The sequence below is a fragment of the Etheostoma spectabile genome, unplaced genomic scaffold (genome assembly GCF_008692095.1).
Source record: "Etheostoma spectabile isolate EspeVRDwgs_2016 unplaced genomic scaffold, UIUC_Espe_1.0 scaffold280, whole genome shotgun sequence".
Lineage (NCBI taxonomy): Eukaryota > Metazoa > Chordata > Actinopteri > Perciformes > Percidae > Etheostoma > Etheostoma spectabile.
In genome coordinates, this window is record NW_022605578.1 from 1 (window position 1) to 51,538 (window position 51,538).

At 40.0% G+C, this 51,538-nt stretch overlaps 1 protein-coding gene across 2 annotated transcripts; it reads right to left on the bottom strand.

Moving 5' to 3' along the window:
- Positions 1-8,879: 8,879 nt before the first annotated feature.
- On the bottom strand, positions 8,880-37,698 carry LOC116685998 (serine protease inhibitor Kazal-type 1-like). Of its 2 annotated transcripts, XM_032510924.1 has the most exons (5): positions 37,530-37,698; positions 35,933-35,982; positions 34,545-34,654; positions 30,789-30,871; positions 8,880-8,905 (listed from the first exon to the last, which is right to left on the bottom strand). In XM_032510924.1, the coding sequence occupies exons 1-4, from the start codon at positions 37,639-37,641 to the stop codon at positions 30,820-30,822; spliced, it is 324 nt and encodes a 107-aa protein (XP_032366815.1). In that variant the 5' UTR covers positions 37,642-37,698; the 3' UTR covers positions 8,880-8,905; positions 30,789-30,819. The 2 variants fall into 2 exon arrangements, with proteins under 2 accessions (XP_032366815.1, XP_032366814.1); XM_032510923.1 differs by lacking the exon at positions 8,880-8,905 and having other exon boundaries at positions 30,712-30,871; positions 37,530-37,670.
- Positions 37,699-51,538: the final 13,840 nt, after the last annotated feature.

Genomic DNA, 51,538 nt, shown 5'->3' on the forward strand with positions numbered 1-51,538 from the left:
ATGACTCCCATCCTGCAGGAATCCCACGGGAATCCCGTGACCCGTGGGTCCGAAAAAATGTCACCTCTATGGCACACCTGTTCACAAAATAGCCGGTATCCACACGTCTTTACTATGTGTAGCCTAACTTGCCATTACTCTTCAACCACAACAAATCTGAGGACTCAGCTGCTGGTTGCAACCCAAGTGAGGCAGCAGAAACCAGTGGAGCAATGTCAACCGTGTGACGTGTGCGACGTTCAAATCATAAATTTGAGAATCTTGAGAGAGTCTCTTTCATATATGTTAAGTCCCGCCTTCTTTGGACAATTCTTTGGACAATTGGAAACCATCAGATGACAACCTATGATGTGAAATTAGCTACATTTATAAGTAACAATTGGCTGAATTCGCTGGTTATAGTTATCATTTTTACTGGAGAAATTGACTTTAGCTTTAGACATTACAAGGTGAGTTTAAGGCTTAGAGTGTACAAACTTGCAATGTAAAAATGTAATTCTTTCAATTCGCAATAAAAGCGATAATAGTTACACCCTATGCTAGGTCTTAAATTTTCATTGGTTAGGCTATCAGCCATTAACATAGACCAATAATCATCCGATAAATGAATATCAGTGAGTTATCCTCTGATAACCCGTGGGGGAGTGAGGGGGCAAACTAGTAGTTGTTCTTTGCTCTGCAGTGATAAACAAGGACACAGGGTCAATGATGATGAACATCAATATTATCAAAGTTTAGAGCCAACGCAGCAGCGCTTTGACAACTGTAGTTCCGGCTTCCTCCAGATATCTGTAAGTGCTGCAGCAGTGGTTTTCTGCTTGTAGGACGTGTCACTGACATGTTTGAATGTTCTTCTCTACAGGAAGGGCAGGGTTGGCCATGTGTAGAACTGCTCTGCCAATGAGTCAACAACTCCACGCCCTCTGGAGAATCTGCATCCTATTTAACATGATTAAGGGAGTTTGTGAGTCAGTAAAAATCCACTTCCTTGTTTTGCATATTGCAAAACAATGACCTCCAGTCACTCTTCCTCACAAACCACAAAACCAAAACAAACAGAGTTGGGTCGATATCTGGTTCTGCCACGCTCTGGTAAATAGAAAATGGCCTACGTCACCAACTTGTGCCAACAGAGGCAGTAATCACACATGTAAAACCCAATTCTCTACATTTGCCTGTAACAATTGTGATGTTCCATACGGCTAAACCGATTAGATGTGTTGAAATAGAAAGGGTGGCAGAGTGCATATCACAATGTTAATGCAGGGGGAATTTTCACTGTCGTAATTTTCCCGATTATTCCGATACCACATGAATGCAGCCCAATTGCCCTCGCAATGTTAACAAATGTGAAAAATGTATTTGTGTATTCGCTCCGTGATTCCGATCAGCTCCAAATGTAATGGGTTCTTCCTTGGCCCATGCTAAACCCTTCCACCAAGTTTCCTGAAAATCGGGCCAGTCGTTTGTCCTGACTCCTGATAAACAAACAAACAAACAAATAAACAGACAAATCTAACCAAAAATATCCCCTTAAGATGCATCAATAAACATTTTATAATTAAAAGTCTTGCTTTACCAGACCATCCACACACTGCAAAGTAAAAGAGGGTCTGTCTATTCCACACAGCATTCTGGGATTGGAGAAAAACGTGCACCGTTTAAAGCGTAACTCTCACCAAAATGCAACCTAGGGGTATTTATGTAAATGGACCCGAGTCAAACTTTTGTTTAAAAGCATAATTAGGATGGAAACGTTGCCATTTTGTCGAGAGTTAAGCTTTGAGCCATCGTGTGCACAGCATGAATGTGACGTAACGTCAGTTTGCACGGGTTTGTTATGGTAAGTGAGGCTCGGCCATGTGTAGAAAAGTACCATAAGCAGCAGCTGACACAGTTAGTGCATTTACATGCAGTTTAAAACAACTATATATTAAACGATTATATTAAGGTTAAGGCCATGCCCTGATTTCTGATTATAATCGGAGTTCTAATTACCCGGTTAACAGAGGTAGAGAACTCCTTTAATAACCAATGTATCCCTGCATGTATACACCTTAACCAGACTATGATCGCTTTAAGCGTGTGCGAATGCTTCCACTGCCCTCCCAACTCTGGGGGAGTTGATTTTGAACCAGACATACTCCAAGGGGGTAAGCCTCTCCTCTCTAAGCGTAGTCGACAAATCACCGTATTGCCAGGAGAAGCTCGCAGACAGTTTGGACTTTCAGCTGTTTAGGTTTAATTACTAACGTTAACTAGCATGTTAGTTAGCAGTAATTAGCCTGTGTCTATGTTATCTCCTAACATTTACCTACGATCTCCGTCTCTACTGATTGGGAATGACTGAGATTTCTCTTGGCACAGCTACCAGAAGACTTCCAACTTCCAGACACGTTGCCCACGTCACATCTACGTCGTCAAGCTCAGTTGGAGGCTGCGCAGTAACGCTCAGCCATCACCGGAAAAGTGCTTCTAATATCCTTCACTGGTCGCCTTCTAGAACAACGGGATCCGTTGGTCCACTTCTTTTACTATCTAAGACATACTCCGTCAGCGCACTGCGAGATGTAGTCATTGCCATGACACCATATAACAAAACAGCGTTACCTGAATCAGGGAGGGCCCTTGGCTTGCGGCCCTTGGCTAATGTAAATGTTAGTAATCTAAAGAAGTTAGGTTGCTAATTCCACCTGACACTGGTTACAGATTACATTTTACTAGATATAACAAGTGCTGAGTCATCTGGAGGGAACACTGTGCTGTCCTATGCTGAAATAATGTGTAAATTAAACATTAAGTTATTAAATTTGACTAATTTAGTGAATGGTCTGTGTAATGTTGACATAGGTCAACCAGAAGAAAAAGCACTGTACATCGGCAGAGCGCCACCTACTGTACGTAAGGTGGAGTTACTCCTGTCATTCTCCCCATTCCTCCCTGCTCATGTATACGGGGAGAACTGGCATAACCCGGCTATTCACTTAACCGTGGTATGTGAACACACTGAGTGACGCACATGCTTTTCCATAGGTAGTGAAGCTACAGTAGTCAGTGTTTTGTGTTTGTTGCAAAGACAAACTAAATCACCTGATTAATGCAACGTTAACACCACGTCTCTCGGCCATTTTTCACTGCAGAAAGCTGCTACCATCCAGGCTAAGGCTAAAAAGTTAGCTTAAAGAAACAAGGCTTCTGTCCCAACCAACATTGCAGTCTGTGTCTGATATAACGTAATCTGTACTGATTGAAGTGTTCTTGGATTGACCCTTTGTTGCTAGTGCGTGACATGCAGGCTCTGCACGCACAGCCAACCACCAATCACAATCAATGCTGATCAATTTATCAAACAAGCCGGCCCCGTTAGTCGACCACTACCTGAAATATAGAGAAACCAACATGCATGCATATTTATATCATTCACTTTAGCCTGGGTTGATAGTATTATATGAATACAATGGTGTCATGTGAGTCAATCCGTGTATTTAACTACCTAATTTCCCAGTCACAGCGCTTACTTGCTTTTGTGTTTTTAAGGCATTAAAGTTGAACAAAGAATGGGTCACATTAGAAAAGTTCTTCTTTCATTTTTATTTAGATGCATTTTCCTGCAAAATCACCCCAGTAGTCGAGAATTAGTTTTTATTTCCCAATAGTGCTATTTATGTTAGCTTGTAAAAATAAAATGTCATATTGCAGGAAAAATATATATTGCAATGTCAGTTTTTGCTAACATCATGCAGGCCTCCCACAGACCACTTGCATTCCAGTCAAGGTAACCAGAATTTGTAATGAACTGGCACAAATTGTGGTGGTTAGACTTACAATATTAACATTGCCATGACATTACCATGGAAACCATTCAGTGTCCATGGCAACAACCATCTTCAGGTCCCTTAGCCAAGTAGCTGGCTGTGAACACGTAAGTAGGGCACTTCAGAGCTATCTTGATTTTCTTTGTTTTTTTTAAATGAAAAAAGGTACTAATGCAGATACTTGGTAATCATGTTTGAAATCAAATTAGTTTTTAGGGAAGATTTACTCAAAGCCCTACCACACTTGCAAGTGTTACTAACATTCACACCTGAAGCTGTCCAGTAGGCCTTTAGTTTGTGACCATGTTTGTGAACTGTGATGACATGTTTTGTGGGCGGAGCCTAACTGGTGGCAGAAAGAGACAGCAGAAGTGGCGTCTATCGATATTCCAACCCACTTTGGTTAAAACCAGGACCAGCGAAGCTCCAACGCCTGTTTGTTGAAATAATTTATGGTTTATTAGACAAAAATGTGGACAAAAAGTAATAGTTTAATGAATAGTTGTAATAGTTTTTTTGTCATTTTATTCTGACAATATAATGGTCTGCCTCAGAAGAACGAGCTGCTGGGTGGGGGACGAACAACACACACACACACACACACACACACACACACACACACACACACACACACACACACACACACACACACACACACACACACACACACACACACACACACACACACACACACACACCAGGGCAAATATTCGGCAATCACCATTTGCCAGGCTAATGCGGGAGGTTGGAAGAATTTTAACAAATCGCCCAGCGCCCGACCCCGCAATCACTCCGACTCATACGACCACGGTCTGACTTGATGGTCACTGAGCAGCTCCGCGAACAGATCTGGGGTATAGTGCCTTGCTCAAGGGCACCTCAGTGTAATGAGTGAAGATGTTGAGTTGTAGTCAGACATGTGTTCATGAGGCAGGGATGCCCTAAGAAATACTGCCATTGGGTTGTAATATTGACATTTTTAACCCCAAACAGTCGTCAGAGCCTGGGTCTGTCCCAGGTTTCTGCCTAAAAGGAAGTTTTTCCTCGCCACTGTCACGCTGTTGCTTGCTCTGGAGGGAACTACTACAACTGTTGGGTCCTTGTAAATTATGGAGTGTGGTCTAGACCTTCTCTATCTGTAAAGTGTCTCGAGATGACTCTTGTTATGAATTGATCCAATAAATAAAATTGAATTGAAATTGAATTGAAATTATGAGAAGTGTTGGATTCAGGGTTCTGGGAATTTGACTCATACTAGCATTTTTTCACATACTACACTGACACTTTCAGTGCTAAACACTTTAACAAAGAGGAATTTATATGTATTCATATGTAAATGTGGAATTTTGTATTTAATGGAAAAGGGACCTCTCTAATCAGACAAATTTGACAACAATCTTGTTTTGCAGCCAGTGTCAGAGCACCCAAGCAGCACACCAACAGTTTCCCACTGCACGTCTCACAGTCAAACCACTCTAAAGCCATTCTCAAACTGTGGTAAAGCCTGGCTAGGGCTTCCATCGGTGCAGTTGTACAGTACCTGTGTGTATGTAGGCAGGTGGACTCTGACACAGATACAGTGGTGGGTAGTGGTTCCTCTTGCTGTGTTTGTGGATTCTGTAGTCCTTCTCACTGCGAGAGCGTCGGCTCCTGTGAGGCTCTACAGAGGCTGTTGAGGGCAAAAGGCGCTCAAAAAGTTCAGAGCTGGGCCATGCTCGCCCAAGCGTGCGGCTGCTTGTCTTCTTCATCCTCACCACGCTGGGTGGCAGACAGAAGGTAAATCTATCTACAAAAGACCAAGTCAAAAATAGTTTTTGTTTTATCCACAAGCACAAACTTCTGAATATTTGAGCCAAAGGGTTGACCCAGGGCTGCAAGGTCCCAGTTCCTCACGTAAATTCCATTCTAAAGCGTTAGTGTTAATAAATCGCCAAATGAAAATTAAAAAAAAAATTAAAAAATCACCATGTTGTGAAATAAGGAATTCCTGTCCTGGGTTGGCCAGATTGTCTCATGGTCATGCCACCTCCAACTGGATAAGCTAATGCTTCTGTTGTCAAGTTTGAATTCATTCACACACACGCACACACACACACACACACACACGCACACGCACACACACACACAAGCCACTCCAGTGGCTAACAGTTAGCCTAGCCTGGTGCCTTTGCTTGGTGTCAGACTCGTTTGATCTAAGCTTAAGCAGAAGCCGGAGGAATGAGTTGACGGTACTTTTTGAGTCGGTCGAAGGGGGTAGGCTAGGGAGAGCGGTAAAAAGACAAGCCTGGATCCCTGTCAGATAGACAAAAGCCCATGCAGCAAAGGGAGGGAAGAAGAAGGGAGGGAGGGGGGCGCTAATACAAAAGACAGCGAGCGGAAAGAGGCTGCTCAGCCAGCAGAAGGAGGAGAGAGAACGACACAATCTCCATGGGAAAAGCAGACACACTCCTCCCTTCTACCTCCATCCATCCATGATCATTCCTCCAGGACGCTGTTCACACACACAACAGCCGTTGATCCTCTGGAGAAAAAAAACTGTGGGTGTGTGTGTGTGTATGTGTGTGTGTGTGTGAGAGAGAGCGAGAGAGAGCGAGAGAGAACGAGAGAGAGAGAGTACCATGGCTGAGCAAAGGGATGATGGAAGATGTGAAGAAGAAAAAAAGGAATCCACAAAAAGCAACATTTAGAGAGGAAAAAGGGTTAATCCAGAGCAGGGCGAGTGTTGCCTCCGCTTCTTCTTTGTCTTCTCGTTCGTCTGTTCGCCTCTCTTTCTGCCTGCTGCTCGCCTGTCTGCACTCACTCTGCCGCTCACCGTGTTGTTGTTGGAGAGGAAGGAGGGGGGAGAGAAGAGGGAGGAGGCAGAAGGAGGAGAGGGCAAGAATTGACACACACACACACACACACACACACACACACACACACACACACACACACACACACACACACACACACACACACACACACACACACACACACACACACACACACACACGTTCCCCCTGTTAAAAACACACTCTACACATTGATATCTGTCAGCTTGTTTCACAAAAGCAGAATTCATATCCAGGATAAGCGATGAAGCAAGGCTTGACCTAGTCTAATCTGCGCAGCCTGGTTTGGTGCGTTTCACGACGGCCGAGCCAGGCCCCGGGGTCGAGCACAGATTTACCGATACTAAAAGGGGAGAATTTGCATTGTTCATCCTTTATACAGAGTGACCAGCAGCTTCTTTTGGAAGTATAATGTCAAACACGTTACTTGAAAAAAGAAAAAAAAGAAACACGCCACAGTAGTGAAACAGCGAGAGAAAGCGTGGCAGACGATTGCAAACCGACTGAATGCGTAAGTAGTCTAAACATATACATTGACATTATCATAATTATACCATTCAGGGATTAGGCTACTAATCATTTGCACAGATTAACAGTTGTACTCTTTGCCTTAAAAGTAAGCAGGAGATAATGTTACTCAGGAAATGTCCCATTAAGATGGTACGCTAGAATATGATGCCTAAATAGCTCAGCAAAATATAAGGTCAAAAACCATTGAGGTGTCCTCTCCCTGTTGTTACATGAATGTACAGTAGTCTACACTATATAGTTACTGGTCCAGTGAATTTATTCTATAATTTGGGAGGATTTTACAAGTTTAGAGAACCTTGTGTACGCAGAGTTTATTAAAAAGAAAGGTTTTACACAACTCACTTTAGCGGTTTGTTTTTCCAGTCACGTCATCTTTACCAGTCAAAAAGTGTCGATCTCCAAACGCGAGTGAACGGACTCTATAGGAGAAAATGGCATTCTTATATAACACTATACGACTACAAGGCCAATATTGTTTTTCACGAACGACAAAACAATAAATTACCCGTGCATTTGTATGGAACTAAGGTTTAGGAGCTTTCCATCTTTACTCTCCTCCCTGTTACGTTGCATTTGCAGATCGCCACTTTTTGACAGGCAAAGATGGCCGCAACTGTAAAAATAAACTATTAAAGTGAGTTGTTCAAAACCTTTTTTTAGTAAACTCTGTGTACACAAACAATGTTCTCAATGCTTGTGTTAATTTGTAGAGCCCCTGGTGATACTTCGAGCAAAGTCTCATGGTGTGTCTTCTTAGTGTTTTAAAAATAGTGATTTTTATGCAATCATAGTAGTGCCCCTAGCACTCCCAGTCAAAAGGCCATTTGACCAAAAACGATAATATGGTAAAACTTAAAAGTGGCGTTTCCGTCTTAATTATGCTTTAATTAGGACGAAAGTTTAGCAGGCAGGAATACAATGTGATTGTAATAAACGATGAAATACGTTGGCAAGTATTTGTCAGTATGTCACTTTAGGCAGCTTTTCACTTTGATCCCAACTTTGTATGTTATGGTTGATTTCCCAGTCTGACTTTTAGCAGTGTGTGTATTTTCAGTCCCTCCACGATTTCACAGACTTTTTTTAAGATTAATGTGGCCCAAAATGTCTGATGTTGCGGGAGCTTTTGTAAAAGATTGCGATAAAAGTTATTTTTCTGTATGTTTGTTGCAATGAAGTTGCGGGAGACAGAGAAAGTTGCAATTTTTTTGTGGTTGTATAATTCTTCACAAATATCTTTTGAGGAGAATAAAATAACTTAAGTTTTATAAGTTTACCTAGCAACCTTACCAAAAGGGCTGAGGAGGCTGAAAACCTATATAGGTATTATATGAAAATAGCTGGGGGATTTAAGACAAAAAATAACAATTTATTGAATTAATCAAATTTGAACAGTAGCTTGTTGATCTTTCCATTGTTAGTTAGTTTCCTATCCTGGCCTGGGGCACACATTCATATGGTTTGATAAAGTTCTTATTGGACTTTAACTTATCATTACACTTAAAGTAACTAGCATAGCTGTCCTTAATTTAGGTGATCCTGTAGATTCAATTCAATTCAATTTTATTTATAGTATCAATTCATAACAAGAGTTATCTCAAGACACTTTACAGATAGACCACACTCCAGAATTTACAAGAGTTCTAGTCGTCTCCTAGATCTCATCTCTGGTTTATCTGGTGTGTGTGTGTGTGTGTGTGTGTGTTGTGTGTGTGTGTGTGTGTGTGTGTGTGTGTGGTGTGTGTGTGTGTGTGTGTGTGGCAGTCGCAAGGTGGGGGTGTGGGGGTGTGGGGGGTGGGGGGGTGGGGACTGAGCAGCCCCGCCCGCTGTAGAGAGCTGACAGGATTGAAACAGCGGCCACTTTCAGCGACTTCAGAGTGAATCGTTACAGCGTACATTGATGTTAAAATGTATACATGTTGGCAGGACGGTCTGACATGTTTTGCACCGTCTTTCACTTCACGTTTTATTTGCAAATGTGAGATGTTTGAGGCACACACTTCTCGTTAAACGAGGAAATGAATGTGGCGACGTACGTATGACGTCAACCCGTTCTCACTCCCGCTTGGTCATTGGCTCTCAGGGTCACATACTGATACAGAGTCTGGCACGGGGGACTGCTGGGATTGGTGGAAGTCGCAGGAAACTCTGGTTATTGGTCAAATTTGCAAAAACGTTGAGAGATTGGTCAAAATTGCGACTCGCACCAAAGTCACGGTGATTGGTTGAATTTGCGTGAATTTGTGCAATTGCATCGCGAAAATCCTGGATGGAACGGTATTTTGCATTTGGTTTCATTAGTAGAAGTTTTGCAAAACAGGTGCAGGGGAGGAGGAGGAGGACAAAGAAAATGAATCACAGGTGTGACCGGCTGCAGGAGAGTTTTGTTTTTAGCATTATTTTAATATGCTGTGCAAAAGTAACCCGTTTTATTTTAAATAAATTACCAAAGAATCATCCTGTGGAACTTGAGTTTCTCTAACATTGGACACACTTTTTTGTTGCTGGTTAAACAGGACCTCACACAACCGTGTGACATATTTATATAATCAATTTTAACCAATTCAGACTCAAATTTATAATAGCGGCCATAGAGGGCTGTGAAGCTGTGTTAGGGAATGCAAGCCATGCTGTTACACTGATCGACAGCTGGTGGCAGCAACCCTATCGTTTCAATGTGCCTGCAAAAGGCAGGGACGAAGAAGAAGTTTTGTAAAATTTGAAGACCAAGGCTGCATGTGATGTTGCTTATCTGATAACTGCCTGAGTCCTCGGCCCTTGGCTAAACCAGAAGTTGTTCTGTCCCTCCTCGGAAAAGCTCCTATTTCTTCCCCGAGGAGCTATAGGCAAGGAAACAGGAGGGCAGCCTTCCCAGAATCCGTGCAGCTAAAGGAGTAGCTAACTCCACCCATGCAGCTGACTAATTCATTTGATGCATCACACTTACTTCTCGGTGGGAGGGACTAAGGCCTGAAGAAGGGAATCAAGAGAACTGTCACTGGACTTGAGGAGAACATGTCACTGACTCCACAACATTGTGAGCAAATTAACAGGCAGACACTAACAGACGTGTAACACTCAACTGCTGGATTTGGAACAGTTCTTCTTTTGTGGGTATCTACAAAGAACTTTCATGTAATGCTATTTGATCATTTGACCAGTGCTGACAAAGAATTGCTGAACCAGACTCCAGCTGTGAGGAAGGACAGTGGTTCACAATTCACTGTTAACTGCTGTCATCTAGTGGACTAACAGGGTTACAGCCATAAACAGGATTTGAAGGTGCCATCTGCAGGTTCAAAAAAAAAGAGTCTGCATTCATGAAATGTCATTATGTGATAACCAAAAACACGTTTTAGTAAAATTTCACAGGCTCAAATGATTAGCTTCTTACAACTTAAAAAAGAATAGAAATCTGGCCCTGTGTAAAGCCCCCCCCCACTGACATGAAGAGAGTCGGTTAAAGCAACTAGAAACAGCAAAACATACTGGCTAGGGCTACAGACAGTATTGCTGTTACACTGGGCTGTTTTTTTAATACTTTAGACATATAACACCAACTGCACTAGGATCCCTGACTCAGATAGAAGGCCAAAGTTTTAGACTAGCATATTAAAGATAAGTCTTAAAGGGCATTCACACGAGAAAAGAAATCCGGCAGTGTTCCGCGCAGGGTTATGCGGCAGGGCGAGATTCAATGAAACGGCCCATTTCTGTGACATCATGCTGTGTTCTTAAACCCCCCCAGCAAAGTCAAAGTAGACTTCATATTTCACAACTACTGTTTTCCGTCAGATCGTTTATAGATAGCAACATTTCCGAGCACAGTTGAAGGCAGCTTCATTTCCCGAGAGAGAGAGAGAGAGAGAGAGAGAGAGAGAGAGAGAGAGAGAGAGAGAGAGAGAGAGAGAGAGAGAGACAAGAGAGACTGCTTTGCTGTTGCGGGAGACATTCAGCTGTTCCACAAACTCCCGGGCAGTTCGGTGCTTGGTGTTTTTCTTGTGGCAGCGATAGAGGCAATGTGGTTTCCTGCTTCCTGTACGGGACTCTCACCCCGTCTCAAAACCCACGTACAAGTCTGATCTCCAGTTACATGCCTGGCCACTTCATGGCGTGGGGTTGTGTATTTTATAAAGTTGAGTCGGGTGAGTGTCCCTACTGCAGCAACCGAAACCAATACCCCCATTCAAAATTAATGGAAGGACCTGCGTTTATGCTGGACCTTCAACGCGGGCAGTCTGAATGCGGCCTTAATGTGAACATACTTCATAAGGGCTTACATAGAAACAGCGATGAAGATGGTGGACTATCAACTAACAAGAGAAGAGTTAAATGTAGCCTGAGCTCCCCCATAGTTTGTTTCTCTCCAGCGGTTTTTGTGGTCACACTTTTCAGAATGAGTGAACAGCTGTTAAAAATCCACATCAGCAATAAAAAAAAGCCATGCGTGTACACTAATGTGGCAGACAACCTCTTATTTTCCATCGCAGTGCCAGGGACTGCTGCTGTGTTGGTGGGAAACAAGCGGAGGCATCAGCAGGCTCGCTGTTTGAAACCACTCTGACTGTCACATGGTGTAGAGACAGCTGTGATGTCATTGTGATGTTGCCATGAAAACCTCAAGCTATCCCGGGACACAAAGTCAACACTTCCTGTAGTTACCTACAAATTAAAGACCACATCACATAAACTGCCTTCAAGGCTGTACTGTAAAACATCTCAAAACAAGGACTGCAATTTTTCCAGCTCTACTTTTTAAGCTGGTTAATTACAGCCAGAGCGGAAGAACACCAATTTACAGTTGGATTGTTGTGGTTGTTGATGCAGCTGTTCCGTTTTTTACTTTGGAGACACTGTGAAACCCTGTCAGCACGCCGCTTTGAATTTCAAATTAAATTAATTAAAAGGTTACAAAAGTGAGAGTCGGGCAAACAAAAGAGGAGACGAAAAACATAAGAGTGAGGGAAAGGGGCCGGGCACTCCATGCCTGCAGGTATACTCAGCTGGCACCTTAACACACACACACACACACACACACACACACGTAATTTCCTCTTGATGAAAGGCCCAGCTCAATTACTTTCGAAAATTCACTTCATCTGTCTGTACACGATCGGTGTGTGTGTGTGTGTGTGTGTGTGTGTGTGTGTGTGTGTGTGTGTGTGTGTGTGTCAGCGTATAGAGACACAGACACACAGATAGATGTGTAGTAACCACATAGTTGTTGTAACTTGATCTTCTGACTAGTGGCAGCTCCCTGTTCACTGCAGCACACAGAGCTGTTTGAGTGCCCCTGAGCCAAACTCAGACACCCAAAGAGGCTCTTAATGACCGGCTGAGGAGATCTTTACAGGGCAGGGCAGAAGACAAGCAGAGTAATTCAGGAACAGTTGGGCAATGCTCAATATATAGTGTTTCCGCTAGTAGTCTAACTCCGTGTTTTGGTCCAGTTGGTTTTACCACGCACGTAGAGTAGCCTATGCATGAAAATAGGCCTGCACAAATCAGGGAAAAATATGAATCACAGTTTTTTTTAGCTTACACGAAGTGTAATGTTTATTGCACACTTGAACCATTGGCAGTACCAAAGAGATTTTATTTGGCCCCTATGGCACATTCACATCACCACAAGTGTGATGTCATATGCTCATTTGCATATTTGTGACATCATTACACAATAATTAGCATAAAGCTTAGTGATTGTGTCCGCAAGGTAGATAGAAGGAAATAGAAATCTTAAGCCAAGTAATCACTAATTCAATACAGGACTTTGAACAAGAAAAAAAACAAGACATTCTACCAAAGGGAGGGGAAAAAGATCAATAAAGAATTATCAAAGAAGGCGTTTCCAGGCGTCTTTTCTATCATCGCGTCCCGCTGTCTCTCCTACCTACATCGTCCCCCGCACCCTGTCCCTTCTCCCCTTTCTACCTGCCTACACACACGGGGGGGGGGGCTCCCACTAAACAGATTCAGACAGAAGTGAATGTTTAAGTGGCTTCAGGAGAGAAATACCTCGCATGCTTGCTGGACAATACTGGTGACTTTGTTTTATAGAAAGTCGCTGTCTTTTCTGCAGAAAGTTGCCAGATTTGTCGCTAGACGCTTTTGTGGAGAAAAAGTTGCTAATCTAGCAACAAAGTTGCTAAGTTGGCAACAATGGAGTTTTCATGGAGACATACGCTGTGTGCGTGAAGGGGAGGGGCTGTGTATGTGTGTGTGTGTGTGTTGTGTGTGGTGTGTGTGGTGACAAAGAGACAGAGGAGAGCAGGGAAAGGAAATGAAGCTGAACGAATGCGTTTTTTGAATAGCATTAAAACAGTAGTAACAAAACGCAATGTTGGTGGAGTTTTTGACAGTTTGACACTTTTTTTTTGGACAGTGTTTTTTTTTTCCCTTCAAACTTATTTTCAACGTCTTTCCTCTGAATTATTTTATATATGGGGCAAGTAGAAATTTTTTTTGGACTTGCCCGACTGGACATGTGAAAAAAAAAACCTTAGTGTTGAACCCTGCACATGCAGAGTGGAGTTGTACTAATCACACACACACACACACACACACACACACACACACACACACACACACACACACACACACACACACACACACACACACACACACACACACACACACACACACACACACACACACACACACACACACACACACACACACACACACAACACACACACACACACACACACACACACACACACACACACACCTTGTCCTAGACTTGTGTGGTGTGGGGGTGTGTGTGGGGGGGGGTGTGCGTGCCTGTGGTGGTGGGGAGAATAAGACCTTTATTTATGGAAGCAGTGCCTTTCTTCTCTTTAATCAGAGCAGAAAACCCCAACAAATGCACATATTCTCTCTCTCTCTCTCTCTCTCTCTCTCCACTATTACTGCAGGCTCAGGAAGAAGGGTTTCACTACAGAAAGGGGACAACCAGCTCCCTCTGTTCAATACAACAGTTATGTAAGCATTTACATTTTTCCAAGTACTCCACTACTTCTAACGTGTAGGAAGCCATGCATGCTTCATGAGTGTGAGTAGAATTATAAAGTGATTACAGACAGTATTCAGACCGCTTCACCCTTTTCACGTTTTATGTCTTATGATAAAATTGTTGAAATAGTTTTCATCAATCTTCACTCTATAACCCATAATGACAACGCAAAAAGAGGATTTTACATATTTTTCCAAATTAATAAAAACAACACAAATATCACATAAGTATTCAGACCCCTTGCTATGATAATTACATGACATAATGATGATAGATAGCATGATAATAGTAGATGTTCTTGCACCTTAATTGGAGTCCACCTGTGACCGGTCTAGTTAAGGTCTCACAGCTGACAATGCATATTAGGGCAAAAACCCAACCAGGATGTGGAGGGGACGGCAGGACTGTGTCGAGGCACAGACCTGGGGAAGGCTACAAGACAAATCTGCTGCACCAAAGGTTCTCAAGTGCACAGTGGCCTCCTTAATTCTTATATAGAGGAGGTTTGGAACGGCCGGGACTCTTCCTAGAGCTGGCCGCCCGGACAAGCTGAGCAATCGGGAGGAGAAGGGCCTTGTAATGATAGGTAACCAAGAACCCAATTGTACCCAATTGTTGTGTATTTTGGGGCCACTGTGAGCTCCGTAGTTGGGATACACCTGATGGATTGTGGGTAACTTTGGCTTCCGTTGTTGGTGTTAGCCATGCTGCTGTTGGGCTAATAAACGGTTAATGTTCCGTAGTAACCTGGGTTCTCATTGTCAGGGTGGTCCCTGCAGCACCCGAGCCGTTTTGGGCATACCCTGAGACAAATGGATGCAAAGTCAATGCGAGCATCAAAACTAACTAGAGGGCTCTCCTCAGATCTAATGATTGGAGCTGGACTTCTTTAGCTTTAAGTTTTTTTCTTTAAGCTTTTGGAGCATTCTGCGTTTATAAATTTGCCTTAGCTACTAGGCACAGATATGGCAATAGTAACGGTCCAAAATGATTTTAAATTGTGTAAAATTTCTTTTGATAGGAAAACGTACTTCTTTCTTTAAAGTGCTCATATTATGCTCATTTTCAGGTTCCTAATTTCATTTAGATGTTGTACCAGAACAGGTTTGCATGGTTTAATTTTCAAAAAACATATTTTAGTTGTACTGCACGTTGCTGCAGCTCCTCTTTTCACCCCGTGTGTTGAGCTCTCTGTTTTAGCTACAGAGTGAGACGTCTCACTTCTGTTCCATCTTTGTTGGGAGTCGCACATGCACAGTAGGAAGATCAAAATATATTAAAGTTCTGATAAATACGATGTATAAAAATACAAACTTATGATATGAACGTTAAAGTCCTTTGAACAAAAAACATTTATTTTATTTTTAAATCGACCATTATAAATGCTGATACCCATTAGATGGGGAAATGCTTAATATTGGCCGATAAAATCGGGGAGCCGTTATATCGGTCGGGCTCTAATAGAGAACACTCTTATTTTGTCTTGTGTTCTGCATGACACGTGCATGAATACATCCACGCATCCGCACATGCACATCTGCCCCTCCTGAAGCCATAAAATTTCTTAGCAGTGGGGGGGGGGGGGGCAAGTTGTGTGCAACCACTGGAATTTAAAAACTTGGCGCGAGCAAAGATGGCAGAAGGAAGGAAGCCACAGTAGTGTTTGGTGAGCAAAAAAGGCAAAACGAAAAGTTAACGTTCGCTAACCCTGCGGCTCCTCTGCCCCCCCCCCCACCCCCCCGCTGTAGTAGACGTTGTATTCCCCCAACACACTGTATTCCCTTTCTGTTTGGATGCATAGGCCTACCGCTCAGACCAACATGAGAAAACATAGCAATGTGCCCTCAGCATTTAGTTTTATTGTTAAACAGTAAAATGATTCAACGTGAGTCACGTAACTTTACTCAGGTACTGTCTATGTGCTGGATTTTTCTTTATATACATTAGTATATAAGCCCACTGAGGGCAACATTATTGTTAATATTTTAGCCCAATGTTTAGTAATGACAGAAGGCTAGTAGTGGTCGTCGGGAGTGAAAATGTGACGTGTGATGCATTATTGGGTTATGTATCTGTGTAAAGTTGTGTGTGATATCTGTAAAAGCTGAACCGACTCACAGTTAAGGCTGGGCAATATATCAATATTATATTGATATTGCGATTTGAGACTAGATATCGTCTTTGATTTTGAATACTGTAATATCGTGATATGACATAAGTGGTGTCTTTTCCTGGTTCTAAAGGCTGCATCACAGTAAATTGGTGTTATTTTCTGAACTTACCAGACTGTTGTAGCTGCTATTATTTGCCTTTTTCCCCACTTAGTCATTATATTCACATTACTGAAGATTATTTACTAGGGGTGTGACGAGACGCTTACTCCACGAGACGAGACACATCACGAGATTGGGTTCACGAGAACGAGACGAGATTTAAAAAAAAAAATTATGTTACGCCTATGTCCCTCGTTATTGCCGTGGCTCTTGCACTTACCGGTGGCAGAGATGCAAAGGCTTTTAGAGTTGTTTGCCCTTTTAATGTTTTCGTCGCGGGTGCAGTAGTTAGTAGAGAGCTGTGGTGGTGCTGTAAGTGTTTTTGCATAGTGCTCGTGTTAGCCGCGGTATACGGCATTTTTTTCTTACAATGTTTACATATTGTGTTCGTCTGTCACTCTTTCGCCGTTTATCATTTCCGCAGGAAAACAAAAATGTTGCCACACAAATGATTTAAAAGTGGCAGGGGGATCTTCAATAGTAATTTCACTTTCAATTTCCATCATGCTGACATCACATCGCCTCACGAGACAACTTTTCACCTCGACGAGAAATCTCGTAAAACGAGATCTCGTCACACCCTTATTATTTACCTTAAATCTAAGTGTGAATTTGATTATTATTTTTTCCCATAATCGAGCAACCCTACAGTACATACATACATGGGAAAAGTATTTACATACTGTGAATTTCTTTTTTTTTTCTTTTTTTAAATCGTTAATTATTTTGTAATCGAAAATCGATATTGAATCGTGAGTCGAAAAATCTGAATCAAATTGTGACATTTTCTGAAACGTACACCCCTAATTAGCAGTAGGATTGGAAAGGGTCAGACAATTTCTTTTCTTCTTTTTTTTTAATTGCTGAAATAATGTGACAAAATGAATGACGTGTGAAATATATAGATAAGAGATAAACATACAGAAAAAAACAGAGCATTGAGGGGAACTTAAGCTCTGGGATTTCAGTAAGCATTTTGTTTGGAAACACAAAAAAACAAGGTCTTGTGCCATGTTTGGGAAAAAAAGTATGTCCATTTAATTGACCAGTAACCGCTCTCTTCCTTCACATGTACCTTAGATCAGTTGCCAGCATCCCATTAAATAGGAATTCAGTAAAATTACAACCTTCTGCACCTAGTGATTTCTCCCATCACATGTGCAGCCCACAGTACTACCAACACTACTGCACTGGCAGGGTTTTCCCTGCCTTTATAAAATTTAGGCGCAGCAACCAAGCTGTTTTGGGCGGCACCTGAGCCGAATGAACGCAACTCAAAGACTTTTTGGGGATCCAACAATTGTAGTTGGACTTCTTTAGCAAGTTTGGTCTTCAGGCTTTTTGAGTGTTAACAATTTACTGTACTGAATTTTAGACACAGATGGTGATAAGAACAGTCCAAAATGATGAGAAAAAGAGACGCAAAGCTACCACAGAGACCCAAAACACAAATGACCACAAGGGACACAACACAACTACAAAGAGAAACAAAAACCCACAAAGAGACAAAATCCAACAAAGAGAAACAAAATGCATGGAGAAATTGCATTTTTGTGAATTGTAAGTGAATGATCCATGATGGAATGCCCCCCTTGTTCTGAACATGTAACCTACAGGTATAAAAGGTGCACATATAAAATGTAAAAAGCAGTAACAAGCCTGACCAAAATTACTTGGTATAAACTAAGGACTGCAAGACACTGTAATTGCATTTTCCCATCCAGCTCAATGATTTAAAGCAATTATAAATCATGTTCTCCTATGATATGATGGCTTCTTAAAATGCCCATATACTGAAAAAACCCAGCCATGGTGTTTTGAGTGAGCTCCGGTTTCTGAATGTCCTCTGCCTTCAGTCTGAGACTGAGTTGTTCAGAATCTGCACGGCTTTCTACGTCACTAGCCGAGACGAGGTGGCTAACCGTAGCATCCTAGCGCTTTCTCAATATCAAAACACTGCTACAACACACACTAGTTGACCATAATCTCCAAAAGAACTACGTCCTGTCCCTGTTCTGCGGGTATTCCACAAGTGTCCTCGTCTAGAAGAAGTCTCCCAGCTAATCCTGCCTTGGACTGACCAAAGCTGGAGAAAGAGTTATCTAGCTGATGGGATCTTACCGAGCTACTGAGCATGTGCAGCTCCAAACAAAGATAGTATGGAAGTGAGATGTCTCACTCAGTAGCTAAAACAAGTGAGATGTCTTACTCAGTAGCTAAAACAGAGACCCAAACACATGGTGAAAACAGGATCTGCAGCAATGTGCAGTACATCAAAAATATGGTGCTTTGGAAATTAAAATTAAATTAAAATGTTCACCTATTCTGGTACAACCCCAAAATACAATTATGAACCTGAAAATGAGCATATAATGAGTGCTTTAAAATGGAATATCTGACTAATTAGATCGTTTTAGAATGGACCCTGAATGCAACAGAGCATAGTCCAACACCCTGTGATAATGATAATGACGATGGGCAGCATCAATGTCTTATTCTATGTGAAGGTAGTCAATGAAAACCCAGTCCTACAAAAATGTGTTGGCCTAAACCTAAGCAGACATGTGTGGGTGTGTAGAGGCCTTACCCAGGTATTTGATGGTGAATCCCCGTGGCGGATTGAGGGACCTCCGCATCCATCCCTCCCTCAGCACCTCCAGATGGTCCTCCTTCCCCTGGATCAGCAACACATGTTCGTCTATCCATCCCAGGAAGAAGGTCTCGGACACCGCCTCGGTAATCCTCTGGTTCCAGACATGTTGCTGGGTATTTTCTGCTTTGAAATCGGCAAAAATCTCGTAGCCGGTGTGGTGTCTTGGCAGCGCGTCGCTCTCTAACACCCCGGCCGCCCCCACCGCCTCCGCAGCCCCGACCCTGGACAGCACTATAGCCAGGGAATGAGGAGCAATCTGCAGGAAAGACTCCATTGTCGCGTCGCCCTTCTAGCTGCCTATCGAAAGTAGTAGTATCATTGTATTTATCTATCTGAGACACCGTCAGGCTTAATAGGAAACCAACAGTCCATTGTAGCTAGCAGGGTATGCAGCTACAAGCTACGCTCTGCAGCAGCAGCCGCATAGCCTACAACTGTGTTTCCATGCAGCTAGCCTGCTAGCTCCCGTTAGCTACCTAGCATTTCATGAAACCCATTCCCACACCTTTAGGTCCGTCTTTTTCTCTGGACGTAATGTATCGCCCCGTAACCGTACCCGGTATTTACTGAAGATTCATGTCGAGCGCTGTCCACTAGGAACGAGACATGACATTCGTGCTTTTTCGGTGAAACTTAACGTACAGTTCGTTGTGTCAGGTACCTTGGAATCTGGCTAGCTAGCTGGATGCTAACGTGTTAATGAATTCACCCAGGCAACAGATGCGGAGAGCCCCTCTCATCTCATCGCCAGGCAGCAACCCGGTCTCGGGGGACACCTGTATCTTTTTTTCGACAACCTTCACGGTTAACGAGGAGGCAGCCGCCGCTGAGTATTGTCCTGGGTCGCGCCTGACACGCTTCGGAACGGTGCGCGAGAACACAGCTGGATGCAGAACCGTCTCATCCAGGTACAGTGATGGCAGGCATAGTTACGGAGCTGCGTAAAGGCAGCGTTAACAACACTGAATACACTATCTTCCGGCCACATTTTCAAATTAAGATTTATAACGCAACAAGTCGTTTGGGAACTGAACCACTTAGCTTCTTACTATTAAGCACAGATGGTCCCCCTATTACGAAGTATTTTTCAAATAATAGCCTATTACTGTAAGAAACGAATGGCTTTAATGCTAAGATAACATACTGACACATCTGGAGAAAAAAGAAAAACTGACGTCACTTGTCAGACAAACTCATTGTCAATATGCTATAGCAGAGCTCCTCAACAGGGGGTTCGTCCGGGACCCCTAGGGGGTCCTCAAAGTTACTGCAGGGGGCCCTTCAAAATATTTATGTATGTACTAAAGGCTACTGTATATTGACGTATAGCCTAACATTCCAGAAGTATTTCGCAATTCAGACCATCAGCAGACTCACTTCAATTTCCTTCGATGGACTTATCTCACCCCTGTGAACCTGCACCACATAAAAAAATAACAGAACGCCATGCACTTTCTGCCCAATAAAAGCATACGTAGGTATGTACGTATCTTCATATGATCTAATTTAATTTAATAAAGATGTAAAGTTACTGGGCTTGTTGCTGCCAATGTCTTGATTCTGAATGAACTGTCAGTCTTTCAGCTGTCTCAAAAATGGGCTGTAGGCCTGTATTTGCTGGACTTACAGCTGCGACGGAAATTATTGCAACCCAGTGGAAACCACCTCACCACCTCTCTTTTTTTTTTTTTAAAGATTATTTTTTGGGACCTTTATTTTTTAACAGGACAGTTAGGTGAGACATTCAGGAATTTGTCACAGGTTGGACTCAAACACCAGACCTCTGCATGGAGGCACAAAACTCTCATTACATGTGCGCCTGCTTTACCACTGATCCAACCTGGGCACCCTCATGACCTTTCTGTTCATGCATGGACCCTTTTCTTCCTGGATGTAGTTTATATGGAACTATCTACTGCACACATTCATGGAGCGCCAGGAAGGACTCTGGACACTTGGCTGAGCGTTGCAGAGACACTGAGGTCCGGGCTGTAGCCTTGTGCTACAGCCTTTGCAGTGGCTTGTGCAGGTGTTCTGTCCCTTGTCTTGCATGTGTTGTTTTGTCTTCCCTACTTTCCGTCCATCCTCTGTTTTTTGGTCCTGGGTTCCCTGCTCCGTCTATTTCAGTTAAGGGGTACTTGGTTTAAAAAACGTTGAATAACCCTTTCTTATAGCCTACTCTGAGCATGTTTAATGTTGCTATTAGCAACTGCTCTCTGAGAAATTCAAAACATTAATTCAATATTGATGGATCTAGACACTTATCTTACCTCCAAAAAAATAGCAAAAAACTATGAAATGCATAAAATATACATATTTAATGCATAGTGTCACAAACACATGAATCTAAATGCACTTTGTGACATTCACTGGTAAACAGTCTAAATCATGGGTCTCAAACTCGCGGCCCGGGGGCCTACTGCGGCCCGCGGGATGATATTTTGTGGCCCCCTACTTGACATCAAAGTTAAGTGTTAGTGCGGCCCGCGCGTTCTGAAACTTTTTGTCATTGCGCATGTCACTTATGGGCTATAGTAGTCTCCTGACAGCGGCGTAACCGTTGTCAAGCTAGCTAAGTACCCTTTGCGGCAAATGCCTGAGGTTTGACAATGTGATATCTGTTGTTGTGAAATCCACCAACCATATCAGATCTAGGGGTTTAAAGCACCGGCAGTTCCGCACCTTTTTTGAGGAAATAGGTTTTTTTTGGAATACTTGATGCGGCCCTGCCAAACCCAGACTCTACTTGCAGCGGCCCCCAAGTAAATGGAGTTTGAGACCCCTGGTCTAAATCCTCTTTTAGAATATAGGCCTACTTCAGAAACATACATATTGTATGTTTTATTTAGTTTTTCTTTGTCTTTACAATATTTTCAGATTACTGCAAAATGCTGCTTCTAAATTATGCAAGTTGTAATGAGTGATTATAACATAGCATGCTGTATGAATTGTCCACAATATGTTCTTCTTACATCATTTCTAAAACAACATATCCTGTTCCACCCTCCCTACTTCCACTTCCATATTCCAGGAGCGGAGATAGGATTATTGACCTGCTGGCAGCAGTTTGGGGTTAATATTAGGTTATAATTAACAAATACTCATAACAGTTTGCCAGTATGGGCCATCATTATGTTTAACATCTGCGCCAAAATAATAGGGTAACGTTACCATTATATTACCCATGTTGTAGTTGACGTTTACCACTCAATATCACTAATGCTATTTTGCAGTTACGTTAGCTGTAGGTTAAGGCTGTATACTATCACCCAATCATAATGCTTTGTCCTAGTTTATGTACATGTTTGTTATTGTTTTGGCGATTAAGCTTACAAACGTTAGCTTTTTTTTAGCCAGTAGCCTCTTTTGCTATAGCGAACAAACTGTTAAAAAACAAGATAAGATAAGGTAGACTTTATTAATCCCCCACTGGAGAATGTCCTGAGCTACAGCAGCTCAAAAGAAATGTACACACATCAGAATAACACAAATACACACACATTAAAGAGACATAGGGGAAACAATATACAGAAAGTATTATAAGAAAAAGAAAAAATAGATTTTAGTATGTATACATACATATTTACACAACACCCTTATATAAACAGACTGTATACACACAATAGGGGCGGCTGTGGCTCAGTGGTAGAGCTGCCAATTGGAAGGTTGGTGGTTCGATCCCTGGCCCTGTAGTCTCATGTCGAAGTGTCCTTGGGCAAGACACTGAACCCCAAGTTGCTGCGCATCGGAGTGTGAATGTGTGTGAATGTTTATCTGATGAGCAGGTGGCACCTTGTACGGCAGCCCTGGCCACAGTGTATGAATGTGTGTGAATGGTGAATGTTTCCTGTAGATGTAAAAGCGCTTTGAGCAGTTGTTAAGACTGGAAAAGCGCTATATAAATACAGCACATTTACATTTATACAGATGAATAAGGTGCAGAAGAATTGATTGAGCTCGATAGACCACGCAGTAAAAATTATAATATGATCATAAACATTGCATCAAGAATAGTGCTTTTCACTGATTAGTCACGGGAAGTGAAACGTCATTTTCTGCAACGTGGTGCAACCAACAACAACACTTTAATATCAAAATAACTTGTTTTTTCTCGTTTTGTGTGATAGTTGATAATGTAAAGCATAACTCAATGGGTTGAGTGGACCTATGTCTTTGACCATATAGCTTAGTTTGGTTTTTGGAATACTCTGAAAACACTGGATGAAACTATTACATCTTAATCCTAAAACAGAAGCACTGACAAAGGAAGTGGTGTCTTATATCCCTTCAATATTACAAGATGTTCCCCTCTATCACCCCTTCTGTGTCCATGTTAGCTATTGAAGCAATAGCAATTAGATCTTGTAGGCAAATACTACAATTGCCAACATAGGCCATAAAATAACTCTTTTTGCTGATGACTTAATTTTATTTTTTAAAACCATTAAACACATCCATACCAGCACTGTTAGATCTAATTGGCCTGTTAGTATGTCCGGATATAAAGTAAATGCTTCAAAATCATCACTAATGCTGCTTAATGGAAATTAAAGAGAATATATAAACCAATATTTACTTTCAAAAGCTCATCTGATTTTACATATTCGGGTATCAAAATAACATCTCATTTAGAGACTACAGCACCAAACTATGTGATAATTATGCCCTTACCTATATCCGTGATAAGGAGAATAAATGTATTAAGAATTAACATATTGCCTAAATTCATGTATTTATTTTTAAAATATCCCTCTCGCGCCACCTGCCGGAATGATTAGAAACTCACAGCACTCGTCTGAAAATGTACATGGAAAAGAAAATAAATCTGCCTATCTCTGCTATATCTTCCAATTTATAGTAGGGGGCTGAAATGTCCAAATCTTTATTGGTACTATTTGGCAACACAATTGAGAACTATAATGTTCAATTTTTCTTCTGGAGATGCTCCATCTTGGATAGACTGAGTCATGCTCCTGGTTTTTAACAGTCTATGATGTGTACCTGTATTCAGCCAAGCTAAAGTACTTAAGAACACTGTGATGGCCGCACTAGCAGCCACACATGGTGGTAACTCGCTTTTGTTTTGAGCACATTATACAAAATAAATAACTGAACACACATTTAGTTTTACAAACTGTTTATTAGTTATTTGACTTAGTTTCTATTCAGGTGCACACATTTAGTTTACTTTGTCAATTTAGCTAATGTTGGGTTCATTATTTCTAAGTTATATTTTGTGAATTAATACCTTTTTCCTTTGAGTTGCCAGTTCCGGGGAAGTTGCCGTTGGAGGTTGTTGGTGGAAAGACAAAAGGACCTCCAATTGATTGGAAGCTGTTTAAATGGGGGGAAAGGATAATTGGATTGCACCATGTTTCCCCATGTCATGGGGGTGGCAGAGGAGTTTACTTTTGAGTTGTTCTTTTCTTTGTTAGTTATATTTATAGTTGGTTATGATTATTTGGTCAATTTATCCTTTGTTTATATTAGGTAGTATTGGGTTAAGATAAGTTGTAGTCATTTTGGTTTGGTTATTTATGGTGTTAGTCTATTCCCCCCCTTTGTGTCAGAATGGCCTTGTCAGCCACTATATATGTTTCCCTCATGTCTCAGTATGGAGGTCTGTTTGATTATGTTACCTGAGTTAAAGTTCTGTTAAGTTGACCTCTTTTATGGGCCCAGGACTTTCTGTTTTTGGAAAATTTGATTGTTTTGTTTTTGTAAATAAAAACTTGCAGTTTTTGGAAAATGTACCTAGTGACTCCTCGTGCCTGCTAGCTTGGTCCCTCACAAACACACTGCTCATGTTATTGTTCTTAATATGGTTAATGTATGGTATGAGGTAAAGAATATATGAACATATTGGACTCTGTCCCGATCCAGTCCAATGTGGAGCAATGTTTTATTTAAACCAGGCAAGCTGTTTGCAGGATTCCAGATATGGGCAAAGAAAGGAATAAGTAAACTAGGCAACCTCTTTAAAGAAGGGGGTTAAATGACTTTTGAAGAAATATCACTAATGTTAAACATTCCAAGGAAACACATTTTTTTTGAATATGTCCAAGTGAGGAACTTCTATAAAAAAACAATCAGTTGGGATTCCTGCACTCTCATTCCCAGAAGAAATTATAACAAACAATTGCAATGAGTACGGTTTGATTTCATCATTATACAACTGGCTTGCATCTGGCTCTAAAGAAACATATACTGTATACAGAGGGCCGACTTAAAAGAGGACATTTCAGAAAACGATTGGAAGAAAACTTGTAACACATCACAGAAAAAAAAAGAAAACTCCAATTCAAAGCTACTACTGTTGAGATCTATGTGACGTTGGACCCCTAGGCAGAGGACAGGAGCTGGTTGGGAAGTGCAAAAGTGCTCAAGCAGGAGCAGTGGTGGCAGGGAGCTGGTCGGCTGGAGATGTCCTCAGAGTGGACAAACATGTGTAGAAACACAGGTGCTGCATCGACAGCGCGACCCACTTCTAGAGCTGCTTACACAAAACATCCAACGGTAAGTCAATGGGAAAAGGTCAGATGCAAAATAATACCGTCACTGGTAGTAACTCAAGGGAACAAGCAATGCAGAGTGCTAACCAACACATTATATGGCAACGGAGGCTCATATGGAGTGGGTGATGAGGTGAGTGGAAGCAGGTGCCTCCTCTGTTGCCGGGAGACGCCAGACACGCCCCTTGCCACGCACAAACAGGATCATAGCAACTCCAATATAAGTTACTGATGCAGACATACACAACTCCTGTTAAATTGAACAAATACAACAGTAATACACCTGACCTTTGTTTTAAATGCACTGAGGGTAAAGGAGCATTTATGCACTGTGTCTGGGAGTTGTAAAAAGTGAATTTCCCATCCAGGCCTGGGGCTCACATTCTATTATTGTTTGATAAAGTCCTTTTTGGGCTTTAACTTTTAATAGGACTTACGATAACCTCTTTTATTTCCGATTTATGTTAATGATTTGTGTAAAGTTTCCAACGTTGTGTGGAATCTATGCCGGACGTGGAGACACGTACAGACCCTACGCTGGAGCCGGATGTGCACCTTTTGAAAAATGCAACTACAGGTCGCTCACGGCAATCTTAAATATCTGGTTTCAACAATCAATAAGGAACTGGATAAGCTTTCTGTGTGGCTTGAAGCAAACACATTGTCTTTGAATGTAAAAAAAAAGAAAAAAATTACAATGAGTAACAAGGATGTAGAGGTGATCATTTATAATTTGTTTATTGACATCTGTTATATTTCTAGTTATAACAAATGATGAAAAACTGGGAAACCCCACATTAACCACATTTCATCTAAAATAGCCAGAAATATTGTTTAAAGATTCAAACCGGACATTACTTATATGTGTAATTTCTGTGGACTAGAACAGAGTGTGTTCCATCTATATCTTTAATGTGTATATGTAAGAATGTTCTGGATGGAGGTAGACACATTTCTAAAAATGAAACTTAAATGAATATTGATATAAATATGTTTACGGTAATGCTATATCTTTGTCAAGATAAGATTGAAAATAACATGATTTATATTGTACAACTATTTATTATTTTTGGTAAATTTCACATCCATTAGAAGAAATGATAAGGAACCAAGCCAACTTTCCTGCACTTTTTTAATGAATTTCAACGACATAACACTCTTTTATTTAATATTAAAAGCTAAAAGCCATTAAGACCTTTAAGTCCTTAAATCAATATCATTTAAAATGACATGATACATGCTCTGGCATTATGAAATGTAAATTTTTATATTTTTGATTGGTATTGTTTTTTCTTTTGTTCATTTTTTGTAATGTCAATTCTACGTATCCGTTTGAACTTTTGTGTATGAACTTTTGTACAATAAGGAATTGGAAAAAACAACAACCTTGGACTTGAGTCGACTGGAGTTTGATGATTTTGTTAAGCCCATAACCGAACAAAACTAAACAAATGGGAGTGAAGAAAATGAGATACCATAAGGATCTGTAATTGGATCTGTTTAAAGGATACGTCCTTTTTAAGTGATATTGTGACAATGAAGAAGGGATAGTCTGGCCTATTCACCTGCTCAGAAGCCTGATTTGTGCAGTGTCTTTAAGATGGGTCTCTCGTTAAAAAAAACAGCCGAGATGGATTTAAGATAAGAAAAGATTTAGCCTCGTCTAACTGAATGGTTTAATCCTCAAACAGTATGTTAAAAGAAATCCATTATTTACCATCTTTGACATACAGTGTTTGGAAACAGGATCCTACCACCCCTGTCTCACTTTAAATAAAAAACCACATGTCTAGTTGTTCTCAAAGGGAGAAGAAAAAGGGAATACGAGGAAAATCGGGGTAAAGAGATATGTCCCAACCTGGAGTTGAAGGCAAGGCAAGGCAGCTTTATCAGAATAGCAATTTAAAAACAACTACAACAATTACAACATTTAAAACAGATAAAATATGAGAATAGAAGTTACAGTGCAGATTAATTAAACATTAAACAGCAGTTAAAAACAATTCAAAACATAAAGGAAGCAGATAAAATATAAGATTTCAGGCAGCTGGTACGGGACAACGTACAAGCTATTACCGGCCCGACTTTTGAATTCTCTTTGTGCTTATGTAGCTTATCATTCAGTTTCAACAATGCAACTTCAGTATAAGAAATGAAAAAATAATTTAAAGAAAGGCAACATAAAATAGAAAACAACTGAGAGTTGTGGTGGACCTGCAGTTTTCTGGGAGGTTGTTTCAGATATGTGGAACTAAAAAACTAAAAGCTGCTTCCCCCTGTTTAGTTCTGACTCTGGGGACAGAAAGCAGACGTGTCCCAGATGACCTGAGAGGTCTGGGGGGGTCATAGTGTAGTAGCAGATGTAGTGTAAGAAATATATTTTGACCCTAAACCATTTAGCGATTTAGTAAACAGCCCAAAGTATTGTGAAATCAATTCTTTGAGACACAGGAAGCCAGTGTAAAGACTTCAGAACTGGAGTGATGTGATCCAGTCTCTTGGTCTTAGTGAGGACTCGAGCAGCAGCGTTCTGAATCAGCTGCAGCTGTCTGATTGATTTTTTAGGGAGACCTGTAAAGACCCCGTTACAGTAGTCAAGTCTACTGAAGATAAAGGCATGGACAAGTTTTTCCAAATCCTGTTGACACATAAGTCCTTTAACTCTTGATATATTCTTAAGGTGATAGTAGGCTGACTTTGTAATTGTCTTAATGTGGCTGTTAAAGTTCAGGTCTGAGTCCATGACTACACCAAGATTTCTGGCTTTGTCTGTTGTTTTTAACATTGTTCTTTGAAGCTGAGCGCAGACTTTTAATCATTCCTCTTTGGCTCCTCCGTTTTTCCTTCATTTAATTTAAGAAAGTTCTGGCACATCCAGTCGTTAATTTGTTCAATGCCCTTGGTCAGTTTCAGTATTGGACTATAGTCCCATGCATGGGCGTAAATCTCATCTAACAGTTGGGGGGGACAAAAAACCTAACATTTCGGAAGAGCAATTTTTGAAGGAGAAACAAATAATACAGCAAAAATTATACTAGTAGAGGATATGTGTAGACAGAGGAAAGCCTTAGCATGGAGACTGTACCATCATCCTTCTTTTCAGTATTTCTCTTGATTCAATGAAAAAGCTGACTAAAGTGACCAAAACACTCTTCTTTAAAACCATTTATTTATTTTTAAGATTACAATCAAGCCACAAAAATACCTTAAAACATAATGACTTATTTTGAAAAAGTGACCCCATATAATAGAAATCCAATGCTTTAGTACACTTGTTAAATTAGCTGATCATAATAGAAATTAGTGAGCCACTGGTAAAGCTCATTTGCTAACCCTGATATACACACCTCCAAACATATGAACTAAGCTCAACACACTTACCTGGGACTCTGCACCTGACTGTCCCTCGTCTCCCTGTTCCTAATCTGAGACTCTGCACCTGACTGTCCCTGGTCTCCCTGTTCCTTACCATAAACTCTACACCTGGCTGTCTGGACTTATTGTGCTTATTTGGCGTTTTGGTGTACTGAAAAAGGATCTTATGTCTGTTTTTCATTTATGTCATTTTATCCGGGCAACAACAACACAAATCTTTAACGTCAGATGTCTAAATATGAGTTAGATGCATAGGTTCACCATGAGATCATATTATAATTACAGTAGGTTATAATAATAGTAGGTTTTGTCTGGGACAGAGGATATATATTTAACTGCAGCAAACCTACTGATCAGCCACCTAACATTATATTAACCAATTGCCATGTTAACGTTAGTTGTAGTGGATGCATTCCTATCCAACAAGCTATTAAACAAGCTAGTTAATGTTACATTTTATTACTTTAACATAGCAAACTTTTTTTGTCATGACTAATTTATTAATTACACAGCATCATTTCTATTTGAGAAAAGAACAACTTCATCTGATGTTTAATGTTAATAATATTGCCTTGAACAACCTAGTCTACTTACTACATAACTAACGTTACTACCATAGACTGTATATTTATTAACATTAACGGTCTATGGTTACTACCAATATTCCAAGTGCTCTCATTCTCTGCTAGCCGGACTTGTGCATAAAGCAGGCAGAGGCCCAAACCACTGTGACACAAGGAAGGGTGGGGGACTAAAAGCATTTCTAAACTTAAAAAGCATTTTTGGGGGTTTGTCTTGTTTTACTACTGATGTTACTTACAAGACACAGCATGGTTTTTAATGATATTTCTAGGGGGAACAAACCTTAGATGGGAGGAGGGGGTCCTGACCCTCTCAACCCCCCTGGGATTTACGCCTATAGTCCCATGGCGATAAGGTTATATGAATTTGTGTATTGTATGCATAACTATGGTAACTTATTTTTGTTGTTTTCCATAATCTCAGCCAGTGGAAGCATGTAGATGTTAAACAGAAGAGGCCCCAGAACAGAGCCTTTGGAAACTCTGCCGTCATAGTTGTATGCTTACATGCATAATTACCTATAGATACAGGGTAATCCCTATTCTTTAAGTAGGATTCAAACCAGTTTAGTACTTAGCCAGATAGGCCAACCCAGTTTCCAAACGATCTAGTAATATGTCATGGTCGATCGTGTCAAATGCAGCTGTGAGATCAGGTAAACTAAGACTGAAATTTTGCCACTATCTGTGTTTAAGTGCATGTCATTAAAGAAGAGCCATATCAGTGCTGTGGTCAAGGTTAAACAGGTTAAGTTAGAAAAAAACAATTCAATGATTTTACTTAAAAATGGAAGGTTTGATATTGGCCTATAGTTGCTCATTACTGATGTGTTTAGATTGAGGTATCTCAAAATGTTGGAACTAATAACACAGCCCTTATTGTAGCATCATTGTTGGTTCTACAATAAGGGTTGTATGGGCAAAACTTAGTAGAGGTATCAGTAGAGTGCAATTCAAAATATAAGTACCCCTCATACCGTATTTTCTGATTGGTCTAAACTGGTGTATACATAGCCAGGGTGTTTGAGTACTAAAGGATAAAAGAGAGATCACACATGGAGGTCAAGGTGTGTTATATTTACCAGAATTAATATCATGTCCATGAGATGAATACAAGAAGACAGGGGACATGTTGCCGTATGTAACTTTATTGATAAGGCAAGATACAGGGAATGGATATTACATAGCCAGAGGTGTGTGTGTGTATGTGTGTGTGTCAATGGGCACCACAGTCCGCTAAGGAGGGCACTCCCCTTTGCTTGCCACTTTGACATTCGTCTTTTGGAGGCTGTAAAAAAAAAAGAAGAAAAAAAAAAGAACGAAACATTAAAAACAGTACATCAGAACAGCATTTGGGTTTTTCATATGTGTGCATGTCCACATGTGTATGTGTATGGGGGTATTCTAATAATATTGCAATAATAGCAAGCAAAAACAGGCATAGACGTTTTAAAGACTTTTCAATAGAGGAGTGACCGGCAGTTCTTTAGCACTGCAATCAGTGTCACAGTGTCTGCTGAAACACAGATCCCATAAATTAAATATTCTGTTTGTGTCTAATATTATTGCAATGGATGTATGTGATTATCATCTGTATTTGATTATCGGGGGTTTGTTAGCATTAGCGTCAAGCCTGTTTCTGTAAAACAAATTCATATTATTTAACATTTGAGCATGCAGGGAACAAACACAATATCATTAACAGAGTAAAAGGTCTAGAAGGTATATGGAGTATACCCACTAGGAAAGGTCAACGATTTCCATGTACCCACTTACCAAAGTGCAAGGCTAACATTACGTAACTGATTGTTTTGTAGGAGAACTTTCACACTAACGTTCAGAAATTCATCTGTCTGGGTTGCGAGTCACCTACAAACAACTACACAGTTGCTTGGTGGTCATTCTCTGCGCAAATTTGAAATTAACTTATGTGAATCACTAAAGTAGATGGATGACTACACTCTCAGTGTTTTGGTAAGCCTGCCCCTGAAGCTTTACTGACGCTTTGGGTGACACTGCAGCTAACGTTAAGGTTACAGAAACTACAGAAAATGAGCCAGATGAGGCTGATGCTTTACGCGGCAACGTTACAAAAAAAACCTATGGGGTTGTTGCTCTGGGACGGACATGTCTAATGTGGAAAGGGAAACAGTTTTAGTACCCTTTGGCTACCAGAGAGGACAAGTTAGCTGGTAGTAAGCTGATGTTAGTTATGGCAATTGCAAACTATAGCTTTCTGATTTATTGACCTTCCACTATAACACAAGTTGCATACTGTGTACAAACTGCTTTAACATAACCTGCAAATATAAAGTTAGCCTAAACCTGACGTTTGGATATTTGACTTGGTAATCAAGTACTTGCTGCAAAAATAACATCAGACATAACGTTAGCTTAGTGTCAGGATCCCACAGTCTCCTCATTCTTCATGCTGATTCCTCACATCTGTATCCCCTTGTTTCTTTGTAAAAGCTCAGTTTCTCAGCTTTAACTTATGGGTTCTTTATATTATTGGTAGTAAATATCACCACATAGCAGCATTTGGGCATTTTTCTGTTGTTTGCTAGCTGACCGAATTGACAAGGAGGAACACTTCACACGATAAAAGTCAATGGAGAGGGAAGAGTAGTTTTCCCTTCTCAGATTGAATGAGCTCTATCTCTATGAGAGTTGCTAAGTGACACATGAAGCCATCAGGGAGCCAATAATTACACAAATGATTGACACTCTTTCCGCATTGTGCTTATGTGGCCTAAACCACTTCAGAATGTGGGATGAGTGAAAAGATTGCATTGTGATGTTCCACAAGGCTCACTGCTTGGACCAATTCTATTTACCTTAGATATGCTTCCTCTAGGCAACATTATTAGGAAACACTCAATTAACTTTCACTGTTATGTGGATAACACCCAATTATGCCTATCAATCAAGCCAGAAACCAGTCAGTTAAACTTTAAGCATCCATTAAATATATAAAAATCATGGATGACCTACAAGTTTCTGATGTTAAACTCAGAAAAAAACTAAACTGGGCCCTAAACACCTCCAGATCTCATTATTTAAAGATGTAGTTACTCTGGATGGTATTGCCCTGGCTTCCAGCACTACTATTAGAAATCTAGGAGGTTTTTTTTGTTGATCAGGATACATCCTTTAACGCTTGTATAAAACAAACCTCAAGAACAGCCTTTTTTCTCCTTCGTAACATTGCCAAAATTAGACACATCCTGTCTCAAAACAATGCTGAAAAACTAGTCCATTCATTTGTTACTTCCAGGCTGGACTACTGTAATTCCTTACTATCAGGTTGCTCAAATAAGTCCCATAAGACTCTCCAGCTGATTCAGAATTTAAAATCCTTTTTCCTGACCTACAAAGTTAAATGGTCAAGCACCATCCTACCTAGAAGAGCTCTTAGAGCCTCATTGTCCCACTAAAGCACTGCGCTCCCAGAATGCAGGGTTACTTGTGGTTCCTTGAGTCTCTAAAAGTAGAATGGGATTCAGAGCCTTCAGCTATCAGATTCCTCTCCTGTGAACCAGCTCCCAGTCTGGGTTTGGGGGGCAGACACCGTCACCACATTTAAGAGGAAACTTAAAACTCTCCTCTTTGATAAAACTTATAGTTAGGGAATGAGGAGTTGCTTTGTTTGCCTAATTTGGAGGGGGAGGGTGTATAGCTGCAGACACGGCACCCCTTCTCTTCATAGTCATCAGATTGTGTGCTATTATACTATCAAGTGCTATTGCACTTCTGGTTAGACCCAAACTGCATTTCGTTGCCTTGTACCTGTACATGTGTAATGACAATAAAGTTGAATCTAATCTAATCTAATCTAATCTAATTTATCTTCCATAGAACTGGCTCAGGTCTGCCTTGGACCAGCTCTTACTATACTGTTGTAGTTCTAGACTGCCGGGGGACTTCCTTTGACACAAGTCCAAGTGGACATTTGCGCCAAATTTGAAGAAACACAGACAGACCCAAAAACAGGAGCCCAATGTCCGGCTGGCGCTGGTCGGGCAACATTATAAAAGCTGGGACAGTGGTGTTTTTTAACCACCAGATGGAGACAAACAGTAATGTTTGGTGACTGTGTTGACTTAAAAATCAAATTACGTTGACATTTAATTAAATCACATTAAATTTGTTGACTAATTTTTAATTTCATAGAGGTTATGGCAAAGTAATTTTAAAGTAGTTCCTGGCAATATATCACATTGGTGTTTTTTCTTTTTCCATTCTTCTAAATAATTGTAACAGAAAAAGTTATGAAAATTATAAGGAAAAACATTTATAAACGAGGCTCATTTACACTCCAAGCAGAGTGCTGCCCTCAGAAATCTAATGATCATGAATGGGTTGGTTGGGTTTATCGTGATCTGACCCAACTCCACGCAGGATTAATAAAAAAAATAGTTCAAACAAATAATAATAACAACATAATGATAATAATACTATGGGCTTTGGCAACATTCAAAATAAAAAATTAAAAAGAGGCGTGGTGAAAATTGAACGTACCAGAATGAAAAAAAAAAAAAAAAATCAACAGTATGTTGCAGATTCACATGCCCACAATAATTGAAGTTGTAGGCTAATCGATAAGTATAAAATACGTCAATTACATGTTGTTGTAAATTGTTATGTGGTCATTAATTGCTCCTTACAGAGGAGCAATATATTTATAAGCTGACTTTTGTCAGTGTGTGTGTGTGTGTGTGAGAAGGTACATGTTACATTGTGTGTATGTGTGAAGGTACATGTTAGATGGTGTGTATGTGTGGAGGTACATGTTACATGGTGTGTGCGTGTGTGGGAAGGTACATGTTACATGGTGTGTGCGTGTGTGGGAAGGTACATGTTACATGGTGTGTATGTGTGGAGGTACATGTTACATGGTGTGTGTGTGTGTGAAGGTACATGTTACATGGTGTGTATGTGATAAAGTACATGTTACATGCCTGTTCAGCTGGCAGAGAACACATTCAGTGCTGTAGGAGCGTCCATCACTGCCACACACTGGATCAAACTCCTTGGTGCAGAGTCCACCTTCATACTTCGCACAGCCAAGCTGGACACAAACACAGGTAGTCACAAGATTATTGATTAGACGCACAGGCATTTAGGTTATTAATGTGTCATTGCATATGATGTCATGTGTCACGACCTGGCTATGGAGCTATGACTAAAGAGACTTTATTGTGGCAGCGATAGAGGAAGTGATGTTTCCTGTTTACTGTACGGGACTCTCACACCGCCTCGAAACCCATTGACGAGTTTGATCGTTTGATGTTTTGTAACAACATATGTGTCATGTCAGGTTTCTTTTCTTCTAAAGTCGAGTCAGTCTCAACATTTTGCCGCAGGCCAATGCGGTTTTTCTGCAACCTCCTGGTTTGACCTCCACCGCAATCTACACACACTACCACTCAAAATGAATGGACAAACCTGCGTTCTTGTCCCACTGCCGGACGGCCAACTCAGGCAGTGTGAATGCAGGCTTATGATGTCATATCAAATGCTCTCACATCATGTGATAATTGGGACATTTAGACGTAAGAAATAGACTACAGTCTAGGTCTACAAGTACAGAAAGCCACTTCACTGGAGGTCTTGGTCTTCACACCAAATGAGGCCACTGGGGATGCCAGGGAAAAAAAACCTTAGCGGCCGTGCCTTTCATCACGCTGCAGTGGCCAATCATGTGACCGGCACTCAGACTAAACATAATTTGGCATTCTGCACCAGTTTAAAACCAACAGTAATGATAGGTCTCATATCCTCGTTAGTTATTAAAAGAAGTTTAGATTAAATTTAATTTTTTGATGCAGGCGGACTATGACTTGTAGGAACAGGCACGCCAGCAGCACAACTGACCACAATGAAGATACAAATGGGCAATTTGCACTGATTGCCGCAACACTTTTCTTTATTTTAGTTCAGACCATGTAGGGTTCAATATGATCTGTGATGATTCGAGCCAACTAGTAACAGTTACTTGGGTTATTTAATCAGAAATTCTAATTGAGATCAAGATCTCTTTTGCGATAGAGACCCGAGAATAAATGGCACACAGTTCCATACATCAGTTGCCAGTTTATCAGGTACACCTAGCTTCACCTACTGCAGTCCAATAAAACGTCGTCATGTCGTCGTCATGGCCTCAGTAAAATACCCTGCTAAAATGAAGTCATGGCACTGTCAAATTCTGCAACAGTGACAGCAGTTTAGGGTACACTCAGAAAATCAACCCTTTAAAAGTGGTAATCAAACCGCCTTTTTTCCCCCATCTGTTAACCAGGAGTCAAAATAAAAAATTACAGAATCAGATCCCCCCCAGAAGTCTCACCTTTTCGGTTTCAGCCTGAGGGCCCACAGTCCCATCCCCCTGGGAAAGGACTGACACACACACACACACACACACACACACAGTTTATCAAACACCTTTGTACTTCTATATTTGCAAGAACCCGCATTGACATATAAAACTTTCCCTAGCCCAGGCCTAATCTTAACCCTCACAACTACAACCATTACTCTAAACGTATTAACCTAAACCGAATTCTAACCTGACTCACTTTGTAAAAATGCTCTTATACCTAATAAGCACACTAGCACCCTCTCCCTCACCCCTCACAGGCTGGTTACATTCTTACATGTAACCTGCCTTTGTCCAGAGGAATGTTGCCATGCCAAGTCTCATGTTCCTCTAAGCTTCCTTTTGTTTTGCTTTTGTTTTCTGGGGAAACAATGTTGAAACTCAAGGGGCTACTTTTGGCTGAGAATAAAAACTGTACAAGGACTAAATATCAGGCAACAGCATCATAAACAACTTTGCTCCTGGTACACCATGGTCTGGCATTGATAGTATTGACTTCTGTCGGTTGACCTCTTTTACTAAAACGCTAGGGTACAAACTGTTGTGGGAAACTCAGCACCCTGTCATTGTTATCAGTTTCTATGGTTAGGCGTCATAATAGTCTGGTCTTTACATGCCATTTTCCAGTATCAATGTTATCTGTATGCTATTTGATTGGTTAACCAGGAAGGCTGCTTAAACCAGTTTCAATCAGCCATGGGAAGATGCCATCTGAACCCCAGAATTAGGTAATCCTTTTTATTTTTTTAAACTGAGAAAACATGACCTATCACAATGATGGCGTTATGGCACAAGTTTCATGACACATGTATTTTTTACTTTTATTTCTTTTATAAGAAAAACCCATGAATTACATCCGTTTGATATGACAGATGGTTTTTACAACATCAAGATGTGCACTATCCTTAGGTATTTCCATCTTATTTATAGCCTTTTCTTTTTTTGTTGTTGTTGCATTTTTACATTTAAAGAAGTTAGTAGTTAGTAGGTTAGGTTCGCATTACAGTCTCTGAACACTGCACTGACAACAAAAATCTCATTAAATCATTTTGTCTCTAAATGAGTCCTAAAAAATCGTATCTTTAAAAAAAAAATAAGAGTGATAATATTAAATCTTTTTTCAATACTTTAATTTTTTGTCATTTTTTTCGACAATGATGCAGTGTTCTACTTTATGCTGTGCATTTTCTGAGTCATTTCTAGACAAAAGGGAAAAAAATGTAATGTTCGCAACACTGCTTTTAGCTCCTATCATTTAACACAAAGGAAACATTTTGACCCTACTGGGTCTTTTTCAGGCAAATGGATTAAATTGTCTTAAATTATGGGAGCTAAAAGCAGTGGACATTACATTCTTTCACTTTAGTATTTCTCATTTTTCCTGTACTTGCCAGAAGGTATCATGTGCACACAATTACTTTTAAGTCATTTGTAGACAAACCTGTTTGACAGTGGAACATTTCCAACACATTGATTTGTTTCTGCTTTAAAGGCACAACGTGTTTGATGCCAAATCTGCAACTAAAATCGGTGTTAAATCATTACATTATGCTGTTTATGAACTTACCAGAGACAGAGAGCAGCAGAACAGAACAGAGCAGGACAGTCAGCTTCATGATGTCTTCTGTGTGTGTGTGGACAAGTGTCTGTTGGCAGCAGGTGTTAGTATCACACATCATGTTTACCTTTTATACAACACCTGTTGAGCTGGCTGCATCTGTCCTCTGATTGGCTGTGTTGTAAAGGTCAGGTGATACTCGCCAGATCATCTGATCAAGATAACATGACTGGAATGCAAAAGAATAAAAAGCCAGGAAAAAAAACAAATACCCAGTTATATCTGCAGGCAAAAATATAGTATTATAGTGTTAGTTTTTAGTACGAACAGAGGTAATATAATCAACATGTGACACACACTGCATCACACACATTTGGATAGATGTGTGAAGAAAATGTACTGGAAGTTCATCTTTTAAGATAAATAAACAGTAATTAGGCATATTATATATATATATATACGGTAATGTACTGCGCACCATACTATACAATCATGGCTCCAGTGCTTTGTGTTTTCTCCGGATATTTTGGAATGTGTATATCTATTTGTGATAAAGTGTTCTTTTTCTTCTCTTATATACTGGGTGTGTTTGTTGACCTGGACGCTTTCAATTTCCCGTACAGGGTTACAAAAGGTGGCATTACATTTACTTGAACTAAATGCTATACCGGGAAATTACTGACTCACTGAACTTGGTTTCCCCCTGTGGATGAGCAGTAGGTGGTGCCATGGGACTGGGTAATACCTTCTCAAACAGCTGATGAAGGCAGCAGGTGGAGAGAACTGTGCAGTGCAGTACAGAGGGGTTGACACTGGATACACTTCACAGGCTGTACAGTATGTGCACTACACTTGGTCGTGTCACAGGATAGGGTCATTTTAACAGTAGAAAACAATCTGTTTTATTCTACAATGTACAATCATCATAAAAGATACCACTATCCATGAAATAGCACTGCAAAAGACAAGTGTTTCTGTTATTTGCCCTTACATGTTTTTGACTGGCCAACACAAGGCTTTGCTGGATGATCTGAATTCATTTACTCACCAAAAATGCAGGCATGTGTTCCTTTTTTACAAAACCTGTTGAACAGGCTATGTCTGTCCTCTGATTGGCTGCCTTGTTAAGGCCAGGTAATACTTGCTAGATCATCTGATCAAGATAACACGACTGGATCAAAAGAATAACTGACAGTAAAAAACTAATTTCCAGTTATGTCGCACGGTCACGGAAGTCTTGTAACATGTGGACGTGCCACGAGTTTGGTCGTCATTACCTGGAATTCCCCATGGGGAAACTACGCACTATAGCTTTAATAAAACATTTTTTAAAATTACAAGCAATTTAAAAAGACTACTCTTGACATTCTTGGTGTCTGTGGTATGTTCTGGGGTAACTGGGACTCAAAGTATAACCTCAGTCTTTTTAAAATCCCAGCTTTAGCCCAGGCTCTGCTTCAGCACAGGTTCATAGCCTTATACATCTTTGAACTGTGTTTTGGTGTCTGATAAACCTTAAAACCCACGGATCTGGGGCTCAAACTAAACTTTATGAATTGTAGGCTATATGATTTTCTCACCTGTACCTGAAGCAACATGCCCTCACTATTGTACACCAGTGTGGTCCCCACCCTTATGCTGCATTCATTCAACATCGTCGGAATGGGAAGAACAGGTCTGTTGCTTGCTGAAACTATGGTAGCAGTTCACACTAAAGTGGGAGATATCATCACTGTAAAAAATAATAATAATCCAGATTGTGATCAGTGCCATTTTAACAGCTGTAAAAAACAATGTGAGTCTCTCAAAGCAATATACACCCAGTCCTCACCTGTTGGTTGTCAATAATGTGTCACGCAGTTCGTTGTGGTGGATGAATGGGTCAAACCCAGGAATTTGACAAATTAGACTGGGGTTTGCATCCTGTGATAAACTTCTTTTAGACATTAGGCTGACACATGGTTAACTTTGTGAAATGAATCAAAAATACTTGGTTGGGTTTAGGAAAATCTCCCTTTGCCATACAGCGGTGCAAAGGAAGGTCTGGCTAGTCCACATAGTATGCTGGGATGGGAGAGCAACGTGGTCTGGTATATTGGCATTTCTTTAAACCAGTTACAATCATCATGGGTGGCGCTAAGCACCAGGAAAACCCATAGTGCATCTGCAAATTAGTTTTGGGAATGAATTTATTTTGGTGGAACATGTGTGTGTTCAAAAGTTGTTTTAGTCGTGCAACAGAAAACTCCGATTGGACAGATGGTCTAGCTAGCTGTCTGGGTTTACCCTGCAGAGACCTGAGGACCAGGTAACCATAGTCCTCAGAAATCCACTAGAGTTTAATATTCCAACACAAACAAAACGGAAGGTACTGGAAATTTAGCTGAAAAGATTGAAATCCAACGGAATTTCCGACGCCAACGGAGCAATCCTGGAAGTGGAACATCATGATCAACGTCACATCCGATAATCGTCACTTAAAAGTAGTTTGGACCAAAGTGGCCCAGCTGTTTGGATTTGATCCATATCTAAATGCCTCATCAAGTACTTGGTGGAATCCAAAGTTATGTGTTGGTAGATCTCCCCTTTTTTGGAAGGGCTGGTTGGAAAAAAAATCCAATGATCAGATATTTACAACTTTGCTAATGATATATATATAGATAGATAGATAGATAGATAGATAGATAGATAGATAGATAGATAGATAGATAGATAGATAGATAGATAGATAGATATTGATCCCAAGAAAAATGGGAAATTACGGTGTTACAGCAGCACACGTACATCAGTCACACAACACAGAATATAAATATAAATGGAACTAGGAAAAATAAAAATACGTACAATATACATGAAATAATAATAATAGGAATGAAATAAAAGAACAAATGTTTGAATATATACAGGATGGGAAAAGGATGTCTGTTATTGGGGGATTTTTGGATCCAGTTCTTCAGCCCCGAAGGCACCAGCATGTTTAGATAAGATGTTGATGAAATATGGAAAAGGACACAAGGCTTCTGGGTATTGTTATGCTCATTTAGAACCTGAGGGATGGAGCCTGATCAGCCCTAAAGAAGACATGGGCATCTGAGTATTACAGTGGATGATGAGGAGTGGGACAGAGTCTGTTGGAATATTAAAACAATGTCTCACGATGTGAGGGTGCATCCAATTCAGATCTCCCTGCAGATTGTTAAGACTAAAGATTAAAATACGCACCAAATTTTTGGAACTACAAGACAGAGGATGGCCAACTACTTCATGTCCTTTTGTCCTGTGACAAGGTCTAAGAATTTTGGACCGGTATACACGATAACCAACTGTCTGTCGGATTGCAGGGACCCCGGTTCCAGTCAGCCCAAGATCATTTGTTTTAACCCTCCTGTTGTCCTCGGGGTCAAATTGTCCCGTTTACAAAAGAATTATTTTGGGCCTTTCCACCTTCATTTTATCAGAACTGTGACCAAAGAATGTTGTAAAAAGCTTCAAAAATGCAGGTAAAATTCAACAAAAACCTTTATTTTTTTAAACGCTGAAAAAAGTGCCCAGACAAAATCTGAAAAATCGCCAAAGGTGACAAAAACTTGTTAAAAAGAGGTGATAAAAAAAATTGATAATGTGAGAAAAAAAACTTGTTAAAACAAACTACAAAAACATAATAAAAGTGACAAAAAAAATCTACAAAAACATTGACAAATGTGTAGGAAAAAAAACACTTGTCAAAATTTGTCAAAAAATGTCAAAATTTCGGCCCAGAAAAACACAAAGTTGCAGGTCGATGGGAAGACAACACGAGGGTTAAGAGAGGGGTCAATCCTGAGAAGAAGATCGCCAGACCGATGCTTCAAAGAGGATGGAGGAATGAGGGGTTTCCTTCAATCCAGGAGTAGGTTTGTAAAATTGCAAGAGGGGCACCAAGATTTTTCATTTCATTTCATTTCATATATTTATTATACAGGAAAGTTAGAAAAAGTAACATTATATTACAATGTAAAAACGGGCTTGACTCAGTTAAAAACTGGTTTTCAGCAGGTTCCTGTTCTGCAGAAACATAAAAACATGGTACAGCACGTCAGGACAAACATTAATACAAAACATCGATATAGAAAAATAGATTTTGACAAATGAAATCCACAATACAGTTACATAAGGACAAAGACATTTATAGAAAACATCAGCTGGGCTAAACAAATACGGTCTGTGCAAACAAGGCTTGGACAATACATAAAAAACATTTTTAATGTGTGCAAGTGTAACTGTTAAAAAGGAGCTGTTTGTATGCCTTTTTAAAATACGTGATAGATGATAGTGTTCTGATGTGATACGGAATATCATTCCAAATCTTTGTATATGTATAAAAAAAAGATTTCTGAACAAAGTTGTTTTTGTATGAGGGAACTGGAATAAGTGCCTGTGAGACCGACCTAGTGAGGCGACCTGGTCTCACGTGTGTCGGAAAAAGTGCAACAAGTGCTGGTAAGGCGGTATTTTGAATCTGAAAATAAAATGCAATTGCGTGGCTGTTTCTAAAGTTTTCATAAGTCAGAGCCTTAGAGCGTTCAAGAGCAATACAATGGTGAGACCACTTTGGAAGGTTACAGTGAATCTTTAGAGCTCGATAGTATAGTCGAGCTGTTGGTTCAGTAATTTCCTTCGTGGTAAGAGACCAAATGGGAAGACAGTAGGACATGGTTGAAAACACAATTGCATGTAAGTAGGTTTCAGAAACAGAAGAAGAAAGATATGATCTGATCTTATTATAAACATAAAGTTTTTGATTTAACTTTTTAGTTAAATTACACACATGTTCCCGGTATGTAAGGTGAGAATCAAGTAGCACACCAAGATATTTGTAAGTCTTTGAAACAACAAGTTCTTGGTTAGCAAACGTTATAGGATCAGTAAAAGAAAGACATTTTCTGGATGAATAAAAATACATACATTCAGTTTTCTGAACATTGATGGTTAAATGATTATTTTTCAACCAGTCGTGTATAAGATGAAGGTCAGATGATAATTTAGAATTTATGACATCAGAATTTGAATCAGAGAGAAAAATAACAGTATCGTCAGCATACAGTAGACATTTTGAATGATTACACACTTGAGGGAAATCATTAATGTACAAAAGGAAAAGTAAGGGTCCAAGAATGCTGCCTTGAGGAACGCCCATATCAGAAATTTCAGGTTGAGATTTTGCATGATTTATTTTAACAACTTGCATCCTGTTCGTTAGGTAAGACGAAAGCATTTCTATCACAGATGATGACAAATTAAATGAGTGAAGTTTATTAAGCAAAATCTGGTGATTCACTGTGTCAAAAGCTTTACGAAAGTCAATAAAAATAGCTCCAGTAATGTGACCTTTGTTAAGAGAGCCACGTATTTGTTCAGTAAGGAGTAGTAATGCTGACATGGTTGATCTCTTTGCACGAAAACCATGTTGACAGTCACTGAGCCAGTTGCTAGTTTCAAGGTAGGAACTTAGCTGGTTATTCAGGGTTTTTTCAAGCAACTTAGACATTACTGGAAGTATAGCAATAGGTCTGTAGTTTGAGACAAGAGTATGATCACCAGATTTAAAAATAGGGGTGATATGGGCCATTTTCCAATTTGTGGGAAAGATAGATAGCCTGATACATTGGTTGATTAGGTGCTGAAAGAGAGGTATGAGGCTATCAGCATGAGTCTTTATAAATGAAGTATTTCTACCATGAATATCACGGGCATGAGTATTTTTTAGTGAGTTTAGTATTTTAATCACTTCGTTCTGAGAAATCTCAGAGAACGAAAACCGTTCAGTTGTTCAAGAGAGAACTAGCGAGAGAGAGCAGGGAGTGGAAAACTCTGTTGCTAGTTCTTTAACAGATGATATAAAATAATCATTGAAAGCCCTTGCAATCTTTTCTGAATCTGAGATAAAAGTACCCTGCAGAAAAATTTGAATATCAGCATTTTTTTTTATTTTCTCAGTTTCACCTGTGATGACCTTAAGGGTCTGCCACAAGGTTTTTGGATTATTAGCAGATTGTAAAATCAGCTGTTGAAAATAGACCGCCTTTGCCTTACGCAGATCAGCTGTACATTTATTTCTAATTTGAATGAACTTATTTTTACTTTTTTTAATTTTTGTGTGAAATTGCATTAAAATTTGATCTGGATTTTCCAATGACAGCTCATCATTCCAGTCAATAGCACTAAATTCAGTGTTGAATTGAGGTAATTTTGAAATTGGTATTTTAGACGCAGAAAGGGGAGCATGAGTTTTGGAAGATTTTAAGATTGTCCTAACTGCATAAACAAGTGAATGATCTGAGATAGCCGCTTCTAAGACACCTGATATTTCATATTTTGAAGGCTGGTTCGTGAAGATAAGATCCAGGATTGAGCTGCGTGTTTTGCCTATTCTTGTTGGATCCTTGATTAATTGATAAAGTCCAAGTTTCATAGCAGTGGCTTTCAGGGATTTTGATGAGCCATCATTCCAGTCAAGGTTAATGTCACCCAAAATTACAAGCTCCTTTGTTGTAACAGATTTAATTATGTCAGAAAGCTGAGATAAATAAGCATTTACACTGGCACTAGGAGCCTTGTAGGTGACAATAATGGTAATTGCGTGTTGGGATGTAAAATGTACTACCAGTTTTAATGTTTCAGTTTCAGTTTCAAATTTAGATATTAGATGCGCATATTTCTGACTCACATAAAAAGCCACTCCGCCGCCGGTCTTACCAGTGCGGTCTTTACGATAAAGTTCATAATTTTCAATGGAAAGAAAAGAATCCGGAATACTGGGAGTTAACCATGATTCAGAAATTGCCATCACATGTGCTTTTGTCTGTGCAAGCAAGATTTTAAATTCATCTAGTTTGGCAACCAGGCTTCGAGTATTTAAATGGCAGATTTTAAAACCTTTAGTGTTACCAAGTTGATTTAGATTAGTTGGACTTCTTCTTGAGTGTAGTGTTCTTCTGTGTTCTTTGACTGTTTTGACCATAGGACCAAGTGGACAGGTCTCGGGGGATGAAGTCGGAATCAAAGAGGGAATGAGAGTAGACGGAGCTGGAAGTCCCAGATGGGGAAAATAGCCTTGAGTTGTAGGTAAAAACGTGCACTGAGGTTGTGGTACGGCAAACAGTCTGTTGCAGTTTGCATGTGCATATAGTCCCCATAAGTGCAATATACTTAAAGTTTTCAAGAAGGTTTTTGAGCCAGGCCCCGGATTAAGCTCAACATTTCCAATGAATAAGAGAATAGTTATTAAAAGTCTTGACGTGGTTAAAATGTAGTTAGACTTTTTTTGGTTAAAATCATTTAATTTAACCTCAGTTTCCCACCGGTGGAAAATGATAGTTCGGATGGAAAGAGGCAGGGGGTGATGAGAAACTAGTTTATCAGAATTTTTGAATACAGACCTCAAGTCAGTACAGTGTGGGCAGTTTACTGGGGCGCTGGTGCGCATTGCAGGATGCAAGATTGAATGTCCACACTAGAAAATGGGGACATTACTTAATCTCTATGAAGGGATTTATGCTTCTGCTGGGGCTCTCCGTAGAGCTTTCTCCGTGGCCTACGTGAGTGGCCTGAAGTTTGTACTTGTGTGTTGGTGTGTGCGTTGATTTCTTTAAGAGAAAAGCAGGCGTGTGTATGAGGGGCCGTTAGGGACTTTATTCAGAATTACCTCTCACAAACACATGTGAAATGCTCTTACATACACTACTGAAACACTCTCACATAAACAAGTAGAGGATAATTCACTCACACACACTACTGAAACGCTCTCACACACACTACTGAAACGCTCTCACATACACTACTGAAACGCTCTCACATACACTACTGAAACGCTCTCACACACACTACTGAAACGCTCTCATATACACTACTGAAACGCTCTCATATACACTACTGAAACGCTCTCATATACACTACTGAAACGCTCTCATATACACTACTGAAACGCTCTCACACACACTACTGAAACGCTCTCACATACACTACTGAAACGCTCTCACACACACTACTGAAACGCTCTCATATACACTACTGAAACGCTCTCACATACACTACTGAAACGCTCTCATATACACTACTGAAACGCTCTCACATACACTACTGAAACGCTCTCATATACACTACTGAAACGCTCTCATATACACTACTGAAACGCTCTCATATACACTACTGAAACGCTCTCATATACACTACTGAAACACTCTCACACACTACTGAAACGCTCTCATATACACTACCGAAACGCTCTCATATACACTACTGAAACGCTCTCACACACACTACTGAAACGCTCTTATATACACTACTGAAACGCTCTCATATACACTACTGAAACGCTCTCATATACACTACTGAAACGCTCTCATATACACTACTGAAACGCTCTCACACACACTACTGAAACGCTCTCATATACACTACTGAAACGCTCTCACACGCACTACTGAAACGCTCTCACATACATTACTGAAACGCTCTCATATACACTACTGAAACGCTTTCACACATATAAGTGAAATGCTCCGGAAGAGTATTGAACAGTGTTATTACAGGTGTATCAGTATACAACCAAAGAATTGAGAGACTATGGGCAGAACTCAATAGATTAGATAGTGCATCTAAACACTTTATACATTTCTTTAACTTCAAAGAGGAACAGTGTGTACTGGAATCAGTGAATAAACAACATGTATTTTGTCTGCATTATGTTTATTTTAGGATTGAAAGAACAGTAAAATTCATCAATCAATCAATGGAACAACCATGCCCTTTCCACACAAGGAGGGCAGACACCTCTCCAGCTGTGGCATTCAAGTGTCAATAATAATGAAGGAATCCATACATCATTTTTGATGCAGATAACTGCTATGGCATTGATAAAGAAGGGCCATTACCTGAACTTCAACCAATAATAATGTTGTAATTCCAGACATAGATTAAAAATTAATGAGACCACAATGAACATTATTCAACAAGTGAACCCACTTGAAAATGATGGGAATCATGGAATAGATGTTTTTTCGTCACTTCACAAACAGAGAAAGCAAGACACAGACAGAATTTTTTTTCAGAGCATGACATGTTCACACCCTGCCAAACCCATACGTGTTTCAACAATGTGTTTGACAAGAAGTCAAACTTTTCCTTGAACAGTTGGTAAGACACATGTAGTTGCAAATTGATGCAGTTAAAACGTGTTGGCAAGAGGGAACGTTGACGTAGTGAAGTCATCAAATCCTTTGTGAATGAATTGGATGGAAGGAGTTGGGGAAAGCCGATAGGTGGTACCACATTTGCTCCACTTGTGAAGGCCAATATCTTCTCTAGTTTGGATGGCCCTTCTTCTGTAAAAACAAATTATCATCAGTGGTAATTGGTCCAATTAATGTGTATGTGAATCATCTCTAAAGCATTAACATCAGCTGATACTGAATAAATTGTCCACTAAGAGTATTTCACGTCTCAAAACCAAAGCGTCTAAAATCTGAATGCATCTTATTGCAATGGATTTATAACAGGTCTTTCATCTTTCAACATTCACAGGTTGCTTTGTAATAATGTTAAGACTACGAAGATAATAAAATAAATATATGATACTAAAAACAGATGCAGCAGTTATTTGACCATTAAACAATTACCTTCTGCATCTTGGAGATAATTCCTACAGAAAGTCTTGTTGCTCCTTTCTGGAGTGAGATGAATGCTGAAAAAATCCTCCACCCGGTCAGCAGTAAGTGTGTTTGGCTCATAGCAGAACAGGGTCGGAAGCTGTCTGGATCTCGTCATATTTGGTCCAGAACCCCAAAGAGTTTACAGTCCTTCAAAGAATCTGTAAAAACAACATGGAAGAATTGTACAATCCATAATTCAATTGTACATTGTCAAATGGTCCCTTAGTTTTATACAAACAATAGATTTTGCGAAGCTAGTCTTACACCTTGTCGGTCAATTAATAGCACTTATTTACATGATTTCTCTCTGATCCATGAATCTTACATAAAAAAACCACATATCTGCCCAGACTCCTTAGCTACTGTAGGCTGTGGACAGGGCATGGAAGATCATAATTTGTCCACTGAGGTGTCAATCGCAAGGTCACAGTTCAGCAGCCACCTTGAATTAGGACTAAGTGATATAAATGTAATGTAAAAGGGGTATGTAATAAACAGTCATTCCTTCATGCTGAGACATAGATGACAAATAAGCAAAAACACAAAAGGGGGCATATATGAAAAATATTATGTATAAATCAGTATTTTTTCTAAATTACTTGACTTAAAACTGCAAATAATCAATAATAATCAAGTAAACAACCAATATGGCCAAATAACAACAGTAGATTATGTTTGGTGCAACAGCAGTGCAGAAATTACATAACATAATAGAAGTGATGAAGACACATTTAGTAAATGGAAGTTAGTCTTTGGAGAGATATATAGTAAAGTAAACGTGAATTCTTTTAGGTGAGCTTTAGTTACATTTCAATGGGTAAAACTTGTTTAGCTGCAGCTGCTCTTACACAGCAGTTACATTTTTAACTTTATCATTCTTTAACTTTAGCTTCCTGAAGCAATGCTCCTGCTGCTTCTCCAAACTTACCCACATATACTGTAAGCTTTGTTTTCACTGTCTGCTTTGCTCTTTTTGCAGCACCTCATTATCATAACAGCACCAAAAAAATAACCTTCTCTGACTCACTAGCTTCTCAGACTTTTTTCTGTCTTGTCTGTGTCCAACCCACCCACTCAAGTTGTGCTATGAGTCCTGTCCCCTGTGCTAGAGAGAGAGAAAGAGAGAGAGAGACGCTGGTTTGTGTGTATTGCAGCCAAATGTTCCGGCAGTCCTAAAACATTGAGTCAATGTGTGTTATCGATATCAAGCGGCATTCACACACCAGGTAAAAAACAGCTGATTTCACTACCTGCTGATGTACCACCACGTGACTCACATTGCCGTATGTTACCATAGCAGCCACGCTACAAACGATCCTAAGTTAGCTGGCACCTACAGCACCTAATTCAAACCTATCTGGGCCCCCTGCAAGACATACTTCAAGTTTGCAGTAGATCTGAGACTCTTGGTTGTAGTGGAGGCACACACTGTTGTACTCACTACCATGCCTTGTTGCGTTACGTTGGATTAAACAATAATTTAGAAGAAAAAAAACTATTTATAATTACCTTTTCCTCCTTGTGACTGATGTCCAAGAGTTGCGCTTGGTAACGCGGAGCAGACTCTCTCCGGACTGGATCCACAGCTGGCAGTGTGACGCTGCTGTGCTGTCCGGGGGGGAAAGCGACGCTATGTGACTGTCCAGTGTGTCGCGGCTTGAAGTTGCAACGGTCTGTTGTTGCCCGACTGTTGCATTTGACGAGGTTCTGATGGTCTCCGTTGACGCCAGTACAGTCTGAAGTAACGCTGCGGCCTCGGTTAAGCTGCTTGCAGGCTGTTGGGCGGACATTTGGGTTACAAACAACGTGGCTGGCGAACAACAAGCGAATCGCGCTGTGAATTCCTGTGAATTGCGCATTTTCGTTGAACGGAAGCCCTTCCTTTTTTACTGAAACACCTTCCGTTTTCACTGAAATGCCTTCCGGTTTTACTGAAACATCTCTCACACACTATAGTGAAATCCTTTCACACATTATAGTGAAAAGCTCTCATACATTATAGTGAAATATTATAGTACATATGTATATATATATACATATATACTTATTATATATATAGCCTACATATTATATATATATATATATATATATATATATATATATATATATATATATATATATATATATATATATATATATATACATATGTCCCATAGGGAGGCCATTCCTCCAACTTTAGGCTGGACAGCCCTGTTGCAGGCACAGCCTTAACACTGACACCTATTTGTCCTACTTTTGAGAAAATAACAAAAGGTCCGCCTTTTGACATATTACCTTGTTAGTTTATTACTTATTGGCTAAAAATCTGTGTCAAAAAATCAGTGTCAAAATAAGTAATTTCATTGGTTACATTTCCATGGTAACCTATCAACACATAGCTAATTTTAATTGATTTTTCACAACACATGCTCACCTGCTGCACCACCAGGCTGGCAATCAAGAACATAACGTTAACGTTGGTTGTTGGGCTGAAATTCTGCTCATACTTATTATATGTATAGGCAAAGCCTATAGATCTGAAACAGAATTTGCTGCATTTTTTACCCTTTATCTTTCCAGATACGAACATTAACAACAGTTTCTGTATGATGTTTATTAGACCTATGTAATCTAAATTGGAAGACACATTGTCATGAGCTGTATCTTGTACATTTATTATTATCTATGGGGTATGTGTATGCATCTTTTTTCAATCTGGTGGGAAAAATAAGATGTGATATTCCTTTTATTTGTCCCACAATGGGAAATTTCCAATGTTACAGCAGCAAAAGATAGAGGAAAAAAACAGTAAGCTAGGAAAATAATAAAAAATATTAAAACACTATGTACAAGGGAAAAAAGTAAGAATTCACAAACAACAGATAACACAAATTGTAGCAGCAGCAGCATCTGCACATGGGCAATAGATTGCACAGTGAATATGGAATGGTATTGTACAATAATTATTGCACAGTTACATATTAAAATTCTCGTTATCAATAATATAATGAATGAATATATTCATTCATTATTATTATTGATGACAAGAATTTTAACATATTAAAATTTAAAACGGGATCATACCAAACAAATATCTGTTTGCGTGTCCCTGTGTATGCAAAGTGTACTCCTTTTTTATTGTGGCCACCCTCGTGACCTGGTGGAAGCAGCATTAAAACATTAAATAAAACACAAAAACTCTCTTAAACAACATCGTTAGAAAAGGCAGGACTTCAGAGAGTTACAGTGAGAAAATAAGAACAAACAAAAAGAAAAGTTAAAAAATAAAAACAAACTCAAAGGGTGGAGTAACGTAACAGGCAGAATGCATCTTTTGTGCATGCTTACTAGGCTACTGATCATCTTAATGTACATATAAAAGCGTTTCACATGTATGTATGAGAGTGTTTCAGTAGTGTATATGAAAGCGTTTCAGTAGTGTATATGAGAGCGTTTCAGTAGTGTATATGAGAGCGTTTCAGTAGTGTATATGAGAGCGTTTCAGTAGTGTATATGAGAGCGTTTCAGTAGTGTATATGAGAGCGTTTCAGTAGTGTATATGAGAGCGTTTCAGTAGTGTGTGTGAGAGCGTTTCAGTAGTGTGTGTGAGAGTGTTTCAGTAGTGTATATGAGAGCGTTTCAGTAGTGTATATGAGAGCGTTTCAGTAGTGTGTGTGAGAGCGTTTCAGTAGTGTATGTGAGAGCGTTTCAGTAGTGTATATGAGAGCGTTTCAGTAGTGTGTGTGAGAGCGTTTCAGTAGTGTGTGTGAGAGCGTTTCAGTAGTGTATGTGAGAGTGTTTCAGTAGTGTGTGTGAGTGAATTATCCTCTACTTGTTTATGTGAGAGTGTTTCAGTAGTGTATGTAAGAGCATTTCACATGTGTTTGTGAGAGGTAATTCTGAATAAAGTCCCTAACGGCCCCTCATACGTGTGTGTGTATGCTGCAGTGTGTAGTAGAGGGAGTGAGAGAGTGATAGTGATTAGCTCCGGACACAGTACCGACTCTAGAGTCATAATGAGAGAAACAAAGTGTCTCCCCTGTTCTTTCTGACCACGGTTGGAAATCTGTTGCAGGAAAGTTAACCCTCTCCCTCCCCCTCTCATTGATTTCATGTTGTGGTCCACTTCTCCATGTACCTACGTACATAGCCATGGTGTAGATTTCACACAGAGAATACTATGTGCTTTTTGTTTTATCACATATTTTACATACTGTATATACTGTATATTAGTGGGAATTAATTTAAAGGTAACTTCTCTTACTTTATTAGTAAGCATATATTTGAAAGGCTAAGACGTATTGTTTTTTCACGGAACGTTCTCTATTAAACTATTCCTATATGGGATTA

What these genes read in the sequence shown, in the direction of transcription:
- LOC116685998 (XM_032510924.1), bottom strand. Translation starts at nt 37,641, where the DNA reads ATGATGTGTGATACTAACACCTGCTGCCAACAGACACTTGTCCACACA. An exon ending in TCTGCTGCTCTCTGTCTCTG is followed by an intron (nt 35,983 to 37,529) that starts GTAAGTTCATAA and finishes TGTGTGTGTCAG; the next exon opens with TCCTTTCCCAGGGGGATGGG. An exon ending in CTCAGGCTGAAACCGAAAAG is followed by an intron (nt 34,655 to 35,932) that starts GTGAGACTTCTG and finishes GTTTGTGTCCAG; the next exon opens with CTTGGCTGTGCGAAGTATGA.